The sequence below is a fragment of the Mus musculus genome, chromosome 5, assembly GCF_000001635.26.
Source record: "Mus musculus strain C57BL/6J chromosome 5, GRCm38.p6 C57BL/6J".
Classification (NCBI taxonomy): Eukaryota; Metazoa; Chordata; class Mammalia; order Rodentia; family Muridae; genus Mus; species Mus musculus.
Window position 1 is genome coordinate 15544812 of NC_000071.6, and position 60948 is coordinate 15605759.

Consider the following 60948-nt stretch of genomic DNA (forward strand, 5'->3'; position numbering starts at 1 on the left):
GTTTGCTTTATGCCTTCATGCAATCCGTATTCTTCCTCAAGCTGCAGGGCTAAGACTATGGAGGTGGGAGATTCCCAAGTTACTCTCGGCCCTTCTTAGGTAAATCTAATCTGGGCCTTTAATTTAGTCAGAAGATCTCTTCCTAGAAGCGGTGTGGGACACTCAGGAATGACCAAGAAGGAATGACTCACTTGGCCTTTCCCCAGATCTACAGTGCATGCAGTGGTCCAGGGGTATTGTTTCTGACCAGTGGCTCCAATCACTATGGTTCTTTTATTTTTTAATTTTCTCAGTGGATGTTTCAACACAGAATGTTCTGCCCCTGTGTCAATTAAAAAGTCCATGGGAGTCTCTTTCACCATCAGGGTTACCCTAGGCTCAGGGAGGGGGCCTGAGCCCCTTCTCCCCTATTTATCATCTTTCAGAGTCAGGACCTTAGGGGGCCCTTCCCTTTTTCTTTGGGCATTCTCGTGCCCAATGTCCTTTTTCCTTGCAATAGGCACATTGGTCCTTCTCTAAAATCTTCTGGACAGATCTTCTTCTTTCAGGTCTGGGTTCCTTGTTGCCCAAGTACCCTGTCTGTCTATTCTCTGGCCTGTTCCTTCCTTCACGTTCCCCCACTACTGTGGCCAAAATCCTGCTTAAATTCCTCTCCTGTATTCTCCCTCTGTTTCTCTCTTGTGATACACCTTCTCTGCTTCCTTAGCTAAATCTTGTAAAGCCATGGCATGTAATCTTTAAAAGCCATAGCAACCGCGGCTTGTTAACCCTCAGAGGTCGGGTTAAAAGGAGTATAGTATCTATAAGCTTCTATCAATCTTTCTAGAAAAACAGGTGGGGGCTCTGTAAGGCCCTGCATCACTTCTCTTACCTTAGCCAAATTGGTGGGGCGTCTCATTGCTCCCTTTAGACTAGAGCCCGGCCAGTAAACTGTCAACCTCTCCTTACTTTGTGCCGTGTTGTAGTTCTAATCTGGCCGGTCCAGAGGGAACGCAGCGTTCCAATTGTACAGATCAGCCGATGAGAAAGGCGAATATTGAAGGGTCCGCAGAGACTGCCTGTCTGTGGGCGGGTTACCCACAGCTCACAAAGGAAAAGGCAGAAGTGGTGTCAGGAGCTTCATCTGCTGGGGAACTCTGGGCTTGTCGGCTCCGGGTCCCAGCTGTAGGTCCTCAGTCCTCAGACTGTGCCTTTAGCAATCTCAGAGCCGGTTGCAGGGACTGCTTCTTAGGGCAGAAAGCAAGGGCACTGTGCTGACCCACTCGAGTGCATGGGAGCAGCCGGGGGAGGGCTCTGAGAGGCATGGGGGAACCCATGGTTTGATTTATGGCGGTGAATTCTGAATGAGGTAAGGCTGTTGATCCAGGTGGGACCTAGGTCCACTCTGAAAAACAATGGCTTTAACTTCAAAGATAAGAGTAAACCAAAAGTCCCTTCCAGTGACCATTTTACATTAAAAGTCGGCCACTCGGAGGCGCAGAAAGTCTGCCAAGGTCCCTTCTTAATTTCTACTGAAAGATTATGGGCCCTTGATCTAACTTCAGTCCAGTGGTCTAAAGTCAAACTTAGGGGGGTCGTTACAGTACCACGGAAAACACAAAACAAACACAGAAAACACACATACACACACTGACAAATGCCTGAAAACAGACACAAAAAACAAATACACACTGACAAATACCTGAAAACAGACACAAAAAACAAATACACACTGACAAATGCCTGGAAACAGACACAAAAAACAAACACACACTGACAGATGCCTGTTTTCCATCAAACAGACAAAACCAACTCAGAAATGCAGATGGTCGAGGGAGTATACTCCCTGCCTCAGATGGACTCCTAGAGTCCTTCCCCTCGCTCAGGGCGTCCCCCAGAGCGAGCAGCAGCCGGTGATTCCAGCATGTCTGCTGTTAACACTCAGTGCCTCATCCTGAGGCAAAGGTCTCCATTTCTCACGAAACGTCGCAGCTGCAAATTTCAGCACAGAACCTAGCCGGCTTACGGAAATATTTTTGGACAAAAATTTCACCTCCAAGTGGGTCTTCGGAGACATGGGTGGTTACGCCAATTCCGGGACGAGCCCCCAAATGAAAGACTCTGAGAGGAGCCCCTCGCTCAGGCCTCAGGACAATAGCGGACACCCAAGAACTCACAACAGACCGAGCTTGTTGCAAACCACATGAGGCTTTATTCGGGGAAAGCCAGAGCTCTGGGGACGACTCATATCCCACGCAGGGGTAGAGGAGTCGTCCTCGAGGGGAAAGAGTTCCCAGTTTTTATAGGCCCTCAGGTGGAAAGAAGGGGGAGATTAGGGGATTTCCAGATCTAAACAATGTCTATTCTCAAGAAATGGGTATGGGAGGGGTACAAGGAAAGATTCTAATGAAGGTGCAGCAATGGGCACACACCTGGCAAGAACTTTGGCAGACACACAGGTTCAAGGAGTAGCCAGAGCATTGTGCACCTCTATTTTTCTAAATCAGTGAAGCTAGTTCTGCTAACACTGATGTCTATCTTGCCAATTTCAGGGCTTCTGTGTCTTTTACATTCTGCCAGGATCTTTCACTATAATGAGCTCCACAGTTTCTGAACGGGGCTGAGACTGCCCCTTTAGTTCTTTTTGCCTTACCTGCTTCTTAGTGAGCAGAGTCCCATCCTTATGGGACTTTGATTTACATTCACTTCTCCAGTGCTTGTCACAACACTGGGAGGGACCCAAAGGAATGCTCTTCTTGTCTCCTGAGAGATTTTTACAATCTTTTCTCAGGTGCCCCGGTTTCTTGCAACCGAAACATGTAATTCCACACGTAGCGCCGAATTTCTTCCCTTTCCTTTCTGTGGCGTAAGCTAATTCCTGCATTACAGCCAGTGAGGCATCTACACATGCTTTAATATTCCCTTTTGATTTTGACTGCCCCATGATAAAAACTTACTCGTTTCTTAACTGATATACGATCAGCCCACCTGAAGCACGGTCGACGAGGTCCTATCTTTGCCTGAGAAAATAAAGAATAGAAAGAAAAAAAAAGAAAGAAAAGAAAAGACTAATCTACTCTGGTGTCCCTGTTTGAAGGCACCATGTGCCGCAGGCCCTCTGGTCCCCTGTGCCTGCGTAGGAAAGAGTCTCTAGAGTAGATGAGCAAAGATTAGGATGTATTGACAAGCAGTCGAACATGCGAGAATGGTGTTGGATCTGAATGTAATGTTCTGGTTGAGCTTTAGACTTATATTACAACGAATTATCAGAGGATACAAATCACAAAAAGACAAGATACACTGAAATTCACCAGTTACAGCAGAAAGGAATTTGCAGGGACTAATTAAATGTTTACATTAGGGATAACAAGCCCTGCCTAGGATCAGCCTAAAAGCATCAGGGGGTTGTTAACTCTTGATAGGCCTTAAGAGTAGTGTGTTATCAGGAGCTCTAAATTCTTAGGTCTAGTAAAACTTATCCTGTCTGGAGAGTTCCCCCTTATCAGGGTAGTATATCAACTTATACTTGACATGGAATGTAGCCTGTAGTAAAAGATTTCTATCTCAGTGAGACTTTTAGTCTCTATCTACAGACAGCTGAGTAAATGACAGATGTTTTATGGTAGAGCTTAATTAGTTACTGAATAGGTTAAGCTCCTTGCTGCTATCTGGAATCTAAGAACACTGGGAAAAGGCTTTAGCTATGTTAGAATACAATCTTAAAAGGCATTAACTATAAGGTAATACTACATAGAGTGTACGTGAATCTATACACTAGATTAATGTGGTGGAAATTTGAATATAATGGGTTAGGGAAAGAGATGCCATAACTCTGGGAGGAAATTTTCCCTGGACTCTAATCCTCGTGAAACAACTTCCAGGTTTTTCGCCTGACAAATCGATCAAAACTGGAGAGTTGGCTTTCGCCAGAATATCCAGGAGGAGAGTCCTAGAAATTCATTTCTCATGAGCAGCTTTTTGGCATTTCTGCCTCACAAGCTGACTCCACCAGAGTGCCCTGACACTCTCCCTCCCCGGTCCCTCTCTACCTCCCAGGATCTTCCTGTTCCCCCCTTAATGCAGGATAGGGTAATGCCAGGATCAGGAATGGGAGTTGGTAGGTTAGGGAGCAGGAGGAGGGAGGAGGGGATAGGGGATTTTCGGAGGGGAAACTAGGAAAGGGGATAACATTTGAAATGTAAATAAAGAAAATATATTTAAAAAAATAAAGAAAGATAGAACATTACACCAGAATCAACTGACAAGGACCCGTGGGGAATCACAGAGTGCAGAGGCCCAGTGCGAGTCTGATCTAGGTCTTCTGCATTTATGTTATGGTTCTGTAGCTTGGCAGTCTTGTGAGATTCCTAACAGTGGGAGCAAAGGCTCTCTCTGAATGTTTTGCTTTCCTTTTGGACCCTTTTCCTCCACTGACCTGCCTTGTTGTCCAAGCCTTGATATGATGACATGTGCTGAGTTTTATTGTCCCCTGTTGTGCTATATTTGGTTGATGCTCCTGGGAGGCCTGTGCTTTTCTGAGAGGAGGGGAACGAGGGTGGATCTGGGGAAAGGGGAGGGGGAGGGGAGAGGTTTGGGGGAAGGAAAGGGACAGACTGTAGTATATGTGAGAAAAATAAATGAGAATTTGCCCTTATTTTAAAAGTGATTTAGGGAACACCCAATGTCATTCTCTAGACACACACTCACATACACACATGAAAACCACAAAAAGTCAATGGTATAGTTTTTCTAAAGACTTTGCTGTGTGATGTCTCTTCTGAGCCCAGCTGTCAATGTGGGACTAGTAAGCTCTCCTTGACTGTTGTAGGCTGTTTCCTACGTCACTATTTTAACAATATTTACATTCTTTGGTGGTTTAGTTATACAGAATTTTCAGTGCCAGTGTGATTTCTACTTTATTGTTATCACTTTGTTAAATGGTATTTGCTAGAAACAAAATGGAAAACTGTAAATTTATTTTGCTTGTTATGCCAAGAATGGGCAGTAGATGGCACCAAAACCCGAATTTCTAAGTTATTGGGGAGGTGGGGGGGGCGTTCAGAAGGGTTGGGCACAAAGCCAGCAGAAATTACTAAAGTAAGATTGAACTTTGCTTTTATGTGATTTTTAGTTCTCTTGAATGCTAATTTTAGTGGTCTATTTAATGAAAATGTTACCCAAAAGTGAGTTTTAAAATTAATTTCTCTATCATTTATAACTCATAACCAATAATATACTCAATGTAAAAACCACTACGTTACTTTGCTCCTGCTTAGTTATCAGGGAGTCACAGTACTTAGCAGGATGAGGTGACATGGCCTTTTGGAGGAAGTGTGCCATGGGCAGTGGGCTTTGAGCCCCAGATCAAGCCCAGAGACTCTCTTTTCCTGCTGCCTGCCTGCTGATCCAGAAGGAGAGCTCTCAGCCACTTGTGCCTGAGTGCTACCATGCTCCCTGCTGAGACAACAATGGACCAAATCTCTGAAACTTTAAGCAAGCTCCAAGTAAAGCAGTTCTCTTATAAGAAGTGCCCCGATGATGGTGTCTCTTCAGAGCAATAGGGCAGTGACTAAGGCTCACAGTTGTGTCTGTTTAACATCATTCTAGGGAGGCCTTCTGTCCTTCAGCCATGCTCTCATGCTCACCGATGTTTGTGTATCATCTCTGCAAGAGCCCAGTGTTCTGGTCCTACAGCATAATTAGTAATTAACAGGAAACCAAGACAAGAGGTCAGAGATCACATGACCAGTTTGCTGTTCATTGGAAAGCAGCTTGGAGCTAGAAGATGTTCTCCTGTCTCATAAGAAATGAGTCAGGGCACAGAAGAGAAGAAACAAAGCTTGGGAAACAGAGGAAAAAGATCTACTGAACCTGTTAGCAGCTATGCATAATTTTATAAAAGCTGCCATTATTAAGTATTTTATTTATTAATGCAAACATATATTATATTCAGTTATTTTTTTCTTTGATTTTTCTGAAGCTCTGGATTGAAAGATAATGAAAGGCATGTATAGCTGCAGAGCTTTGTATTATTATTAACCTCAGTTTTACTGTCCAGAATATTTGCAATAGAAATTACAACCAAATGTCTTTTTAAATTAGCCAAATAGTTGCCAAACATATATATAGATTTACAAATAATGACATGAATATGTAAATAGCATCACTATCCTACCTATAGATGTCAACACTGTAGGTTTGGGATTTGGACCATATCTTCTGTTCCAGACTCTGAATTATATTAATCTTTCAATAACGACAGTAATAACAAGAAAAATGATAATAATAATAAGTAATTTTCAAACCCTATGTGGTGGTTTGAATATGCTTAGCCCATGGATGGGCACTACTAGGAGGTGTGGCCTTGTTGGAGTAGGGCATAGTCTTGTTGGGGGAAGTGAGATCACTGTGGGTGTGGGCTTTGAGACCCTCCTCCTAGCTGCCTGGAAATGAGCCTTCTCCTGTTTGCCTGTGGAGTAAGATGTAGAACTCTCAGCATCTCCTGTGCCATGCCTGCCTAGATGCTGCCATGTCCCCACCTTGATGATAATGGACTGAAAGTCTGAACCTGTGAGCTAGCCTTAGTTAAAATTTTCCTTTATAAAAGTTGCCTTGGTCATGGTGTCTGTTCACAGCAATGACAACCCTAAGACCCTTTATATATACCCTTTCATCAAGTTGGTTTTTTTCAGTGATCTTTTTGATTCACAATCAATAACACAGTTAAGAGTCCTGGTCAGAGCTCTTCCTGTCTGTCTGTCTGCCTGTCTGTCTGTCTGTCTGTCTGTCTGTCTTTTGTCTTTAACCCCTGTTACTTGTGGTTCAAGACTTAGGAGAGCCTTGTTCTTAGCATTTCAGTGATTTTCCAGGAATGGCCCTTTTCTCACTTAAAGCACTGTGTGATGACTCCTCTGTCAGACCCTGTCCTGTCTGCCCCAAGGCACTTTGGCTCTGATCCTCCAGTTACTGATCTTTCTTTCTTTCTGCTAAGAAAGGTATGCAAAAATTGTGTTAAGAAAATTTATAGGAAGCCATAATTCCAGCTTAAGCTCATGTACTGGAGCTCAAAATCGAGGATAAAAATCAAATTAGTTATGCAAACAGTTTCCATCACAAAATTAAGACTAAGTTGCCATTTGACCCTCCTTAGATCTTCAAAATGGATAAGTAATAAGTACACTTTTAAAAATCAGGAAAACTGAAGGAGGGTCAAATTTTCCAAACTGAACAACACCTGTGAGATGAGCATTCCCACTGTTTGATTTTGCATCCTTTACTTCTTACTAAAACAACTTGGATGAGCCAGGCTGGAGATGTGACATTAACCAATCAGCGTCGTTTTATTTGCAAACTCTTTACTTTTTTTTTTTTTTCTATTGTTGTCCACAAAGTATCTGATAAGAGAATTTCAGGAGGACAAGCTGAGTAACCTATGCTCATCAGTTTTCTCAGCACTGTGTCCTGACCAAGAGCAATTCAAGGTTAGAAGAGTTCATTTTGTTTCAAAGTTTGAAATGATTCAATCTGTCACTGTGGGCACAGCATGATGGCAGGAGATTGACTTGATGAATTATGCGTTGTGTTCGAAGTCAAGGCAGAGATGAATAGTAATGCAGAGCTACCTCCTCCTTGGCCTTAATTTTCCTTTAGGAAGCCAGCCTATGAAATGATGCTGTACGCACTGTGGTACAGGTCCCATAGAGACCATTCTGGGAACACCCTCCCAGGCATCCAGAGGTGGATCTCCCAAGTGATGGATTCCAAGCCCAGTCAGGCTGATGGTGAAAACTACCATCAGAATTTGTTCAACTTAGGGGTTTCTTGTCTGGTTTTAGTCAGGATCTTATCATATTGCCCAGGCCAACCTCAGTTTCCCAGCCTCCAAAGAGTTGGGACCTTGAGTACACACCACTATACTTGGCAATCCATTCTTTTTCTGTAGTTCTGTCTCCCTCTACTTTTCCTCTTTTTCTGTAGTTCTGTCTCCCTCTACTCACCCTGAAGGAATGATGGGGTTCCTGTAACTGACCTAATTAATTCCATTTTGGCCTTTCTCTGGCTCTGTTTTATCTCTTTAAAATATTTTCTTTCCTAAATAACTCCCTTATGAAGTTACCTTGGATTCTAGGAATGTCAGGACTGGTTGTTAAACATCTTTATAGCTGGGAATTAAGCCTGGAAGGACAAATAACCACATAATGAGATCACATGCCCAAGTGGGAGCAATTAGTTTCTATTGGAAACAGAGGCTGCCCCTATCATAAAGCCAGCACATTACTGAGGCGGCATTGCTCCTCTCAAGTCTTTATTATTATTATTATTATTATTATTATTATTATTATTATTAAATATTTTTATTTACATTTCAAATGCTATCCCTAAAGTTCTCTATACCCTCCCCTCCCCCTGCTCCCCCACCCACCCACCCCCATTTCTTGGCCCTGTACTGCATGCAGCATATAAAGTTTGCAAGACCTAGGGGCCTCTCTTCCCAATGATGGCTGACTAGGCCATCTTCTGCTACATATGCAGCTAGAGAAACAAGCTCTGGGGGTACTGGTTAGTTCATATTGTTGTTCCACCTATAGGGTTGCAGATCCCTTCAGCTCCTTGGGTGCTTTCTCTAGCTTCTCCATTGGAGGCCCTCCATCCTATAAATGACTGTGAGCATCCACTTCTGTTTGCCAGGTACTGGCATAGCCTCACAAGACAGCTATATCAAGGTCCTTTCAGCAAAATCTTGCTGGCATATGCAGTAGTGTCAGAATAGGGAACAAAATACCCATGGAAGGAGTTACAGAGACAAAGCTAAGACGAAAGGATGGACCATCCAGAGACTACCCCACCCGGGGATCCATCCCATAATCAGCCACCAAGCTCCTCTCAAGTCTTAACAACAATAGAGCTTTCTCCAGAATCTGGTTTAGCACCAGAACAGCGACCATGATTGACTAGACCACCAGCCTTGCTTTTAAACCAGCTGATCTGTCAGCTACCCACAGGCTCATGTGCAGGGATGCCCACCAGCTACTCAGACTTTCAATGCTGCTTCCGTTTCATTTGCACGATATGTTTCTTGTATTTTATCAACTTGACAAAGACCCAGTTGTACCTGAGAAGAGGAATTCTCTGTTAAAGAATTGGCATCACCCGACTGGCCCATGAACCTTTGTGGGGTATTTTCTTAATTGATGTGATAAGTCAAGGCATAGCTCACCTGGGCATTTACATTCTGGGTGGCTGGGCCTGGATAAAAAACAAAAAACAAAACAAAAACAAAAAAACGAAAAACAAAAAATTATGTGAGAACTATCCAATTAAGTGGAACCTCTCTCGGGTCTCTTTTTCAGTTCCTGCCACATAACTTCTTTCCTGAGCCAATATGCTTTGGGTCAGTGGCTTAGCAGAACAAGAGAGACAAAGGGCATCACTAAGAAATCTCAGCTCCATGAAAACACACCTAAGGTCACTAAGCCTCAGCATCTGCTCTTCCCAGTTAAGCTGCCTTGAATAAAACTTTCTTAAGCCTCTCCTTTAGTCGTCAGAATGTGCTGGAGTTTTAGTCATAGCATCATGATAACAACCTTACAGAGAAAGAGAATTTTGAAATTATTTCTATTTTGTTCTGCTGGTTTGGTTTGGTTTGGTTTGAGACAATGTCTCACACTATAACCTAAGCTGGAGCTCATTGTACAGCTAAAGTCGACCTCAAACTGACAGCAATCTTCACACCACAGCCTCCCGACTGCTTAGATTATAGGTGTGAATCCATACCTGGTGATCAATCTGTTTCATATTATTTGATTCTGTTTTATCCATTCTTTCACTGTCTATAAAATTCAACTCCTGCTCATGCCATAAGAAGACTGATCTTGCTTTATAGAAAAGCCTTACCCAACTCAAAAGTGTAAAATGAAACCAACTAAGATCTTTAAACTGAACTAGCTATAATCATCTGTTTTTATCCTTGGTAAATAAGCAAAAGGGATCGTTCTGCTTTGTTTGAATGTTTTTTTCTTAAATGTTGTCACGCTTAACTGTAAAGGGGCCATAAGAAGCAAGACTCCCTGCAGGAACTACCAAACAGTGAGTGAAAATGGCCCACCCAAAGGGCATCATCTCTGGCACTGGAGGAAAACGACCATGTCCCATCTCCTAGAAACTGGGCCCACAGCTGACACTAAAGTGTGTATTTTCCTATCTTTCATCCTTCTATTTGGTCTGAGAGTGCTATGGGCCTGGTGGAATGTAGCTGAGACTTTCTCTTTCTCCAGTTATGGCCAAAACTACAAGTAAATGTGTCTGTCCATTTCCAATTACACCATGTTGTCCCTTAATGCGAGTGAGCATTTAGATGAGATAGTGAACCAGGGCAAGAGGCTTTGGTAAGAGTGTGCTAGACCCTGGAAAAAGCTTCTTGTGTCACCACATAGATGTGACCCTCCCAGAGTTTCTGCTGCCAGTTATCAGCATTGGATACAAGTGAGAATGCAGTTCTTGCAACAAATAGACCTGTTTTCTTCCTGGAACATCCTTTCCTTCCTTTAGCCAGCACCCATGGCCTTTTGCCATCATTGACAAAATGGAAAAGTGACTATTTTGGAGTCAGAGCTCCTCTCCCTGGTGAACTCCTGCTGGCAGTAGACAGCCAGCCTTGTTTTTCTTTTGTTTTTCAATTTGTGGCTTTTGGCCCATTTGAGGCTTCTCTTTTGTTTTCTGAAGTTGTCTTTTGAACAAAAAGTGGTGCTCCTTTCCAATCCTTTGGCAAGGCAATTAAGATGATTTTGTGCTTTGTTTTTCAATTTGGAAGGATGTTTTAAGAGTCAGAGAAAAACAGATGGAGATCAGTGCTGTGGTTTGCTTGGGAACAGAAAGCCCTGACTCAGTGTGGAGTTCTCTAGAAGCATTTTGATTAGGACTTAGTAAGAGATGACTTTCCACAGCCATCCAGCATGGCACCCAGTGTGCATGAAGTGCATCCTGAATCCATGCAGCTGCTCTTCCAGAGGTAACTGGCTAGTGCACACATGAACACTTCTCCTCTGCCTTTTGGGCTCTTGTTCTTTCCTGGTGAATTCACATCTTATTTCCATAAAACATATATACTGTAGCATACATACATACATACACACAAACACACATACACACATGCACACATACACACATACACACATACACACATACACACAAACACACAAACACACAAACACACATGCACACATGCACTCACAGTCACCATCAAATAAAATAGTTTGGACAAACAAGGACGCTCTCCTTCATCAAGCATCAGAATGGGGGAGGCTTTCTTTCTTTCTTTCTTTCTTTCTTTCTTTCTTTCTTTCTTTCTTTTTTTAAATTTTTTTTATTAGGTATTTTCCTCGTTTACATTTTCAATGCTATCCCAAAAGTCCGCCATACCCACCCACCCCCACTCCCCTACCCACCCACTCCCCCTTTTTGGCCCTGGGGTTCCCCTGTACTGGGGCATATAAAGTTTGTAAGTCCAATGGGCCTCTCTTTGCAGTGATGGCCGACTAGGCCATCTTTTGATACATATGCAGCTAAAGACAAGAGTTCTGGGGTACTGGTTAGTTCATATTGTTTTTCCACCTATAGGGTTGCAGTTCCCTTTAGCTCCTTGGGTAATTTCTCTAGCTCCTCCATTGGGGGCCGTGTGACCCATGGTAAAGAATAGTGCCTAAGTCTCCAGGAATAAGCCTACTGTCTCTCAGCCTCTTGTACTCTCCACACTCATTTGGAACCAAAACAGGTTCTGCCCACATCCTGGGCTTGCATCTCCTGTTCCATCTTTGGCTTTGCTGTCTCCTTCTTGCCTGGAGTGTGAACGCCCTGGGAGAAGTGCAAACCTGCGGACCAATTCATGACACAAGGGAGGCTGGGAACCACAGCAAGGGTCCCAGTCCCTGCTGTTTCCCCCTGGAGAAAACATGGACTGAGACCCCTATTATGGACTGTGTTCTGCCTTCCCTGAACGGCTTGCTGGTGACCCTTGGGCAGTGCAGTGGAGACGCATACACATAACCTGGCACCACATTTTCAGGATTTAAATTGCATACTTGTGTGTTTCAGACTAAATATCTTCAAGTTTTCTTTAGGATTGTGCAAGCAAAGAATAGATCAAATTGTCAAGATTGCAGTTATCTGTTCTTCAATAATTGACCAATATCTCTGAAGATGATTTATTCTGTTTTGGTCAGATAGTAACATTAAAAAAAAGTTCTTAAAGGTTATACTACCCCACACTTACAATTTCCTTGCTTTTGCTATCCTTCTGACAGGTAAGATAAAACATCTCAAGTCCAACAATGAATTTTAGAGCTACTTTCTCTATCAAAGCGTAATACATCAAAACCACGATTCTCATAAACTTTTAACACATTCAACATACATTATTAACATATTCAAAGTGCAGAAGTCTGAAATACCTTTACATAAAGAGAGCCACATCACTTTATAATATATATGTCTGTCTGTATGTATGTATATATATACATATATATACATACATACATATATATATATATTCATCAAGATTGTAATTTGCATGACAGTAACTTAGTGTAACACATATAGGCTGTTCATGTAGAAGCCACTGTAAGAAGATATAAGAAAATAGGTTGCTATAAGAAGTCTTTCTACAGAGATGGGGAAATGAAAGGACAATTATAGTTGTCTAAAAATCAATTTGCTTATATATTTTACTTACAATTTTGTATTCTGACCAATATGAGCTATTTTTAACCAAAGCTACATAACTTATGTAAGAAAAATCCTATAATACAGCATCAAGATAGTGAGAGAGGCAGGCTTACTAATTCCAGTTAGGAGTATTGTGAAGCTATGCTTTTTACAGTTCATAATTGTGTTTAGGGAATCACAAACATAGGTGCCTGATTTGAATGAGATGCCTAGATTCATAGCAAAGCCTTGCAGTTATAAAATCGCTCTCCCCCAAATTGCCAAAGAAGGCACAAAATCAATGTTTATTCCACCTTCCTGTCACATTCTTACATGAAAAAAAAAAAAAAACAAAGCAAAAGGAAGGAGATGAAGATCCTTGACATTATCAAATAGGAAAAACAAAAACCAAAACATGTTCAAATCTAGCAGCCATCAGTGAGAATACAGCAAAGACAATACTGTAAAAAGAATCAGAAAACTGTTCCTGTCTGACTCTTGTAGTGATGTGTATAGTAAAGCTATGTCTGGCTTTAAGAGAAGTGTATGACCTAGGATACCCAAGATATAAGATACAATTTGCTAAACACATGAAACTCAAGAAGAATGAAGACTGAAGTGTGGACACTATGCCCCTCCTTAGAATTGGGAACAAAACACCCATGGAAGGAGTTACAGAGACAAAGTTTGGAGCTGAGATGAAAGGATGGACCATGTAGAGACTGCCATATCCAGGGATCCACCCCATAATCAGCATCCAAAGGCTGACACCATTGCATACACTAGCAAGATTTTATTGAAAGGACCCAGATGTAGCTGTCTCTTGTGAGACTATGCCGGGGCCTAGCAAACACAGAAGTTGATTCTCACAGTCAGCTAATGGATGGATCACAGGGCTCCCAATGGAGGAGCTAGAGAAAGTAGCCAAGGAGCTAAAGGGATCTGCAACCCTATAGATGGAACAACATTATGAACTAACCAGTACCCCGGAGCTCTTGACTCTAGCTGCATATGTATCAAAAGATGGCCTAGTCGGCCATCACTGGAAAGAGAGGCCCATTGGACATGCAAACTTTATATGCCCCAGTACAGGGGAATGCCAGGGCCAAAAAGGGGGAGTGGGTGGGCAGGGGAGTGGGGGTGGGTGGTTATGGGGGACTTTTGGTATAGCATTGGAAATGTAAATGAGCTAAATACCTAATAAAAAATGGAAAAAAAAAGAGAAGTGTATGCTAAACCCTTTGTGTCTGGCTTTCAGTGATATGCTTCAGCAAAGCCTTTGTTATGTTTGGGCCAATCAGTAAAGGCTGAGAAATTGTTGAGACTGAACCTTGAAGAAATGCTGTCTCGATAGAACTCTGCACTTGGTGCTACATGACAGCTTGCAGCTGTGCTAATCTTGATCCTCAGATGCTCTTAGCAAAACTGGAGTTCTTACTTTTCATTATGGCTAGCCATGGTCAAAGGGGCTGAGATTTTTGTGGGTTGTCTCACAGGCAGCAAGAGCAAGATAACTTTGGTAGCTGGAACCTTTCCCAGCCCCAGTTAACCTTGTATGACATTTGAATAAAGCGATTGGAGTGAGCTAGCTGTCAGTCTTTCCTGAGAAGGCTGTACCCCTCTGCTTCTTTGGAAAGTGAGGGCTTAGCATCTTCAGGAGCTTCTCTCTTTACTGAGCCACCCACAGCTGACATCAACCAATACACTCTCACATCAGCAAAACATGCGTCCACGTGCAGTGAAACATGGGATCTCTTTCTGTCAAAGGTAACGGGAATGCAAGTTCTCATTCAAATACTAGAGAAAGGGTACTTTTCTTGCAGTGGTCTTTCTAATCAGCTGTTACAGAACAGGCCAGGAACACACACATCTGCAGATTCTGATGATGGTATGCTGCAATTATTTGATACTTGTAATTAGTAGACACTTCAGAAAAAAATGGAAAAAAATGAATCCAGAAGTACAACAAAAGCAAGGGAGACCTCTCTTATGACTTAGCCTCATTTAGATGGAATCAAATTTAAATGCATTCCAGTCTACTTTAATAAGCATTTGGTTTTGCTCCCAAATCTTTATGGTTTGATGCAGTCTTCTGTAAAAGTATTCAAAAGGTGGCTTCTTAAATAGCAATTCTGTATTAGGGGTGGAGATGCTCTTCATAACTTTATTTGATTGGGACTCAACAAGTTGTTACCTTTGAGGAAGTACTAACACACACACACCACATACTTGCATGCACGCACACATGAATGCACATGCACAGTCACACTAGCATGCATGCTCACATGTACACACTATCACATGCATACAACTATACACACATGCACCTGAATATATATACAAATACAAATTATTGCTTTAAGCAAATTACAGTTTTAGATTGCTGACAAAATACATGTGGAAGTAAGATCATTCAGCATAAACTAGTTATATGTTTAAAACCTATATCTTGGAATGTGGGTGTCTTAGTCGGGGTTTCTTTTTTTTTTTTCTTTTGAAAAGAATTTATGAGGAATTATTTTCTCTTCAAAGCAATCAATCTTTTTTTTCCCTTAAATGTCTAGGCATCAAGCAAATAAATTGTTATTACATGTCACCAATATCCTTTTACAACCATAGACAGCAACAACACGGTGCTGATATCAGTGAGTCCATAAGAAAGTATTCTGAAGTGTTGGGTTTAACCTCTCTCCAGCAGTCGTTAGTCGGGGTTTCTATTCCTGCACAAACATCATGACCAAGAAGCAAGTTGGGGAGGAAAGGGTTTATTCGGCTTACACTTCCATGCTGCTGTTCATCACCAAAGAAGTCAGGACTGGAACTCAAGCAGGTCAGGAAGCAGGAGCTGATGCAGAGGCCATGGAGGGATGTTCTTTATTGGCTTGCCTCCCTCCCCTGGCTTGCTCAGCCTGCTCTCTTATAGAACCCAGAGATGGAACCACCCACAAGGGGCCTTTCCCCCTTGATCACTAATTGAGAAAATTCCTTACAGTTGGATCTCATGGAGGCATTTCCTCAACTGAAGCTCCTTTCTCTGTGATAACTCCAGCTGTGTCAAGTTGACACAAAACTAGCCAGTACAGTGGGGAACCACAATTTATGTCACAATAAGATGGTGGTTACTGGTGGTTAGAGCCTTCCAAAGGAAACTTTAAGAAGTTCATTCAAGTTGCTATAACAAAACAATAATGGATATATATTTTTTAAAAACTTTGTATTGATTCTTTGTAAGTTTACCATGCACTAGAGTCTTGGCTCATCACCTCATCCCCTCATATTCACACATTACCCTTGCAACTTCCTGCCCCAAAGTAAAACACACACACACATACACACACACACACACACACACCACACACACAACAGCATAGAAAACTTCTCATTGTGAAAACTGTAGTAGGTCACAGTGTGTCCCACAGTATTTCTCTCTGTCCACACATGTTCAATGCAAATGTTCATTGCAAATGAGTCATTGGTCATGCTCAAGGTCTCTGGGTTCTGTGATGTCATCAATATTGAATCATTACCAGGACTCCTCCCAGTTATCCTGATGTTGCCCACTGTTATGAAGATTCTGCAGCTTCGGATCAGCAGGACCTTTTCAAGCAATAGAACTGTTCATGGATGACTAGATTTGGGGGTGAACCAACTCAGAGCCCTGGATCTGGGCCTGGGTGGTAGCTGAGCTAGTCAGCTCATCCATCCTTCCTTCCTTCCTTCCTTCCTTCCTTCCTTCCTTCCTTCCTTCCTTCCTCCCTTCCTCCTTCCCTCCCTCCTTTCTTTCCTTTCTTTCTTTCTATGTTTGTTTGTTTGTTTGTTTTTTTCAAGACAGAGTTTCTCTGTGTAGCCCTGGCTGTCCTGGAACTCACTCTGTAGACCAGGCTGGCCTCAAACTCAGAAATCTGCCTGCCTCTGCATACCAACCCATTCTTTCTTACCTGCACCTCCAGGGCAAGGTTTCCAGCACTGCTCCGACTTGGCCACTCAGTGTGGCACAGATAGGAGGCATAGTCAGCTTTTTTGGTCTCATGCCCTCAGACTGGCTCACCTGTCCCCACCCCTCCAGGGCCAGCTCCATTGTGCTGCCTAGTCAAGATACAAGGCATGGGGGGGGGTGGAGGGCTGTGCTGCAGCCTGTGAGGGGCTGGGCCAGTTCTCCTTCTCTCACACCCTCTGGGATGGCTCATCCAAGCCTTTGACATCAAGGCCAGCTTCACTGTATTGTGCAGGACGCACTCTCCTGAGTGCTGCAGCAAGTAAGGAACATGGACATCTCACCCACTCTTATCACCCAAGGGCTAGCTCTCCTGTTTGCCTCAGGTGGTAAGGAATGAGGCAGGGGAGGGCACCAACCCCACACCTATGCCACCTCAGACAAGTGATGGGGCCAGCTCTCCCTTAATCTCACACTTGGAACTGGCTCATCTGTGCCTGCTCAACCAGGGGCAGCCCTCTTATGCTGGCCAGATGAGGTGCAGGACCTGCTTTCTTGAGTGCTGCCGTTGGTGACATGTTCATCCACTCTCATGACCTTGGGGTCAGCTCTCCTAACTGCCTCAGGTGACAAGGGGTTAGGGTGTATAGGGCATACATCCCTGCTCTCTAAACCCTCCACCCCTCTGCTAGGCCACCTCACAGCAGAGGAGTGGTGGAGCCAGCTCTCCCTTGCTCTTGCCCTCTGTGCCAGTTCACCATAATGCATGAGTTTTAATCAAACAGCATTTATCACAGATCTGAAGACAAGGCATCCAAGGACAGGTTGTCAGTAGATTTTGTATGTAGTGACAGCCTGCTTCCTGTTCATTAATGTCCTGTTCATCTGTTCATTATGGGCTGACTTGAGGGGAAGGACAGGGCAGCCCTCCGAGTCTCTCCTACGGAGCTAATCTCTTCTGTAAGGTTTTGCTCTCTGAATTATCTTCCAAATGCCCAACCCACGAACATCATCTCCTAGTAAGCAAAAATTAAAAGCTTTGAAACTTGGGTTGACATTAACCATCCAGGCCATGGACAGAAGAAATGATAATATTTTTTCCTCTAGTGTTTTTCCCAGGCAGTTACTGCCTACCAGCATGTTGGGAACAATGGAAGAGCTGAGAACGGACTAGGGGCTGGATCTAGCCCCAGGGCTGAAGGGGAAATGAGGGGTGAGCTCTGGCTGGGTCCTGCGGGGAGGAGAGTCCTTGGCTTTCTCCGTGGGAGGCTTGGCTTGGTGGAGGCCATGGCTTGGAGCGCTGAGAGGCCTCCTGCAGGAGATTAGATGCTGCTCTATAGAAGGCCTGTTCCATTTCTCCCCATAGTGGATCCTGATGACAAGAGACAGTCCATGGTTTTAAAGCCTTTATTGTCGTGGTGGAGAGAGTTGTGATGAGTGAAACCTTACCCCATTTTCTCAGTGTAGGCCTGAGGTTAAATACGTTTTGCAGGGAAGAGTATCTGGGAAGGAGAGTTTATTGGCTAAGCCCTTCAGACCTTTACCTCATTAAAATGAAGATCTGTCTTGAGGCTACATGACCTATGGTCATGTTTTCTACCTATGGACAGGCTTGGGTGTTGCCATTACATGACTGATGGATGGCCACAGACCTATGGAGAGCTGCAGCTTCATGTCAGGATCCTGGTGTCCAGGAGTATGGCAAAACGGTCACCCACACTTGAAGCTTGTTTTCTTTCTCCCAGTCCCTACCACAGTGTCCTACTATGTCTTTGAGGTGGTCAAGTTTGTAGTTTGTATATTACGGATACAAAGAACTTATTATACTTGACTTTTGGATTGGTGAAGGATTCTCCTATATGCTAAAGACTATGGCGAGTGCACATATCCACATAGAATCTCTGTAACCTTCTCATACTGGCATAAATAATCTTCACATTATCATAATCCTGAAGAGTGTGGATGATGTGTTAGAATAGTGGGTATCGCCAAAGCAGCCCACTAGGCCAAAGCCGTTCCATGTGAAGAAGTTCTAAAAGGAGTGGCAGAGAGAGAGAGAGAGAGAGAGAGAGAGAGAGAGAGAGAGAGAGAGAAGAGGGGGAGAGGAGAGAAGAGACCAAGGAGGGGGCATTTTCCTTATTTATATGGAAAATAATGTAACACAAGTAAGGGTGGAAGGTAAGCCAAGGGGGTTCTGGGAATATGGTGGTCATTGGCTTGGTAACTGGTCTGCAGGTCCCAGGTCATGCATTATTGCCTCATGGGTTTGGAATGCCCTGATGCCTACATTGGATATCTTGTGGGCTGCTGGTGCCACTGAAGTAACAAAGGACTAGTCAAGTGGTCTTGCTTACATACTTTACATACAGAGAAATTTCAGATACTTCTAAAAAGTTTTTATGGATGTGTCTTCTTAATAATGTTGTAATGACAATTTCTGATTTTACCATTGCTAAAGTTCTTATGTTGTTCTCCAGAAAAGACAATATATGATGGATTTCCGTATATTAAACCATCCTTGCATCCCTGGGATGAAGCCTACTTGGTTATGATGGATGATTGCTTTCATTTGTTCTTGGATTTGGTTAACAAGGATTTTATTGAGTATTTTTGAATAGATATTCATAAGGGAAATTGGTCTGAAGTTCTCTTTCTTTGTTGGATCTTTCTGTGGCTTAGGTATCAGAGTAATTGTGGCTTCATAGAATGAATTGGGGAGAGTACCTTCTGTTTCTATTTTGTGAAACAGTTTGAGGAGAGTTGGAATTAGGTCTTCTTTGAAGGTCTGACAGAACTCTGCACTAAACCCATTTGTTCCTTGGCTTTTTTTTTGGATGGGAGACTATTGATGACTGCTTCTATTTCTTTAGGGGAAATGGGACTGTTAAGATCATTAATCTGATCTTGATTTAACTTCAGTACCTGGTATTTGTCTAGGAAGTTGTCCATTTCATCCATGCTTTCCAGTTTTGTTGAGTATACCCTTTTGTAGTAGGCTCTGATGATGTTTTGGATTTCCTCATAATCAATTGTTATGTCTCCTTTTTCATTTCTGATTTTGTTAATTAGGATACTGTCCCTGTGCCCTCTAGTTAGTCTGGCTAGGGGTTTATCTGTCTTGTTTATTTTCTCAAAGAACCAGCTCCTGGTTTGGTTGATTCTTTGAATAGTTCTTTTTGTTTCCACTTGGTTGATTTCAGCCCTAAGTTTGATTATTTCTTTCCATCTACTCCTCTTGGGTGAATTTCCTTCCTTTCATTCTAGAGCTTCTAGGTGTGTTGCCAGACTGCTAGTGTATGCTCTCTCTAGTTTCTTTTTTGAGGCACTCAGGGCTATGAGTTTTCCTCTTAGGACTGCTTTCATTGTGTCCCACAAGTTTGGGTATGTTGTGGCTTCATTTTCATTAAACTCTAAAAGTCTTTTATTTCTTTATTTCTTCCTTGACCAAGATATCATTGAGTAGATTGCTCAGTTTCCATGTGAATCTTGGCTTTCTATTATTTATGCTGTTATTGAAGATCAGACTTAGTCCGTGGTGATATGATAGGGTTCAGGGAATAATTTCAATATTTTTGTATCTGTTGAGGCCTATTTATATGGTCAGTTTTGGAGAAGGTACCATGAGGTGCTGAGAAGAATGTATATCCTTTTGTTTTAGGATAAAATGTTCTGTAGATATCAGTTAAATCCATTTGTTTCATAACTCCTGTTAGTTTCCATGTATCTCTGTTTAGTTTCTGTTTCCACGATCTGTCCATTGGTGAGAGTGGGGTGTTGAAGTCTCCCATTATTATTGTGTAAGGTGCAATGTGTGCTTTGAGCTTTACTAAAGTTTCTTTAATGAATGAGGCTGCCCTTGCATTTGGAGCATAGATATTTAAAATTGAGGGTTCATCTTGGTAGATTTTACCTTTGGTGAGTATGAAGTGCCCTTCCTTGTCTTTTTTGATAACTTTGGGTTGAAAGTCAATTTTATTCGATATTAGAATGGCTACTCCAGCTTTTTTATTCAGACCATTGGCTTGGAAAATTGTTTTCCAGGCTTTTACTCTGAGGTAGTGCTACATCCACTCCAGTAGTGACAAGCACGACAGACCCTGAAAACCTGGGTGCTGTCCTGAGGCAAAAAGTTCACGGAAATTTAGTTTCCTGGAATTGTGGCATCCTGTTGGTTGTTACATTCAGATCCACACTCCCTTGTGTAGAGTCTGTCTGTCAATTCCCACCGATGCCTTGCCCACCTGCTCCAGAGACTTGTTCCACAGAGAGAAGGGACGCAGAGTGTCTGAGGCAAGGTAGTGTCTGTCTTTATCCCTGAGGTGGGTTTCCTGTAAGCAGCAAAATGTTGGGTCCTGTTTGTGTAGCCAGCCTGTTAGTCTATGTCTTTTTATTGGGGAATTGAGTCCATTGATGTTAAGAGATATCAAAGAAAAGTAATTGTTGCTTCCTGTCATTTTTTTTGTTAAAGTTTGGACTCTGTTCTTGTGGCTTTCTTCTTTTGTTTTGTTAAGGGATTACTTTCTTGCTTTTTCTAGAGTGTAGTTTCCATCTTTGTGGTGGTGTTTTCCCTTTATTATCCTTTGAAGGGCTGGATTCATGGAAAGAGATTGTGTGAATTTGGTTTTTGTCATGGAATACTTTGGTTTCCCCATCTATGGTAATTGAGAGTTTTGCTGTGTATAGCAGCCTGGGATGGCATTTGTGTTCTCTTAGTGTCTGTATAACATCTGCCCAGGATCTTCTGGCTTTCATAGTCTCTGGTGAGAAGTCTGGAGTAATTCTAATAGTCCTGCCTTTATATGTTACTTGATCTTTTTCCCTTACTGCTTTTAATATTCTATCTTTATTTAGTGCATTTGTTGTTCTGATTATTATGTGTTGGGAGGGATTTCTTTTCTGGTCCAGTCTATTTGGAGCTCTCCAGGCTTCTTGTGTGTTCATGGGCATCTGTTTTTTTAGGTATGGGAAGTTTTCTTCTATAATTTTGTTGAAGATAGAGTGACTATTTCAATCAAGACCTATTTATCCTCACTGCAAGAGTGAGTCTAGAACTTTCCAGCACTCTTTGATGACATAACAATTTTATGATCCCTTTTACCTATATGTTAGAACGTTAATGGGGGACTGCAGTCAAGGTCATGAGAAAATTACATGAACTGGAAGTAATTAAATATGGCAGAAGGCATGCCCAGATCTGAACTAGGAAAAGTACAGGGTGGGTACGGTTACAGTGGACATTAGAGTTCAAAGTAGTAGTAGTAGTCATGAGAGTTTCTTAACCTGGGAAGTCTTGGGTGTTTGCTAGCTACACAGAGTGTTCATAGAAGTAAGACAGACAGAATACCTTAGAAGTTTTGCTTGCTGTGCTAGCAGAATATTTCCAAGTCACATATACCATAATCTGACTATAATCATAAGAACACAGAACAAAGGTCTCCAAATTAATCCCCGAATTGACCCAGTTCACAGGCTCCTAACTGATTGAAGGGGCAATTGAGTTCCCTAGAGTATGAATTTGGAACACCTTAAAGATGTTTAATGTTACTCTTTCTTCCAGTTTTCATAAAAAAGAACATCTGTCCTATGAAAGGCTAACTGTGAATTGAGGGAAAGAAACCCATCAGTGCTTTCAAGGACTATCAAAGATGGCTCTGAAATGGTGCTCTATCCAGGACCCCCAAATATCATGTTTGCCTATTTGAAGAGGTGTGTCTATTCAAACAGGGAATGTCAGGTAGTAATTAGAGGTCTTACTCGGCTTTGTAGGCCCAGTGTTCTCTGAACACCTGGCTATTTTCCAAGATTTTGAAACACAGATAAAGTTAGAAGTACTCAGCAGAGTGTAAAACCCTACAATGCTTCCCTAATGGTGAGATGAGTGCTGTTATGGTAGGGGGGCCAAGTGAAGTCATAGAGTTGTGTCTACTGAGGAGGGCATTAAACCAAAATCACTGCTGCAGTTCAGAATGGCACGCCACCATCTGTGACTTGATAAATGCAGGTGTGGTGATTACCCTACCCCTGCCAGTCAACATAGATAGCTGGCCTGAGTGAAAGACAGATGGAGTAGGGAGAATGAAAGCGTCATCTTAGACTTTACCTGGTAGAAGCTCCAGTTGCAGCTGCTGTAAAATATATGATTTTATAACTTGAATAAATCAATACATTCCCTGATTTTTGGAGTGAAGCTAGTGATTTCACAAATTCTTTGTCTCCATAATCTTCAATAAGGACCACAAGAAACAGTTTGCTTTTAGCTCACCAGGCTACTCCCAAGTTTACACTCACTATCCCATGTGAGAGGTATATCAAGTCCCTATATCTATGTCATAATTTGTTTGGCCAGGATTTTTTTTAACCGTTCTCTTTCACAAACATCACATAGCTCCTTATATTGATGACACTATGCTGATTGGAATAAGTGAACAATAAGTAGTAGTTCCCCTATATTTATCGGCAAAATCTTTGTATGCTAGAGAATAGGAAATAAATCTAATAGAAAATTATAGACTTCTACATCAGTGAAATTTAGAAGAGTATAGTATAGGTCATACTAACATATCCTTTTTTTTTTTTTTAGGGAGGAAAGGGTTTATTAAGCTTACACTTCCTTACTGCTGTTCATCACCAAAGGAAATCAGGACTGGAACTCAAGCAGGTCAGAAAAATGGAGCTGATGTAGAAGCCTTGGAGGGATGTTCTTTATTGACTTGCTTCCATTGGCTTGTTCAGCCTGCTCTCTTATAGAACCAAGACTACCAGCCCAGAGATGGCACCACCCACAAGGGGACCTCCCCACTTGATCACTAATAGAGAAAATGCCTTACAGCTGGATCTCATGGAGGCATTTCCCCAGCTGAACCTCCTTTCTCTGTGATAACTTCAGCTTGTGTCAAGTTGACGCACAAAACCAGCCAGTACAATTGACCCCTTGTCGACTTGACACACTAACACATCATTATTAAGCCTCAACCCCTACTTTCTTATTCATCCCCAAGATCTCAATAACTTTAAAAGTCCCACAGTCTTTACAATAACATATCCTTTTTAATGTCAAAAATAAATTGTATATCAATAAATTATATATCAATCTATTATCTATCTGTCTATCTTTCTATCTATATGTCTATCTATCTATCTATCTATCTGTCTGTCTGTCTGTCTGTCTGTCTGTCTATCTATCTATCTATCTATCTATCTATCTACCTACCTACCTACCTATTTATCTATCATCTATTTACCCATCTATCATCTTTTTAAAAAATTGGATATTTTATTTATTTCCATTTCAAATGTTATCATCTTTCCTGGTTTCCCCTCTGCAAACCCTCATCCTACCCCTCCTTTATCCTGCTTCTACGCGGGTACTCTCCACCCACACACCCACTCCCACCACTCCATCTTAACATTCCTCTTCACTGGGGCATCAAGCCTTCACAGGACCAAGGGCCTCCCTTTCCACTGATGCCAGATAAACCCTCTTCATCTTCTTCAGTCCTTCCTCTAATTCCTCCATGGGATCCCTGTGCTCAGTACAATGGTTGGTTGTGAGCATCTGCATACACATCTATATTGGTCAGGGTCTGGCAGAGCCTCTCAGGAGACAATTGTATCAGGCTCCTGTCAGCAAGCACTTCTTGGCATCTGCAATAGTGTCTAGGTGTGGTGTCTGCACGTGGATTGGATCCCCGGGTGGAGCTGTCTCTGGATGGCCTTTCCTTCAGTCTCTGTATTTTCTTTCCTTTTTTGTCCCTCTATTTCCTTTAGACAGGAGCAATTCTGTGTTAAAATTTTGGAGATGGGTGTGTGGACCCATCCCTCAATCAGGGAGTGGAGGGGGCATGCCTAACCTCTGGATATAGTCTAGATATGTTCTCCCTCCCCATTGTGGGGTATTTCGGCTGTCACCCCCCTGGGGACCTGGAAGGCTCTTGCTTTCCTGGCATCTGGGACTTTCATGTTGCTACCCCCAGTTCCCCATGCCCCATTGCTACACACCTCTGTTCAATTTCCTAACCCTTTATATATCTCCTCGATCTCCTCCCATATGTGATTCTTCCCTTCTTTTCCCCCCTCCCAGTCTTCTCTTCCTCCCATGTCCCTCACACCCTCTACTTCCCTGGATTATTTTGTTCCCCCTTCAAGGAGGACTGAAGCATCCACTCTTTGGTCTTCTTTCCTCTTGAGCTGTATATAGTCCATGAGTTTTTTCTTGGGTATTTAATGATCTTTGCCTAATATCCATTTATCAGTGAGCATATACTATATGTATTCTTTTGTGGCTGAATTATCTCACTCAGGATGATATTTTCTAGATCCATCCATTTGTGTGCAAATTTCTTAAAGTCATTGTTTTTAATAGTTGAGTAGCATTCTATTGTGTAAGTGTAGCACATTTTCTGTACCCATTTTTCTATTGAGGGATATCTGGGTTGTTTCCAGCTTCTATCTATTATAAACATGGCTGCTATGAACATAGTGGAATATGTGTGCTTATTACATGTTGCAACATCTTCTGGGTATATGGCCAGGAGTGGTATACCTGGGTCCTCAGGTAGTACTATGTCAAATTTTCTGAGGAACCACCAGACTGATTTCTAGAGGCGTTATACCAGCTTGCAATCCAAACCAGCAATGGAGGAGTGTTCCTCTTTCTCTACATCCTTGCCAATATTTACTGTCACCTGAGTGTTTGCTTTTAGCCATTCTGACTGGTGTGAGGTGGAATCTTGGGGTTGTTTTGATTTGCATTTCCTTGATGACTAAGGATGTTGAATATTTTTTAGGTGCTTCTCTTATCCCCTTGTGCTCGAGGCTTTTCCCCACTTTCTCTTCTATTAGATTCACTGTTTCTGGTTTTATGTGGAGGTCCTTGATCCACATAAATATGAGTTTTGTACAGGGAGATAAGAATGGATTGATTGAGGTGCATTCTTCTCCATGCTGACCTCTAGTTGAGCCAGCACCATTTGTTGAAGATGCTGTCATTCATGTTTTACACCCTAAGAAATAGAGGCATGGGAAACAGGAAAGTTTCTGAAGAGAGATTATGGCATGAAATATTAGAATGCTTACTAAAAGATGGTTAGAAAAACTGTCAGGGTACTCTGGTGGAGTCAGCTTGTGAGGCAAAAATGCCAAAAAGCTGCTCATGAGAAATGAATTTCTAGGACTCTCCTCCTGAATATTCTGGCGAAAGCCAACTCTCCAGTTTGGATTGGTTTGTCAGGCGAAAAGCCTGGAAGCTGTTTCACGAGGATAAGAGTCCAGGGAAATTTTCCTCCCAGAGTTATGGCATCTCTTTCCCTAACCCATTATATTCAAATTTCCACCACATTAATCTAGTGTATAGATTCACGTGCACTCTATTAAGCATCACCTTATAGTAAATGCCTTTTAATATTGTATTCTAACATAGCTAAAGCCTTTTCCCAGTGTTCTTAGATTCCAGATAGCAGCAAGGAGCTTAACCCATTCAGTAAACTATTAAGCACTTGCCATTTTACTCAGCTGTTTACAGTTAGAGACTAAAATTCTCACTGAGATAGAAATTCTTATTACAGACTACATTTCATGCCAAGAGCAAATTAGTATACTATACTGAAAATAGACAGTCTCCAGATATAGATAAGAATTAACGAGGCCTAGAGAATTTTGGGGTCAGTGACACTACATTATTCTTGAGGTGTGTCAAGAGTTAACTACCCTGGGGCTATTAACTCTAAGTGTAAAACTCTTGCCTGGCAGAAAGTGCTAATCTCTAATGTAAACATTTATCTGGTCCCTACAAATTCCCTTTGTAGTCACTCCCCTTGCATCTGTGCTAATCTCTAGTGTTATACATTTATCTGGTTCCTTTTGAAGTCACTCCTTTTGCACCTGGAAAAATTCAATGTGCCTTGTTCTGCAATTTATTCTGTATTATAAAAGTCTGATGCTCGACTGGAAAATTACATTCAGATCCAACACCTTTCTTGTGTGTTTGACTGATTGTCATTTTTCATCCTAATCTCTGCCCATCTACTCTAGAGACTCTTTCCTACGCAGGCACAGGGGACCAGAGGGCCTGCGGCAAAAAACTACATTTTATTCAAATTATTGCAAATACATGTTCCTGTATACATATGATATTCTTTTTTCAGTCTGGATCTAATAGAAAAAAATTCTCAAACATAATCTTTTTCTATTGCCAGGTTATCAGAGACACAGAGAAACCACCATGAGTAGACACCTACAGCTTGGTAAGAGTTCGAAACATTGGGCTCTAGATATAAGTGTCTTGCATACTACTCAATGGTAATGACGTTGGTTTCTTATGTATGTGACTTTACAGCTCTGTATTACATGTAAAAATGTACCTGAATTAAAGAGAATCCATGTCCTACTGAGGCTGCTGAGAACCCAAGGATCTAGTGACCTGTGTCCTTAGGATTGCTCTACCCCCCTTGATTCAGAACAGGGTCAGTAAATATTCTCTGAATAAGCATCCCTGCTTTCTACATTCAAATCAGCTTAAAGTTCACAGCAGATAAAAGGTAGAAATTTTTCTGTAAGTTCCCCCCCTGCTCCTTTTATCTTCTAACCTAAGATCCCAAGTTTTGGCTGTAATATTTGAAAATGTGCTATGATATTGGATATGATTTCAGCTTTAATTTTTTTAAAACTAATTTGGGTCTTAGTCCTGATTATCTTGTGACCAGGCAATTGCTAACGCTATACTGAATTGAATTAGGTAATGTCTAACATACTGAAGGCACATGTACTTGTCAAGGTGACATCTGACAGTTGTTAATGACAGTGGTGACAAGATGAACACCATACAATCAGGAAAGAAGAACTGGACAGAATATACAAAATAGATCAATAGCAAGCAAAATAAGGCCAGCCACGTTTCAGTTAAGCCCTGGTGTGAAAAAAGCAACGTCTAGCTCAATTACATTTCTGAATGTATCTGGGTCTAGGCTTTATTCTTCCCTGGGAGTAGACACACTTTTATATCCCACTTCCTGAAAATCCTGAACTACTGCAGAGGCAGCAGCTCTGAGGGTTCCTTTGAAGTTTCTACAGTGGAGGCATTGCTAGCCCAGCTGAAAGAAATCCGCACCATCATTAAAGAAAGATATTAAAATCGGGAACCCAAAACATATTTACAGAAGGCTAAGCTATTTATTTTTACACATTAAAAGAATAACAAGCTAACCTCAATAATTTAGTTAAAAGGATCTCTGTTTATTTATTCTCAAGTTAACCAGGCTTTGGGCTAATAATTTGTTTAATTCATTCTACCAATTTTTTTAGTGCTTCCTTGGTATAAAAAGTTAAAGGATCAATTTTACACATACAATATTTCATTTAATAAAAGAAATAGATTCTTGGAGTAAACTAAAATTATACTTAGGAAAAACAACAATAAGAAAAGCAGTGCTCAGTATTTTCCAGAATGCGTGGTGTAACCCTGCTAATTAAGGTCAAAGTCTACCATTATCCACATAGCCTTCTAGGTTGGGTGCAAAATGGAAGACTCCCTTTCTCAACAGGGCATCTCTTTTTCTGACCTTAACCTCTACATATCTCTACTTGCAGAGTTTCAAGTAGCCTTAGCTAGATTACAGGTTCAACTTCCTTTTTCTCGATAACCTGTTCAGCTAGCACCTTTAGCATTTAGTCAGTGATCTTCGCTCATCCTGGATACACATATCCCCTCCCCATCTCTGTCCCCCAAACTATATTACCTCTGAATCACCCCAAGGAAAGTTGATCTGTCTCTGTAGCTGTTCCAGTGTATGGTTATTACTGTACATACTCAAAGGAGTTCTGAACCCACTGCCATCTCACTCCTGTCCATTGCCCTCCTGGACAGATATCAGCTTATGGTCCTGAGGGGCAGGGAGGGTCACAGAGTGGACTAGAGCAAACACTTCTCCCTAATTAAGGACCTGACCACCACATGTGTCCTACAGTCTTAAGTTTTAGTTCCAATGCATCCTTTAGTACACACATTATGTATTTCATACTAGTTTTTGCACACAGTTTGAACACCAGAACAGCACCAGCTGTTCATGTGAGCCATCTGTGTCTCTGCATGAAAGCCTCTCATGGAGCAGATACTGCTGTGGTTAAGGAAACCTCTAACGCCACAGCTGCTGCCAGCAAAGGGCTAAAAAGAACAATGAAGAACAGCTCCTAGAATGGACCAATGTCCCTGCACTTGCCTTCAGCTGAGTAATACTTCTGTGGTCTGAGGCTCCTTTTTCAGCTCTGCACTCATTTTCTCAATGGTCCATCTTTGGACTCTCCCTGTGCACTTCCTGTTACTTTAATTTCTAGAAGCAACATCCCTACAAATTGTTTGCACATCATGCTATCTACTTCTCTATTATGAGCTACCACTCATAATAGAGTGGAAGAAAGCTAAGGAATTAAGTTGGTAGCAAATGTGTCTAAGGGCCAGATCATTCATAGTCTAGTTTTCAAGTCACTCTGGAAAGTGTGAGGCATGAAGAGCACCTGCCTGGAAAATCAGTGCAATTGTTAACTATTCTGGAATGGAAACTTTAAAAAAGTCTCCATAAACAAGAACACCCTTGTGGAGGTTATGAGTGAAAAATGCCTAAAATGCCTAAAAGGCAGGAGAGCTGACATCACCTCTGCCTTGTAGTGCTTACTTATAGAGATATGCCCAATAAATTGTGGAAAAGTAAAAATAACCAAAGTTAAATATGAAAGCTCTGTGTAAGTTTACAGAGGAGCCCTGTCTTTCTGTATTAGAAAAGCAGATGTTCTTGGGAGCAGGCCTAGTGTGGCATATTCAGAGTAACAGGACTTCATTTAAAGAAGTTTTGGATCCTCTGATGATGGCAGCTGTCCTTGGGAGGAACAGCTATTGTCCTATTAGATGTATCACTAATGTCTGAGTCAGTGCCATCACAACATCTTAATCACAGTCCTCAGCTTCACTAGACTGTAGAAAACACTTTACCTCTCTGTTATCTTATTCTCTTGTTAGGGCATTTGCTTTAGAAAACTGTCATCATCCATTATTTCTCTAAAATTTGTTCTATAATTAATCCCATATCTTCTAATTTTTAGAGCATTTTTAAGGGGCGATGATTCTCCTGGACTCAAATAATATGTAAACACAAATATTGTTTTATTCTGCAGAACTCCAGCATTCATGGCGCAGGAGGAGCTGAGAGTTCTACCTCTTCACCCAAAGACTGCTAGTGGAAGACCTACTTCCAGGCACCTAGGGTGAGAGAATTAAGCTCACACCCACAGTGACACACCTATTTCAACCTGGTCACACCTATTCCAACAAGGCCACACCTCCAAATGGTGCCACTCCCTGGTGCAAGAGTATACAAACCATCACAACTGGGAAGCATATTACAGAAACAGCATGATATAGACAGCTGCCTTGTAACAAATTTGCTACAGATATGGTAAGGGGCAAGCCTTACCAGAGAGAACTTTGTATCATTAGGAAAGATGTCTGCATGATGTTCCCATGTGTAGACAAGGTCCATGGCCTCAACAGGAGTTCTTTGGAAGGAGGGCAGAGAATGTGTTTGTTACCTGGAATATGGGCCTCAGCAGTGTTTCTCAGCCTGGTCAGTGCCCATTTCATATCACTCTGTCCATTCAGAGGAACCCAAGGTGTCCTCACATCTTCCCTTTGAGCCACATCTAGGCACAAAAAAGCCAGGATACAGTGCTAGTGTCCCACTCCTCAGTTATGCTCAATTTTCAACTAGTGTTTAAACAAATACAGTGTGGTCACTTGTTATTGATAGACTTCACATCTTACTGAGGGAACCAACTGTTGACTACACCCAACTCTCGAAAAAAGTCTGCGCCCTGGGACATATATATAAATAAATCTGACATGGAGGTGCATGAACACTTTCCTGTACTGAACATAGAAAGGTGGAGGTAGAAGTATGATGTATGGTTAATTAGCCACCAAGTTCACATTGTGTTCCTGGATTTCATCTCAGGACAAGGAAGTGTAGAGTCTCTGATGGCTTCTCTCTAGCCCCTTGAAAGGTTCTCTGAGCTCTGGCCTCAGCACTTAATACTTCCTGCTGGGGCAGCAACACTAAAGGAAGCTAAGATTATCATCAGCACAGTACCACGCTAGCAGCAGTGGATATTACTCAGTTGTTCAGGTGATGATACTCACTTTCATTTGTTCGTAATGTGGGCTGAGGGAAAAAGAGAACATGGTCCATAGAATGGAAAGATCATTTTCACTTCTCCATCTTCCCAGAAGAAAGACTGGAAGGGAGAGAATGGTAAGTTCTTTATAATAGACAAGGATTGGTAAGTGAGGCCTTGGACGTAGCATGTGTTTCAGAGTTGTTTTCTGAAACAGGATCTCAAATACCCAATGTGGGCCAGGTTAACCTTGATCTCAGACAATTCTCCTTCCAGTTTCCAATATTTGGGCTTACAAGTGGGGCCTCCAAGTACTGTGAAGACAGAACTAGTCATTATGAGAGACCCGGATAATCTAATGCTGAGGCATGTACTGCTTAGTATAGCAAAAGCCATCGTGTTCTATGTCTGCCCCCTATCTCAGATAGTTGCTGTCATATGACACCCAATCATCAACACAGAAAATCAACTTGACTCAGAGGAAAGTCATGATGTCCACATCCTGTTCTGTTCTGTTCAATGTTTGTTAATCTTACAATGGTCCATAAACCCTTCCATGGGACCCCTCAAATTAAGGGTCAATATGCACTGTTATATCTAAAATGGCTTGATCAGAACTGACCACTGGATAGTTCCTTAACTTTAAAAGAACTAATTGTGCTTTTTCATTTTTTTTTTTTTTTTTGGTGTTTGGTTCTTAGGTTTTTTTTTTTTTTTTTGTCTTTATACCTTAACAAAGATCGATTTTGGGGGCCCTATTTCAACCCCCAAAACTTGAGCTATGTTTCTGATCAATCAATTTAGGGTCTGCATTTAATGAATCGTTCATATTTGACTGAGATTGTTTTTTGTGTGGTTTGTGGGGCCAATCAAGAACCCAAATACAAGATGCTAGGCCCTTGCTCTGTAAACTAACCTATATCTATTGTATTTCCCTATATCTTCTGTCTGCACATCTGCACCTCTGTTGAATATATTATTTACTTCATACAGAATCTCATGGTATCTCTCAGAGAGGGCTGTAAGCAATACTGCGTGGTGAGTTTGCTGCAGTGAGGAAAGTCCCCCCCCACCCCCCCGCACAATCTGAGGGCCTCTCATTGGTGGCTCCAATATTTCAGTTTCCTCTGCCAACAGATCTCTAGATTGTTGTCAGAAGCATGATGACTTCATGATGACTGCATGTCTCCCTCCTAAGGGATCTTGAGGCAAATTTAAATACTAAGCACAAGGCTTCATGAGTGTGGCCCCTAACACACACCCACACTGCAACTGGCCCTGCAGGCTCAGCCTGGATGAGATTTCATGCACCTGTACATGATGAGACAGGAGTAGATTTTGGCTGCATATTCGTACTGGTATGATTTCTCAGTAGGTTTTTCATGGTTCATATTGCTGATTGAGGAAAATTTAAGGTAGGATGAGACATTTCTGAGAGGGGTTTGGAAAGGAAACACAGAGTTAGATACATAGGAATTACTTAGGTGTTGCCAATCAAGCCTAGAGCAAACCCTGGCTTTGGAAGGAGGATGTGCTCAATGGCTATGCACTAGAAAAGGGCAGCTCAGCTTCCTGTCAGTACAGGGAGAACATTATCAGGGAACCAAAGGCTGTATGTAGTCCATGACATCAGCAGTCCCTTCCTGGACATTCTATTGTCTCCTGGAGAGTTCTTAGCAACCTCTGTGATGTCACCAGTGTTGTAGTGACAACAAACTCACTGAGATTTCTCAGTCAGAGGCTGGACATTGCAGTGATGGCCTTGTTTGCCCGACTCTGCAGACTTTTTCAGAGAGCCAATGTGGATGGGAGAGAGACCAGAGAGGGGAGGAAGGATGCTGACCTTCCACCTGAGAGTAATGAAGGACGAAGGAGGGTGACTTGGCGAATGTGGAGTAAGTCCTGGGAAGTTGATGTTGAGCTTCCTGGTAGGGGTGGCCTGAGGTGGCCTTTCCAGTAATGTGGAACTGGAGACTCTGGGTAGCGAAAATATTTCCATGGTTATCACAATTCTTGAACATCAAGGATTTCAGAACAGTACTTTTCTATCCCCTAAGGCAGGCGTTGGCAAGGTCAAAGCTGTTATGCTATGAACTTCAAGTCTTTACTTGCACTGGGTATTGTGGGTGTTACATGGGGACAGAATGAGACCATCAGGAGTGACAGCAGGTCTAAGCAATGCCAGTTTGGGGGAGGGAAATCCTGCACTTCAGTCCATGGCTCCTTTTAGCTCCTGTAGTTATCTGACATTAGTGACAGGGAGAGAATGGTGCTCCAGACCATGACCTCATGTTCTCAGAACTACTCTGACCTCCTGTTTGTGACAGTTCCTACCTTACCTTTCTTTATCACCAATTGTGTTTGGCAGGCATTTCTATGCTGTAAACAAAGAACTATCAGTTGATACACCCAGACAGAGGGGGATTCTATTGCTACTTCTGGGGTGTTTGGTGTTTCGGGACTGGGGGGGAATTGATCATTGTGTTGACCATGTTCTCCCCCTGCATGACTTTTTAAGCCAATTCCTTGGCTTAGAGTAACAGGTAGGATATCTGAGCATCTCCAAAATCTCAAATACTTTTGAATGGTGAATCTATCATCTGACTTGTAAAGTCTCAACTCAAGGTTCTGAAGCCAAGTTGTACTTTGTGCTGTTGATAATCATCCTGGAGAAGACATCTCTCTGGTTATCATATCTATGTTTAGGGAGACAGAGGAAACATATGTCTGCTTACATCTCCTGATATCTCTAGAGTGATGTTAGAATTGATATCCACTGAGAAGAAATTTCATGCTGGGACCAATCTCTTGGTGGTGTCACTAGGTTACAGGCATTTTTCCTTCTCTGTGGTCAGTCTACACTCTTTGCATTCTCACATCAAATAATCTTGTATTCATCTACCTACAGTGGCTCTCAGACAGACATCATCCCCTGTACCTGTCATAAGCAAGAAGCAGTTTGAGAAGGAAGAGAAAAAGCTGATCAAAGAGATCCAGCTCACTACCGAGGAGACAAATGAGCTGAGAGATCGCCTGATCTATGTGACCGAGGGATCCATGAACAAGAGGTATACATTGCTCCAAAACCTGTGGTGTCACTCTGGGGTCTGCAATGCCTCCCTCATCTTATGCTTTTAAAGGGGTGGGTTCTAGGAAGCTATACCACGAGAACATACCTGGGCCCCACTTCATGCCCCTAAATACTTCTTAGAGGAGAGGCAGCACCTGTACTTTTGTCAGGAGGGAGAAGGGAAATAGACTCTTCTGCTCCCTCCACTTGAAAAGAGGAACTTGGAGTCTGAGTGAAGAACTCAGGGATAGAGGCAGTGATGAGTTCCTAGAGTTCATTTGGAAAGCCTTTGACAGGAGGTTTCTAGGTGATGGGAGTTTGTAGTTGTGATTTTACTTGTCTGGCAGGTGACTGAGTGCTGGAACCTCCAGGTAGCAGCTGGAGGGGCCTGGTCCCACATGGTTCTTCTCAACTGCTTGATTAGAATGGCTGAGTTTCATGCCTGTTCCTCTTTGTCTGTGTGCCTTATACTCTGAGACAGGAATGTTGTATACATTTCTTCTACCTCTCATTGTGTTCTTTATGTTTCTGTGTCTCTATCTCATTCTCTCACTCTTTGTTTCTCCATCTTGTGTATAGGTCTAAGTCTATGAGCCTGTGTGCATGCACATGTCCAGATCTGTGAATATGTTTTGTATGTTTTTATTTCTCTCCACAATTTGGAATCTAGCAGTCTGTGTTTTTCTCCTAAGGATTTACCTGCCTAACAGTTTTCAGGTGATGTGTGTCCTAGGTCTGGTTGTCCCCACTTTAAATAGCATTGCATTTTGACTATGTGGTCACAACTGTTCATACATTTGTATCCCTTGAGAAGATTATAAATCTGTGGGGATGTCTGGCCTCATCTCCAGAATCATGTGTAATATCTGTCTCTACACTATTAGTTATCCAGGATTCAGAGTCCCTTTTATGAAAACAGGAGAATTAACATCACGGGTGTCTGGTGGGCAATGACCTGTAGCCTAGCTTCCTGAGAACATAACTGTTTAGACTGCCCTTCAGCCCTACTGAGTAACACAGGGAGCCAGGGCACCCTCCATCTGGATGCCTAGCTTCTGGTGTTCTGGGGCCTGGATAGCCAGTTTTCCAAGGTTAAGAAAATCTCAGCATTAAGAATGCAGAGTGTGGTTTCCATGGTTGCAGTAGTCCAGGACCCAGCCTGAGTTCATGTGTTACTAAAAGCCTAAGTTCATGGAGTCCTATCTTCCTGGGGCAAGGCCCTACCACAGGCAAAATCCCCTTTATGAAAAATTGAAGTTAAAGGAGAAGGAGATCATGACATTTCTACACAACTTAGAGATGGAGAACATGGAGGCCCAAGAGAACAAGCAGGAGCTCAAGAAGGAGACACATTTCTATCGGTAAGTTCTTGTCAGGGAGGCCAACACTTGTGAAATGGCCATTTCTACCTTCCTTTGTTTCTGGTCTGGAGAGTCTGCAGGTCTGGTTCTATCCTTTCTGCTTTTTAGCCATCAGTGTGCCTTGGATCTTTTGGACTCAGTTTTCCTAAGTCTCTAAGACACCCCTCCCAGTGTTGTCCAGGCATCCTCAGGAGCCTCCAGATAGGAAAGTGATTCAGACCATAAGAGGGTTATTATGCAGTATTGGGCCTCTGGGGCTCAGGCAGGTTTTACAGACCTGAGTGTATTGTAACACAAGGATAGAACGCCCTCCCTTTTGTTCCACCAACCTACCCTGATTGTACTTGCACCCTAGTAATTGGTGTTGCCCCAATGCATGGGCTGTCATGGGTAGATGGAGATCCCTCTTTCTTTTGGAGAAACATGGACCCTTTTTGGTGTTTGGACTGCAGCCAAAATTTCTTCTTCCCTGAAATGGCTGGTTGCTGTTTGTACAGCTGTCATGGATGTATTGAGGTGGATTGTATTAGGTCTTCATGGGAACCAGGGTACTGGTCAGGTTAATGGGACCTATAAGTAGAAATGGGAGGAGGAGGCTGCAGGATCTTACCATGCAGAGTGTCCTTACAGTAACCTGCACAGCCGGCTCCTGATGGAGGAGAATCTTATAAAGAAGAAGTTGATGACATTGCAGCAGGAGAGCAAGGAAGTACAGGCTGATTGGGCCATCATTCACCAATGTTTGGTGGAATTGAACCTGAGTGGTAAAGACGAACAGGAGGAGAACAGCAATCTTGAGACTCCAGAATATCAGGTAGAGACAAACAATTCGGTCAGGCTATGACTGTCTGATACCATTGGCACATTAGATCTATCTTTGCTTCCCCCCACCACCTTTCTAATCTACACTCCCAAGCAGCCACCTTCCTCATGGAAAATAGCTGTTCACTGCTCTGTCTTCACACAAGTATTCTTGGAAGTTAGCCTCTTGTGAGACACTGAATTAGCTTCTTTTGAGACACTGTTACCACTGGCAAATGTACCTTTCAACTCTGCTTTAATCTGCAGCCCACTACAGGGTGACAGGTGAATAACATGTCACATTCTTGCATGTCCTCATGATAGGTGGAATGCTATGCAGATGTTTGAGTGAGATCTGGGTCCTTAGACAGGAGACAGGCAGAGGTCTTATGACATCCCATGTGTCTGCACCTTGGAGGGATTAGAGCCAAGTACAAATGTCAAATGAGTGCTTCTCATTATCATTGATCTGGTGTCCTGTGCCCTTCTCCTTTCTTCCTGTAATCCACTGAGCTCTCTTCCTTTGCCATGTTTTTGGTTGGAACTGATAGAAGCCTGAGTTGATCTTTGTCAGTCCATGTTTTTCTGACTGTTGTTGAATATTTTGCCCTGTCTTTAGATTTAACATCAATAACTTCAGTTAAAATATTAATGTTGACTGTCAAGTACAGTTGAGGTGGTAGGAGGCAGTAGCCTCACAGCTGCCATGCCTGTCTCCTCCACTCCTGTGTCTTAGTAACTGCCTTACTCTCCCAGGTCTCAGAAACTGCAAGAGAGCTGGGATTGGCCACAGCTGAAGAAGACAGCATCCTGCAGAATGAGTTGCCAGGCCAGGAGGCCCCTGCTGAGCACCATCTCCAGGACCCACAATCTTCCTCGGATGAATCTTCTTCCATATAATTCATTTTCTTAGGGTGAATAGGCCTTTACTAGGAAGCCATGGCTGATTCAGGGCGTTGTTCCCTTTTCTCTTCAGACAACGTCTCTTGGCAGAGAACTGAGGCAGCTGCACTGATACCTAGTGTCCAAGAGGAGCAGCAGGCTGGAGGGCTGTGCTGCTAAAAGTGCAGAAAGCGAAAGCAGCTGAACAATAATTTTCCTTTAGAGTTTTGGTTTAAGTTTTTATTTTTGTTCTTTGAGTTATTGTTATGTTATTTAGAAGTTATTTGTTCTTGTATTTCATTGTTTGTTTTTGCCTTTATCTCTATATTAATTGAATTTTTAAAACCTATTTTTTAAAAATTCTATTTCTTATGAATAAAAATTAGTGACTCTTGGGACCATCTTCCTTATTCAGGTGTTCTGTCCCCTGCTGCAGACCTAGAATTCACAGCCAGGGATGGATCTCTGTAAATTCCAGGCAGCCAGGGCTACATAGTAAAGCCATAGCCACCTAGGGGGTATACAAGGCAATGATGATCTTTTGTGTGTGGATAATGTCACTTACTCCATGGACACACACTTGATGATGTAATCACTGCCATACTGCATCCATGGTGTCATGAATTCTCTTACTTCTAACATATAGTACTCTGTAACACACATCCATTCATGATCCTGTGGACCAGATACTGAGTAATATACCGTCATTACTCTAAAGCTGCCGAGGAAATAAAAATATTCACAAAGGAATATAAAATAAATGAGGAAGGCCAGAGCCATATGCCTCAGTTTTGCTTGCAATACAGCATCAGTGACAACCACACAGCAGATATAATGACCTTCCAAGTCCTACTGGGAAATAGCTTTTGATAGATGCTGTTGTCCTTGGCCATAAACTTGCTGTGTTTTTGCTGTTGCTGATTAGACTTATGTTTAACATTTATGTGAATGGGTGTTTTTCCTACTGAATGTAATACTGTATGTGGCTCCTCCCGAGAGACATTTCCCTCAGAGGACAGAAGGAATCACAACCATTCCTGGAGATGATTGTTAGGCACCATGTGGGTCTTCTAGAGAGTAGCAGATATCTAACCTGTGAGGCATCCCCACACCTCATGCAGTTGGCTTTTGTCCTTTCAGTGCATGCCCTGCATTAGATGGACAGGATCAAGTCCAGTTGAGTGGAGAAATCTCAGGAGATGTCTAGGTACAGTGCCTGACCTGCACATACTCATTGTCCTAGGCTGCCAGGCATGTATGCAGGGCTCTGATATTACCACTGCTAGTTCTGTGTTCAGGATATTGCCTCAGTATCTTTTATTTTCAATTTTAGAGCAGATCTCCACCTCTCATATAGGATGACAATGTAGATTGGGCACTTTTGTAAAATTTAGAATTGAGAATGGCTTCCTAGAAGCTTGATTTGGAAAAAGAACCCTCTTGATAGCATGAAATGTTTCTATTGTTTCTTTTTAAGTCAGATATGTTTTTATTTACATTTCAAGTGTTATCCCCTTTCCTGGTTTCCTCTCTGAAAACGCCCTATCTCCTCCCCTGTCCGCCTGCTCACCAACCATTCCACTCTGGCTTCCTAGCCTGGGCATTCCCCTACACAGGGTCAAGGCCTCTCCTCCCATTGATGAACAACAAAGCCATCATCTACTACATATGCAGCTGGAGCCATGAGTTCCACTGTACTCTAGTTGGTGGTGTAGTTTCTGGGAGCTCTGGGGGTACTGGCTAGTTCATATTGCTGTTCCTTCTATGGGGCTGCAAACAATGTCAGCTCCTTGGGTCGTTTTTCTAGCTCCTCCACTGGGGCATTGTGTTTAATCTAATGGCTGACTGAGAGCATCCACCTCTGTATTTGCATTTGCACTGGCAGAGCAGAGCCTCTTAGGACACACACACACACACACACACACACACACACACACACACACACACGCGAGAGAGAGAGACAGAGACAAAGGCAGAGAGACAGAAAGAGAGAGACAGACAGAGAATCAGAGAGACAGAAAGAAAGGGAACATAAATACAAATATAGAGCTTATGAAATTCCATGGTTTAGATGATCAGTTGATGAGTTAGTGACATGGTTGAGCAGGTATTCATCATTGCTGTCAAGCCTAGAAACCAGAATTTTTTCCTTGGAATGCACATAGTAGAGAGAACAATCCTCCCATAAAGTCCTCTGGTCTTCATGTTTGTGTGTGTGTGTGTATCTGTGAACCCATAGTATTTCTTTACAAAATGACATTGAAGACCATAGTGAAATCTAATGTGGAGGAATCCTGCAGATTTCTATTAGTATTGTCTCATGGCACTTTGCAGGTTGCACTAACATGGTGGACTACTTTAACATACCCTGAAACCTGCCAGTGTAGATGTTCACCATGAGGCTGTGGTGTGCATCACCACCATGGAGATCAGCAAGGTTTTGATGTATTGCATTCTGCAGTTCTTAATGTGAGACAAAGCCTCATCTCATGGAGAGATAGGTAGGATTTGCCGTCAGGGAATATATGCTGAATTCAGTCAATTTGATACAGAGAGAACAGTACAAAGAATCTGTGAAACCAAGATCCTGTTCTTTGAGACAATCAACAAGGTAGACTTATGCTTAGCCAAATTAACTGAAAGGTAGAGAGACAATGCCCAGAATAGCAAAATCAGAAATGAAACAGGAGACATAACAATGGTAACAATTACTGAGGTAATTGAAAGAATCACTAGGTCTTACTGCAGAAGCCTGTACTGCAAAATATAGCAAAATCCAAATGAAATGGGTGACTTATAGACAGCTATCAATTATCAAAGTTAAATGAAGATCTGGTAAAGTAACTAACAGGCCTATAACCCCTAAGGAAATAGAAACAGTCATCAAAAGTCCTCCACTCCAAAAAAGCCCAAGGGCAGAAAGTTGTAGTGCAGAATTCTACTAGATATTCAAAAAAGAGTTAGTGAAATACTCCTCAAATTATTCATAAAGTAGAAACAGAAGAAACATAGCTAAACTCATTCTATGAGTTCATAGTCACCCTGATACAGAAACCATACAAAGACTCAACAAAGAAAGAGGAATTCAGTCCAATTTCTCTTTTTTAACCTCTTCATACTAATTTACTTATCTTCACAATAAGGAAGAATATGTCTTCCTTGTGTATTTAAAATTATGAGATTAGATACTGATATTGGACAGAAGGTAATTGGGTTCATAAGAAGTGATACATAATAGAAAAGAACATGTTCATGGATTTGGAGTCAGGACTATGCTGTGTATTGGTTATTGAAAATTAATATCAGAGTGACACAGTTGTGTGTCTTTAGGAAGATGACTGGTGGGAGACACTGATCCTAAAATGCCTTCTCTATTTTAGTCTATTTTCCTAGAAAAAAATTAAAAAAAAGAATATATTGGGGTACATCCAGGAAACAGGTCTGGAAGCTATTAAATATTCCCAGAGGAAAAGTTTCAACCAGTTGCTAAAAGTGTTTTTACCAGGTGGGATGAAAGATATCCTTTCAAATACAATTGGTGTGAAATGGGTGAGCGAAAGCTTTACCTATTCACCCTCTTTCCACTTTCTCTCTACTTTGGGGTTACTCAAAGAATCCCAAAACCTTTCCACCAAAATCTGGGTTTCTACAGGGCAGAGATTGGAAAATGAGTTATGAAAACACACACAGAGTCCAGTTAAGGGCCTCACTTGAGTGGAGGAAAGCAGGAAAGGTTTAGGGGAGCAGAGAAGTTATTTTTCAGGGCCTGAGGATATAAAACCCCAGGTGTCTTGGGAGAGAACAGAATACTTTGGTGGTAGCCCAGCTGGAAAGAGATGGTGAGTGCAAATCAGGATAATAGCAAGAAGGTTAGTGACATAGAAAGATATTCTACAGAAAGTGTTAATTGAGGGAAACTACTACTGTCCTGGAGTTCGCAGCAGCAGAGCTGTTCCTTTTTATAAATTATTAGATATTTTCTTTATTTACATTTCAAATGTTATCTCCTTTCCTAGTCTCCCCACTGAAAAGCCCCTATTCCATTCTTCCATCCCCTGCTCACCAACTCACCCACTCCCACTTCCCTGTCCTGTTATTCCCCTACACTGGGGCATTGAGCCTTAACAGGACCAAGGCCTCTCCTCCCATTGATGTCCAACAAAGTCATCCTCTATTTCATGTGTGGCTGGAGCCATTGTTCCCTCCAAGTGTACACTTTGGTTCATGGTTTAGTTCCTGGGAAAAACTGGGAGTACTGTTCATATTGTTATTCCTCCTATGGGGCTGCAAACCACTTCAGCTTCTTTGGTCCTCTCTCTAACTCCTCCATTGGGGAACTTGTGCTCAGTCTAATGGTTGGGGGCAACCACTCACCTCTGTATTTGTCAAGCAGTGGTAGAACCTCTCAGGAGACTGCTATAAAGACAAGGAGGGATACTCATCAAAGGTAAAATCTACCAAGATGAACTATCAATTCTGAATGTCTACGATACATGTTCCACATTCATAAAAGAAGCTTTACTAAAGCTCAAAGGATAAACATGCCGAGAAAGAAAGCAGGGAAAGAACACCTTTCACAATATCACAAATTATTTAAAATACTTGGTGTGACTCTAACCAAGCAAGTGAAAGATCTGTATGATAAGAACTTCAAGTCTCTGAAGAAAAAAATTGAAGAAGATCTCAGAAGATGGAAAGATCTCCCATGCTCATGGATTGGTGGGATTAATATAGTAAAAATGGCTACACTGAGGGTGTCATGTTCTTGTGGTGTCCTTTATCACTGTCTTCTCCAATCCTTCCTCCAACTTCTCCACAGGACTCTGGAGCTCCACCTAATGTTTGGCTGTGGGACTGCATTTTTTCCTATCAGTTCCTGGATGAAGACTCTCTGATCTCTTTGACATGATTGTGCTGGGCCCTGGTTCCTGTGTGTCCTGTAAACTGTAGGTCTGAGGTTTTGTGGTAGGGTCCAATCCCTCCATTTGAGATCTTGCCTGGTTACAGAAGATGGCCAGTTCAGCCTCTGTGTCCCTCATTACAAGTCCTTGCTAGTATGACCCTTATAGATTATATGGAATTTCCATTGCATTACATTTCTATCTCATTCCTGAAATGTCCGCCAATTTCAGTTGTCCCTCCCAACACTCTCCTTCCACCCTCCCTACCAGATCACTCCTGTTCCGATCCCCAGCCACGCCCAGTTTGCCCTCAAAATCTATTCTAGCTCTTCTTCCCAGGAAGATCCTTGTGCACCCCCCCCCATACCCCAATACCCCTTACCCTATCCCCTTAAGCCTTCCTTGTTACTTAGCCTCTCTAGGTCTGTGGATTATAGCATGATTATCCTTTACAGCTAATATCCACTTACAACTGAGAACATGCCATGTTTGTCTTTCTGGGTCTGAGTTACCTCACTCATGATAATGCTTTCTTAGTTCTGTCCAATTGCCAGCAACAAATTATTGCCATTTTTGTTCTTATTTATTGTTGTTATCATTATTACTGTCATTATTATTTGAGACAGGATCTCATTAAGCCGCTTTGCCTGGCCTGGAACTATCTATGCAAATCAGCCTGACCTCCCACTCATAAAGATCTGCCTGCCTCTCCCTCCTAAGTACTGAGATTCAAGGCCTTGGTGACTATGTTTGAGGTAGAATTTCTCTCTGGAACTTGGAGCTTGACTTTTGTCACTTCCAGGGACCCTCCTGTCTCTGTTTCCCCAGAACTAGGATAATAGAAGACCACACCACTCTCAGCACTTTTATGTGGGTTTTGGGGAGATCGTACACTGCTCCGAGGGATTGTGTATAAACAGTTCACGGTTCAGCCATCTCCTTTGCTCAACTTCTACCTCTCCTTAAAGGCTAGGAATTGAGAAAACTTCTCAAAATACAGAGACGTGATTTTCACGCGTGAAACTCTTCCCAGTCACGTCAGGACACTAAAGAGAGAGCCTCACAATATCCTGGCGAACCGCTTAAAGTGTTCACTTGATTTATAGCGTTAGCCACTTTAAACCTTTCCTCTTTAAAGTTTTATCTTGCTTTACTGCACTAATTCCTCCTTGTCTGTTGACAGTTTTTCTTATGCTTGTTTTTTTGAAATGCCACTTTATACATATCTTCTCAGTTGAGCCTTTATTTTCAGAAAATGCTTTTGCTTTCCTGATGGCTTTCCCTTTTCTCCCCACCTTGAGTTGTTGGAGATAAAGCTCAGGGTCTCTATCACTGACCTAGATCCTCAGCCCTGGAAGTCTTTACTGTCCACAGAGCATCAGCCTGCTTGGGTGGCAGTTGCTTGGGTAGACTAAGGGTATACTGCTGGTGATGAGTGCTCTGACAGCCATGAGCCCTATATGATCCAGCTTTGCTACTGCCTCTGTGAACTCAGCTCACAGATGATCCACACCTATATAAATGACCTCATTTTACCAGAAACTACCTTATTTTCCTAAATCGCTGCTGCGAGGTGCTGATGGGACTGTCAGCATCCAGCACACACAGGTGAAACACTTTGACACAGTGGAAGGCATGGACCAGTCACATCTGATCACAGCAGTCTCTATTGCTACATCCCTTTCTCTGAGTGATTTCAGGGCTCATGATTTAGGTTTCAGAAAAATCCCCACAGTTATTAGATCTGAATAGGAGTCACAGTGTGGAACAAAAGCATGCTGTATATACATTTTGTATTACAAGGAAAAAAAAAATCAGTTTTGAGGCAAAACAGCCAGTAGTTGACTTTAAAAAAAAAAAACTTTCAAAGTGTTTTATCGCCACCTGGTGGCAGAATAGCTGTAAGGCAACTGTAACAGAAGTGCTTTTGGTGTCCTAATAAAAAGAAGCAAATAGGTTCGTCCTCATTCAAGAAGAGGTGAAAAAAATGCTTTATCAAAACAAGAGAGAATTTGGACCTCTACTAAAATTATAGTTAGCCTTCCGATTAGACTTTGCGAGAGCATTTTAGGTGATATCAGTTCCCCGACGCCAGGAGGGGTTATGATTTTCATGAATAGTTTCATCTATCCGTTCAGCAACAAAAGGGAAAAATCCACTTTTAAGCTCTATGAGGGGGAAAAACACCCTGTCTCTTAAATAAACTTGTGTGTGATAAATACTTTCTCAGTGTTTTACCCTCGGTGCTCCAACAACTACTGACTCGTGGAGCCTGTGAACTGTAATGGCCCAGATCTGCTTCTAGAGTTCAGAGGTTCCTTTACTGGGAAAAGACTTCATTAGAAAACATTCTGCAAATTGGAAAGATTGCCTTGTTTTAATCTTACCATTCAAAAGTAGTGTCTGTTTTACACCCGGGGTTTTAAAGTGTGTTTTGTAGAGCTCACTAACTTTCCCTATTAATTTTTTCCACCAAAATAGTGCTTTTTGGTGTAATCCTGGCTGTCCTGGAACTCATTCTGTAGATCATGCTAGGCTTGAACTCAGAGATCTATCCATCTCTGCTCCTAAGTGCTGGGATTAGAGGTTGTGCCACTGTGCCTGGCTCTCCTTAATAATTTTTCACTGTCTCCTTAGATTCAAAATTTAATAGAGGAGTAATTTTTTGTATGTTTCGATATTTCATAATTGGATCTCACCCAACTAAGCATTTTAAATAGGAAACTTTAAAGATTATTTACTGTGTAATAATGGGAGCAAAGTAAAAATGCTTTCTGCATATCAGAAAACATTTGTCAAGATCAAAGGAAGCATCCACCTGACCTTCAATACATACATCCATTTACATATTTATGATATATACATATATAAAGTGTGCATTTCATAATAATATGGAGATATTGAGAGCATAGCATCATTTTTTCTCTTTCCTCCATTCTCCCGCTTTCCAATGAATGTTTCTAGGCTAAAAATATTTTTTTTTAAACAAAAGTTAAAGAGCTACTTTAAAGCTGGTACTTGGCTACTAGTAAGTCAGGATATCCTTGGGAGTCCTGCTAAAATATTTTAGATAATATTGGTAGCACTTACAAAATTAACTGGGGAGTTCCATAAACTGTTCATGTAAATGTCAGGTCTATCACAGTCGCTCAACTCTTATTGTGAAAGAAGCGGTCACAGACAATACAGAAAAACTCTTATTGTGAAAGACGCTGTCACAGACAATACAGAAATAAGTGACCAGGTGCACAGGAAAAGCTTTATTCACAAAACCAAATGATGTGCTAGATATGAATCAGGAGCTACAAGCTCTGGGACAACAGAAATCATGATGGAGCCATGTCTGTGTCTGAACCAAGTTCCCCAAAGAGTTTCTCTACTGTGCCAAGCCCCCAGACTATAACCTAAGAACTGCTTTCTGAGTAGATCTTTCCTACGGATCCTTCCATTTTATGGACATCTCTGCCAGGTGATCATGGTCTTCTAGTTTACCAGTTAAAAATAAGGATTTCTTTTATCACTGTTTGGGGTGAATGGGTTCAAACTGTCCTTTCTGGAGACCATGAAGACATAGACTTGCTTCTTTTTGATTAAGCACAATCCTAGAGTCTTAGTCATTACAGTATATAACATTATAATCACGTAAGAGAACTACCAGGACTCTAAAAGTAACTTATTCACCAGATGTAACTGTCATCTTGGAGGCTTGTCCTTCTAGTGCTTCCTGAACTTGGTCTGGTTCAATTCTTTGATCATGGCCCAAATCCCTCTCCAAACTGACTGATTCAAACTGGTTTCTCTTGACTTCTGACTAAATTAGTCTTAGTCTGTTTACCCTCAAACTAACTCTATCAATCTGTTCTAACCTTCTGTCTGGTCTGTTCTTATTCTCTGGCTTGTTCTGTCCTCACCTGTAACCTGTCTCTGTAATCTGCCCTCCCTCCCCAGCTCTCTTAAGTCCTTTCTTTCCTAGATGTCCTCATAAGAATTGGGCATATCCTATCTCTGACTCATTCTGTTATCTCTCTGAATTATCACTTTGCCCCTCAATTAGATGTCACTTACAAACATGACTCTTCCTTCTATAAATGAACCTTACTTTCATTGTTTGGGATTAAACGTGTGCAATTAGGGTATGTCTGCATTCTAGCCAAATCACATAGGTCTAAGTGGTCTATGGATGTGATTCCTTGCCAGAGACAATGTGTACTTTTTTTTTTTTTTTTTTTTTTGGTTTTTCGAGACAGGGTTTCTCTGTATAGCTCTGGCTATCCTGGAACTCACTTTGTAGACCAGGCTGGCCTCCAACTCAGAAATCTGCTTGCTTCTGCCTCCCCAGAGCTGGGATTAAAGGCACGTGCCACCACACCCGGCCAATGTACTTTTTAATGTGGAAAATGAGCTTTTTTCCCTGACCACAGCGAGATTGTTTTTATATGGTAGTAAAGCAAATTATCCACCTTGAATTTCAAAGAGAATGTATAAGTGTACATGTTCTATATATCTGTGTTCATTTCTTACAAGAGAAGCAGTTCTGTGTTCAATTTATACCTACTGCTTTCTTCCTGCTGTGAAATGGCAACTGTTGATAGATCATTGTGTTTTAAGATGTAATGGGTAGGGGACTATATTTTGATTTTACTTGGCATTAATCTGTAAAATGTCACTTAGATGTATATGATAGCAACACTTGAAGTACTATGTAGCTTCTGTATCTTCCTATACAATTGCATGGCCTAATATTCTGCTGTACCTGGACTCCTCATAACGGTATTTAAATTAACAACACTCACAGATCCTAAAGTTACTGAAAATGTAAATTCTTCCCTTTGCTTTCTGATTTGAAAATTCAGCTAACACCTAAGACTTGTACTATATGGATTTTCCTTGTTATGTGTCCTGTTGGAAATTCCTGAAATTGTTAGCACCATCATAGAATTTCCAGAGTACTTGGAGTTGTATTTGCATAGTTGGACATAAAAGAATTTGTAGACAATGATTCTCTCCTTTTTAATAAAATGAAAAATTTGAAAAATCTAAAAAAAAATGTTAGTTACATAAATGAGGAAATGAGCACAATTATGTAAACATTGTCCAATAAACACAAATAAATAAAATGATTAATAAGTGGGCACGTTCCTAAGCATTAAAGTAAATTTTAGTAACTTGAGAATTCCAAGTCCTCCAAATTCAGAAAGAGAGTTACCAGGTTGACGGCTTGCCAGGGCACATCTTGTGTGGTTGTTGCAAAAAGTTATGTAAATACAACAGCAACAACATATGCTCAAATGATGGTAAAATAGTTTTAGAATCCATGTGAATTCAATGAACATTTATCATGATTTCAATTTTATTGTTCAGAATTAATGTTCAAAAATTAAGTGATTATCTGATGTTATTTTTATGAAACATGTTGGCATTTGTTGACAATGATGAATTGAACCATCTCTCTTATTAAATTTCAACAATTCAAATGCAATTTTTATCACTTATCTACTTATTTGTCTAGTAGCACTAACCAGCTAAAATTAATTTTAGAAATCTTTTTCACATGAAATAATAAATAAATTGATAACAAGCTTCATAGCACATTTTTGTTTGCCTTTAATGAAACTCTTCTGAACACACTCTGACATTTCCTATCTAATTCTCATCCCACAGGTATTCATTTATCACTCTATTAACATGCACATCAGTAATGGTGTCTTAATCTATCTCACCGTGCTATCAATTAGGAGAATATCCTTGAACATAGGGTGGGGAGATTTGATAATACACAATTTTTTGAAACTTGAGATCTCTAATAGTCCTTTGAATAATGTAATTTCTAATAATTTTTCTATTTAAAATGCACCTTCTGAAAATAAAACTCTGAATGATTAAGTATAATATTAACATTAAACTCATAGGTCACGACGGTGGTTCATACTATGACATAAGGCTTACAAATGCTTCTGTATGTATGTACTTATTCATTTACTTACTTGTTTATTTTCTCTAACATCCTGCTGCACTGGAATTCCTGATGATTGGATTTCAGTTATGAGCAGGCAGAGATCCTAAAGTTAATGACATATTAAACATTTAGCTTTACTTTCTATTCTGAAAATTCAGTTAATGCTATTATTTGAACTTTATTGATCTTTGAGACAAATCTCACTATGTTTCTCAGGCTGGTCTCAAATTTGTAATATTCCTGGCTCAGGGTGCTGGCTCCTGGGATTATAGACAAGTAGTAGTGTGGTGGCTTGAATATGCTTGGCCCAGGATGGCACTGTTAGGAGGTATGGAGTAGGTCTGGCCTTGTTGGAGGAAGGAAGTCTGTTATGCTTTGAGACCTCCCTCCTAGCTTCCTGGAAGCCAGTCTTCTCCAACTGGCCTTCAGATGAAGATGTAGAACTCTCAGCTCCTCCTGAACCATGCCTGCCCTGGCACTGCCATGCTCCTGCCTTGATGATAATGGACTGAACCTCTGAACCTCTAGGACAGGCCCAATTAAATGGTCTCCTTTTAAGAGTTGCCATGGTCATAGTGTCTGTTTACAGCAGTAAAACCCTAACTAAGACATATTATATCTGGACAAAAATAAAATTTTTCTTATTCTCAAAGATTATTGCAAATTTTTACACATAATGCAACAGGACACTTGAGCATATTGCTCAATTATTACATTGAAAATATATAGTGCTGGGTAGTCTTAAAGGATATTGATAAAAAGAAACAGATATGGATTACATATAGTATAGAACCATAGTTACATGATTAGAGGTGAGAAAAGTGACTTATGAGAGTGTTAAGCACCGCTTGGCCAATAATGAACCATTCTTTGAATATCCTCTAGGTCCTTGCTCCTTCAGGCATCTCTGTGACCTGTTAAGTACCATTTACATATCAACTAGAAACTGTTTCTCAAGTCTACTTTCTTTGAATGTCTAATTAAAATTAATAAGAAAAAATTTGAAAAGCAATATGGCAAGAGGCCAGAAACATTTCTTTCTTCTTTTACAATTAATTTCATGCTTATTTTGTAAGAATATTTATTAAGGTTTTGTAAAAAGGTTGGATTAAGAATGACCACTTGAAGACAATTTTTTTCTCTTAATGAATGATTTTCATTTTACTGCTCATATTTCAATATATTTTTAATCTACAATATCCACATTTCATTGTGGGGCAAAGTGGACTGTGCCACCAGACAGGAGAACTGGTAAGGTTGGGTCTCTATCTATGCCCCTGAGCTAAGGCTGTCCCATAACCCTTAAAGAATTAGAAGCAGTCATTAATAGTCTCCCAACCAAACAAATCCCAGGAACAGATGGGTTTAGTGCAGAATTCTTTTTTTTCTAATTAGGTATTTTCCTCGTTTACATTTACAATGCTATCCCAAAGTTCCCCCATACCCACCCACCCAATCCCCTACCCACCCACTCCCTCTTTTTGGCCCTGGCGTTCCCCTGTACTGGGGCATACAAAGTTTGCAAGTCCAATGGGCCTCTCTTTGCAGTGATGGCCAACTAGGCCATCTTTTGATACATATGCAGCTAAAGACATGAGCTCCCGGGCACTGGTTAATTCATATTGTTGTTCCACCTATAGGGTTGCAGTTCCCTTTAGCTCCTTGGGTAATTTCTCTAGCTCCTCCATTGGGGGCCATGTGACCCATCCAATAGCTGACTGTGATCATCCACTTCTGTATTTACTAGGCCCCTGCATAGTCTCAAAAGAGAGAGCTATATCTGGGTCCTTTCAGCAAAATCTTGCTAGTGTATGCAATGGTGTCAGCATTTGGAAGCTGATTATGGGATGGATCCCTGCATATGGCAATCATTAGATGGTCCATCGTTTTGTCACAGCTCCAAACTTTGTCTCTGTAACTCCTTCTATGGGTGTTTTGTTCCCATTTCTAAGAAAGGGTAACGTGTCCACACTTTGGTCTTCGTTCTTCTTGAATTTCATGTCTTTGGCAAGTTATATATTATATCTTGGGTATCCTAAGTTTCTGGGCTAATATCCACTTATCAGTGAGTACATATTGTGCGAGTTCCTTTGTGATTGGGTTACTTCACTAAGGATGATACCCTCCAGGTCCATCCATTTGCCTAGGAATTTCATAAATTCATTTATTAATAGCTGAGTTGTATTCCATTGTGTAAATGTACCACATTTTATGTATCCATTTTTCTGTTGAGGGGCATGTGGGTTCTTTCCAGCTTCTGGCTATTATAAACAAGGCTGCTATGAACATAGTGGAGCATGTGTTCTTCTTACTGGTCGGACATCTTCTGGATATATGCCCAGGAGAGGTATTGCAGGATCCTCTGGTAGTACTATGTCCAATTTTCTGAGGAACCGCCAGACTGATTTCCAGAGTGGTTGTACAAGCCTGCAATCCCACCAACAATGGAGGAGTGTTCCCCTTTCTCCACATCCTCGCCAGCATCTGCTGTCACCTGAGTTTTTGATCTTAGCCATTCTGACAGGAGTGAAGTGGAATCTCAGTGTTGTTTTGATTTGCATTTCCCTGATGATTAAGGATGTTGAACATTTTTTCAGGTGCTTCTCTGCCATTCAGTATTCCTCAGGTGAGAATTCTTTGTTCAGCACTGAGCCCCATTTTTAATGGGGTTATTTGATTTTCTGGAGTCCACCTTCTTGAGTTCTTTATATATATTGGATATTAGTCTCCTATCCGATTTGTGATAGGTAAAGATCCTTTCCCAATCTGTTGGTGGCCTTTTTGTCTTATTGACGGTGTCTTTTGCTTTGCAAAAGCTTTGCAATTTTATGAAGTCCCATTTGTCAATTCTCGATCTTACTGCACAAGCCATTGCTGTTCTATTCAGGAACTTTTCCCCTGTACCCATATCTTCAAGGCTTCTCCCTACTTTCTCCTCTATAAGTTTCAGTGTCTCTGGTGTTATGTGGAGTTCCTTACTCCACTTAGATTTGGCCTTAGTACAAGGAGATAGAAATGGATCAATTCCCATTCTTCTACATGATAACCACCAGTTGTTCCAGCACCATTTGTTGAAAATGCTGTCTTTTTTTTCCACTGGATGGTTTTAGCTCCCTTGTCAAAGATCAAATGACCATAGGTGTGTGGGTTCATCTCTGGGTCTTCAATTCTGCTCCATTGGTCTGGACTACTTGTCTGTCACTATACCAGTACCATGCAGGTTTTTATCACAATTGCTCTTTAGTACAGCTTTAGGTCTGGCATGGTGATTCCACCAGAGGTTCTTTTATCCTTGAGAAGAGTTTTTGCTATCCTAGGTTTTTTGTTATTCCAGATGAATTTGCAGATTGCTCTTTCTAATTCGTTGAAGAATTGAGTTGGAATTTTGATGGGGATTGCATTGAATCTGTAGATTGCTTTTGGCAAGATAGCCATTTTTACAATGTTGATCCTGCCAATCCATGAGCATGGGAGATCTTTCCATCTTCTGAGATCCTCTTTAATTTCTTTCTTCAGAGACTTGAAGTTCTTATCATACAGATCTTTCACTTCCTTAGTTAGAGTCACGCCAAGGTATTTTATATTATTTGTTACTATTGAGAAGGGTGTTGTTTCCCTAATTTCCTTCTCAGCCTGTTTATCCTTTGTGTACAGAAAGGCCATTGACTTGTTTGAGTTAATTTTATGGCCCAAGCTTCTGACCTTCAGGCTAAACTCCTACCCAGTTACCTAGCAATAGTAAAGACTATAAAAAGGGGTGCTCAGCCTGCACCTTGCTCTCTTATTCCTTTGTCCTCTCACCTCTCTCTCACTTCTCTCTCCTCTTCCCTTTCTCTTTGTCTTCTTCTTCCCTCTCTTCTCCCTCCCTCCCCCCTCTCTCTTTTCCTCCTTTCTACCTTCTCTCTTTCCTCTGCATTTCTATAATAAGGCTCTAAAACCATAGAGTCTCTGCTCTGCTCCTTCAAGTTCTGCTGCACACTCTGGTCAGTGTTGGGAATTTCTTCCCTCTTCCCTCTCTCCCACAACCCTGGGGGCTTTAGCAAAGTAGCTGGGGTGGGGGGGTTTCCCAGGCAGGGCTGCCCCTTGACCACCCCCTGAAGAGTGGGATAGAGGAATGCCCACCCAGGGATGAGTGGATAGGGTAGATAACAGCCCTCCCATGCCTGACTGACCAGAGAATAGGGAAACTCTGGCGGGGTGTGGGCATTTATTTCTTACCCTATTTCTCCCCAGGCCCCAGTCCAAGACCCCCCACCCCTTCTTTTATTTTGTTCCAAACATACACCCAAGAGGAGTAGATGTCAGGAAATAATCAAATACAGAGCTGAAATCAACCAAGTAGAAACAAAAGAACTATACAAAGAATCAATAAAACCTGGAGCTGCTTTTTTGAGAAAGCAACAAAATAGATAAACCCTTAGCCAGACTAACCAGAGGGCAAAGAGACAGTATCCAAATTAACAAAATCAGAATTGAAAAGGGAGAAATAACAACAGAATAAACAGAATATTCAAAAATTATAATTTCCTATTACAAAAGACTATACTCAACAATACTGAAAAAATTGGATGAAATGGACAATTTTCTAGACAGACACTAGGTACCAAAATGAAACCAGGATCAGATAAACAGTCTAACACTCCCATAACTGCCAAAGAAATAGAAGCAGTCATTAAAAGTCTCCCAAGCAAACAAAGCCCAGGACTAGATGGGTTTAGTGCAGAATTCTATCAGACCTTCAAAGAAGACCTAATCCCAATACTCTTCAAACTATCCCACAAAATAGAAACAGAAGGAATGCTACCCAATTTGTTCTATGAAGCCACAGTTGCACTTATTCCTAAACACACAAAGACTCAACAAAGAAAGAGAACTTCAGAACATTTTTGCTTATGAATATCAATGCAAAAAAAAACTCAATAAAATTCTTGCAAACCAAATCCAAGAACACATCAAAATGATCATTTACCACAATCAAGCAGGCTTCATCCAAGAAATGCAGAGATAATTCAACATACAGAAATCCACTGAAAAACTAAAAACACATGATCATCTCATTAGATTCTGAGAAATAATTTGATAAAATTTAACACCCCTTCATGTTAAAAGTCTTGGAAAATCAGGAATTCCACCAGAGGACTCCTAAAACTGATGAACAACTTCAGCAAAGTGGCTGGATATAAAATTAACTTAAACAAATCAGTAGCCTTCCTCTACTTAAGGACAAATAGGCTGAGAAAGAAATTACGGAAATGACACCCTTCACAATAGTCACAAATAATATTAGATACCTTGGTGTGACTCTAACCAAGCAAGTGAAAGATCTGTATGACAAGAATTTCAAGTCTCTGAAGAAAGAAATTAAACAGAAGGTGGAAAGATCTCCCATGCTCATGGATTGACAGGATGAATATAATAAAATTGGCCATCTTGCCAAAAGCAATCTACAGATTCAATGCAATCCCCATTAAAATTCCAACTCAATTCTTCATAGAATTAGAAACAGCAATTTGCAAATTCATTTGGAATAACAAAAAATCTAGGAAAGCAAAAACTATTCTCAACAAAAGAACTTCTGGGGAAATCACCATCCCTAACCTCAAGCTGTATTACAGAGCAATAGTGATAAAAACTTTATGGTATTGGTGCAGAGAGAGGCAGGATAGATCAGTGGAATAGAATTGAAGACCCAGAAATGAACCTACACACCTCTGGTCACTTGATCTTTGACAAAGGAGGTAAACCCATTCAGTTGGAAAAAAGACAGCATTTTCAACAAATGGTGCTGGTTCAACTGGCAGTTATCATGTAGAAGAAGGCAAATGGATCCATTCTTATCTCCTTGTACAAAGCTTATGTCCATGTGGATCAAGGACCGCCATATAAAACCAGATTCACTGAAACTAATAAAAGAGAAAGTGGGGAATAGCCTTGAACACATGGGCATGGGGGGAAATTTCTGAACACAACAAAAATGGCTTATGCTGAAAGATTAAGAGTCAAAAATGGGACCTCATAAAACTGCAAAGCTTCTCTAAGGCAAAGAAAACTGTCAATAAGACAAAAAGGCAACCAACAGATTGGGAAAAGATCTTTATCAATCCTTCATCCTATAGAGGGCTAATATCCAATATATAAAAAGAACTCATGAAGTTAGACTCCTGAGAACTAAATAATCCTATTAAAAATGGGGATCAGACCTAAACAGAGAAGTTTTAACTGAGGAAACTTGAATGGCTGATAAGCACCTAAAGAAATGTTCAACATCATTAGTCATCAGGGAAACACAAATCAAAATGACCCTGAGATTCCACCTCACACCAGTCAGAATGGCTAAGATCAGAAGCTCAGGTGACCACAGATGCTGGCAAGGATGTACAAAAAGAAGAGCACCATTGCTGGTGGGATTGCAAACTGGTACAACCACTCTGGAAGTCAGTTTGGCAGTACCTCAGAAAAGTGGACATAGTACCCAGGTATACCACTCCTGGATATATATCCAGAAGATGTTGTAATAAGGACACATGTTCCACTATGTTCATAGCAGCCTTATTTTTAATAGCCAGGAGCTGGAAAGAACCCAGATGTCCTTCAGCAGAGGAATGGATACAGAAATTATGGTACATTTACACATTTACTCAGCTATTAAAAACAATGAATTCATTAAATTCTTAGGCAAATGGATGAAACTAGAAAATATCATCCTAAGTAAGGTAACCAAGTCACAAAAGAACACATATGGTATGCACTAACTGATAAGTGCATATTAGCCCCAAAGCTGGGAATACCCAAGATACAATTCACAGACCACATGAAGCTCAAGAAGAAGGAAGACCAAAGGGTGGATGCTTCAGTCCTTCTTAGAAGCAGGAACAAATTACTCGCAGGAGGAAATATGGAGAAAGGGTATGAAGCAGAGACTGAAGGAAAGGCCATCCAGCGACTGCCCCACCTGGGGATTCATCCCATAAACAGACACCAAACCCAGACAGTATTGTGAATGCCAAAAAGTGCTTATTGACAGGAGCCTGAGATTATTGTCCCCTGAGAGGCTCTGCCAGAGCCTGACAGATACAGAGGTAGACCCTCGCAGTCAACCATTGGACTGAGCACAGGGCCCCCAGTGGAGGAGTTAGAGAAAAGACTGAAAGAGCTGAAGGGGTTTCCAACCTCATAAGAACAACAATATCAACCAACCAGAGCCCCAGAGCTTCCAGGGACTAAATCACCAACCAAAGAGTACACAGACAGGAACCCATGGCTCCAGCTGCATATGTAGCAGAGGATGGCCTTGGTGGGAGGAGAGGCTCTTGGTCCTGTGAAGACTCGATGCCCCAGTGAGGCAGGAGTGGATGGGTGGGCGTGCACTCTCATAGAAGCAGAGGGAGCTGATAGGAAATTTCTGGAGGGGAAACCGGGAAAGGGGATAACATTTGAAATGTCAATAAATAAAATATCCAATAAAAATATTAAAAAGTATTAGTATAAGTGAACAAGTTCATTCATTGTAAATGAGGCTTGAGCGAAGCGTAGTCATAGTTCTTAGGAAATGTTTATGATGCTATATGAAGTAGTGAAACAACTGTCTCACTCCCCACCCCCACCCCCACCCCACCCCCCAAAAAAAAGAAAGAAAGAAGGAGAGAAAAGATGGCAAATAACAAATGTAGATTTAGCTGTGTGCACAACTTTTGGAACTAGGACATGATAGTTTTCCTGAGCACCGGGTTCCTTGCCTTTTGGGGTGGGCTATTATATTATCACTCATAACCTGCCAATTCCTGATTCCTGTTAAAATTCTCCTGCTCTATGTTTGTCAATCTCCAAGGGCATGGGACTTTGTGTCCTCTGGTGAGTTCTCTGTAATTGAGTTAGTGAGTGGACTCATGCGTAGATTCTACCCAGAGCACATGCAGCATATAAAAATGAGAACCATATTTTTATGTCTGAAATCAATTTCATGAGCAGAAGGCCGTCGGAGGCATCTAAGATCGCCACCTAGTGGAACAGTTGGTATTGATTGTGTGTAAGACCTCTATGCTCCTTTCTTGCTCTAGTTACTATTTTTTCTGTAGGGTATTTTAATCTTAATGACTCTGCCTTTTATCTGTAAACCAATGTGTTCTCCTAGTCTTTTGTTGATTATCAGGCTGTTTTTTTGTCCCTCATTGAAGAAGTAGGTATGGCAGAGCATAAAGGGGTCGGTATGTCGCATGTCTAGTCAGTTTGAGCACATGTGTAGGGGGGAAACAGTGTAAAATAAATTGAAGTGAGAAAGAGTATGGAAGAAGTTATCCTTAGGGTAAGTTTACCTGGAGTCCACCTGTACGGAAGTGGACAGTTAACATCTTACAGCAAACACTGCACACACACTGGCTTTTGATCTGCTGTAGTAATAAGATTAAAACAACTTTGTCTGCAAAACAAGCTTTGTCTCTCAGAAGATTGCATTTAACAATACTCTGGGTAGATGTGAGGGTTCAGTGGGTAAAGGGCCCCACCACCAAGACCAATGGCCTGAGTTGGATGCTGAGAATCAAATGGTAGAAAGGAAAACCAACTCTCACAGTTGTCCTCTGACCCCACATGTTCTGTGCTGCCTATCTACACACACACACACACACACACACACACACACACACACACACACAGCAACACTCACTCACCCATACTCTCAGGCACAATGCACATGCACACATACATTCAAAGTAAGTTATAACATCTATAGCCAAGTTCTGAGTTATTTTTCTCCACAAGTTAACTGAGCTGATATTTTAATTATCCATAGTTTCAAGAAGAGCATCTAATAAATAGACAGCATTTGTGCCTGTTCTGGATCGAGAGAAAGAACCTCTAGAATTCTTTCTGCTCATCACAAGCCGTCACTAACAGAGTGTGGGTGGTGAGAACTAGTGCTTATTTGTTGATGAAGAAGTAAGAACATACATACATCAGGGACCACATTTTGAATGTGTTTTGTGGTACAGCCTAGATTTTGGGTGTTTATGAACAGTATACTCGAGGAAACCTTGGAATTGACAGCTTTATATGCTCTACATTAAAATATAACTTTTACATTTGCTACATTTACATGACGATGAATAAACCCCAGTGATTGCTTACTGCGTTATAACACTGTTGTTAGTGTTAACCCACGTGACTGTCAGGATGTACACAGAGATGGTCGTAACTTAGCAACTTATCTTCAGCTATTTTTATAGACTGTTAAGACAACAGCCATGATAGTATTATATTAGGACTGTCATGCTTTTAAATGTTAAAAATGCTTGTATGTATAAAATATAAAATTGCAAAAGAGCAGTAGCTCATTGAGATTGTTATAGATTAAACTTTATTCATTTAAAAAGTAAACTTTAATTTTGTTAAGGAATTTAAACTACAAGAACCCAATAAAAAGAAATAATATACTATCTTTTTATACGAAACTTGTAATTTAAAGCATGTTATTTTGTAAATTTTTTCTAAGCTCAGATCAATATTTTAAGAAATATTAGTTAATCTAGATGGTAAAGCCCTATCGCTGAAGACAACACCTACATGCTGGTGTCTAACTAGAGCTTTCACCCCTGCTGACTGGTGATCATGATCTGTAAGGTACTCTGCTTGCTACCAGAGCAGAAAGGCAAACATCAACCCAGCTACAAACCATTCATTCTACAGTGATGACCAGCCTGCGTGATATGCTAGTGGATCCATAGTACAAAAGGAATGGGCATAACCAGCCACTGTCTGATTCAATTTAAGGCTCACTCTATGAGATAGGTTCCATGCCTGACAATGCTTGGGTAGCCAAAATCCTGAGACTAGTTAAAGCTAGTGTAAAACCAAATGCTAATGTTCTGCTAAAGGAACTTAGTAAAATGAAACGACTCAACAAAATCCTGCTGCATCCTTGGTTCAATGACTTGCTCAGCCATCATCAGAGAATCTTCCCCTTGCAGAAGGTTCTAGTGCAGAACCCACAGCTGGATGACGTGCAAAGAGTGAAAGAACTTGGAACACTGGGTCCTAAATGAGATGTCTTCATCAGATCCCTTGCCTCGGGGCTTAGGAAGCTCTGGAGAAGAGGCAGTAGAAAGTGTGTAGGAGCCTGTAGGAAGGCTGACACCAAGGAAACAGTGTCTTCCAGACACAACAGGACTGAAGCATAGAAGAACTCACAGAGACATGGCAGCACACTAGGGGCCTGCACAGGTTCTAAGCCAGGTGGAGTCCCAGCTCTGAGCCAGGAAAAGGGGCTCAAGGTCTTTTCCCTTCCTTTTTTAGATTAGGAAACAAAAACAACAACAACAACAACAACAACAACAACAACAACACCCCAAAACCAACCAAACAAAAAACCCCAACTAACCAACCAAACAAACAAAAAACCAAAACTAACAAAAAAATGAAAATAAAGTTATATTTCTTGACTTTAAAGATTCTCATAACATCTCCTTAAAATTCAATTCGTCTCTAGCTAGTTCAGAGTCTCATTTATGGATTTCCAAGTTTTTGTGGATTAACTTTGATTTTATATTCAGACACAGGAGGGACACCACTCATATCTATGGATTGTACAGTCATTAAAAATGTACTGTATTTGGTATGCAAACTGCTTGAGATTTTTAGCTCAAAATCTTGTCAAGTTTAACTGCAAAAACATCCAAAATACTACATTTCTAAGAACCTAAAGGAAGCCCATCCAGGAGAGCCTTCAGCCAACCCATTTCAGACAAGGAATGAATGGTCTGTGAACCTTCCTTGAAAACTGCTGGCGTTAGGACAGAAGAGTAAGCTTTTCTTGTTAATAAGTAAGTTGAAGTTATTGACTCTATCCAAAACAGTCTTTAGTAACAGGTCTTTCTAGATAGAAAAATGAATCACTAAGGCAATAGATGGTGACTTGTTCATAACAGAAATATGAAATGAGTTGCCCTTATATAAATTATAGAATTAAATTGATAGACAATCATGTCCTTTAAACAGCTCAGGGCTTTATTGCTTAAAGCTTAGTTCCTCTAAAGAACTGGCTTGTATTAGATAAAAGTGTACTTTAAGTAAAGCCCTTATTTCTGGTACTTACTTTTCCTCTATATTGGTTTTTCTCAAACTTACAATATTACGTATCTCTTGATTGTCAATCAAAGCAAATTTTTGTTGATAACAATTATGAAACACACTTAATTGAGCCAGGTGTAGTGCGGAGTCTCTTCCCTTACACTATCTGGGAGCCTCTGTTGAGGAGGTGTTTTCGGTGTTAGCTAGCTTGTGAGTGGCTCTGAGGCTCTAGTGGCTCACGCTCATCCAGGAACTGATCACATTCTGTTTCCTTCCCTTTCCTTTTTCACGTCACTTGGATTCTCTGTGACGTGTAAGACACCAGATGAGCAAGGCAATTCCTAAGTCACTTCGGCGTTAACAGAAATCCCCAGAATGGCTGTACTTGGGGCCTAGAAGCTACAGTGACAAAAGCAAGACGTTTGCTAACAATTCTGAACATCTTGTGCTCATCGGATTTAAATGTATTTATTTTTTTTAAGGTCTATTAATGTTAACAGTTAAGTTATAAGGAAAAATAACACGATGATAAAAGTACAGGTCTATAGACACATGATTAAACATAAATTAAATTTAAGACAAACTGAAATAAGCTGAGGCTACTCACTTATACTGTTAAACCTTAAGATTCATGAGCTATATGAATGGCTAGCCAGTTTTGAAAAGGGAAATTTTTAAAGACTTTCTTAAACTTTTTATCTTTTTTGTTTTCAGTTCCAAACAATCTGATTTTTTTATATCTGCATTCCAGCCATGACTGACAATAAAATAATTTTCTGAGTAAATTTGAATAATAGGCTATCCTTTTTTCTATCTTAACAGAAAAGATAAAGTAGGCAAATGTCCAAAAGCTTTAATCCAAGAGTTCAAACTGCTGGGCGAGGAGACTTGACTACTAGTTCTCAGAAGACAGAAGAAGGTGAATCTCTGAATTTGAGGCCAGCCTGGTTTACAAAGCAAATTCCATGACAGCAAGGGCTACATAGACAGACTCTGTTTCAAAAACAAACCAACAACAACCACACCTCAAACCCAACCAAAACTAAACAGACAAACCAATTGTATGTGTGTATGTGTGTATGTGTGTATGTATGTATGTGTGTATGTGTGTATGTGTGTATGTGTGTGTGTGTGTGTGTGTATGTGTGTATGTGTGTATGTGTGTATGTGTGTGTGTGTGTGTGTGTATGTGTGTATGTGTGTATGTGTGTATGTGTGTATGTATGTATGTATGTATGTATGTATGTATGTATGTATGCTACAGCATATATGTTTTATGGAAATAAGATGTGAATTCACCAGGAAAGAACAAGAGCCCAAAAGGCAGAGGAGAAGTGTTCATGGGTGCACTAGCCAGTTACCTCTGGAAGAGCAGCTGCATGGATTCAGGATGCACTTCATGCACACTGGGTGCCATGCTGGATGGCTGTGGAAAGTCATCTCTTACTAAGTCCTAATCAAAATGCTTCTAGAGAACTCCACACTGAGTCAGGGCTTTCTGTTCCCAAGCAAACCACAGCACTGATATCCATCTGTTTTTCTCTGACTCTTAAGACATCCTTCCAAATTGAAAAACAAAGCACAAAATCATCTTAATTGCCTTGCCAAAGGGTTGGAAAGGAGCACCACTTTTTGTTCAAAAGACAACTTCAGAAAACAAAAGAGAAGCCTCAAATGGGCCAAAAGCCACAAATTGAAAAACAAAAGAAAAACAAGGCTGGCTGTCTACTGCCAGCAGGAGTTGACTAGGGAGTGGAGCTCTGACTCCAAAATAGTCACTTTTCCATTTTGTCAATGATGGCAAAAGGCCATGGGTGCTGGCTAAAGGAAGGAAAGGATGTTCCAGGAAGAAAACAGGGTCTCTTTGTTGCAAGAACTGCATTCTCACTTGTATCCAATGCTGATAACTGGCAGCAGAAACTCTGGGAGGGTCACATCTATGTGGTGACACAGGAAGCTTTCTCCAGGGTCTAGCACATTCTTACCAGAGCCTCTTGGCCTGGTTCGCTATCTCATCTAAATGTTCACTCGAATTAAGGGACAACATGGTGTAATTGGAAATGGACAGACACATTTACTTATAGTTTTGGCAATAACTGGAGAAAGAGAAAGTCTCAGCTACATTCCACCAGGCCCATAGCACTCTC

The 60948-nt window shown here is 41.3% G+C and overlaps 1 protein-coding gene and 1 long non-coding RNA gene across 2 annotated transcripts; one reads left to right on the top strand and one right to left on the bottom strand.

Annotated features, from left to right (window-relative positions):
- Window positions 1–30520: 30520 nt before the first annotated feature.
- Gm30613 lies at window positions 30521–60308 on the bottom strand. Its single transcript, XR_003955869.1, has 5 exons — window positions 60163–60308; window positions 47769–47843; window positions 41258–41299; window positions 35811–35957; window positions 30521–30889 (listed from the first exon to the last, which is right to left on the bottom strand). It is a non-coding gene; the product is annotated as a predicted gene, 30613 (long non-coding RNA).
- Gm21083 (predicted gene, 21083) lies at window positions 32482–37281 on the top strand. The gene is made up of 5 exons (NM_001310450.2): window positions 32482–32664; window positions 33678–33837; window positions 35057–35200; window positions 35831–36014; window positions 36758–37281. The coding sequence occupies exons 1-5, from the start codon at window positions 32526–32528 to the stop codon at window positions 36899–36901; spliced, it is 771 nt and encodes a 256-aa protein (NP_001297379.1). The 5' UTR covers window positions 32482–32525; the 3' UTR covers window positions 36902–37281.
- Window positions 60309–60948: the final 640 nt, after the last annotated feature.

Excerpts from the sequence above, each read along its gene's own strand:
- Gm21083 (NM_001310450.2), top strand. The coding sequence starts at position 32,526 with ATGGCCTTGTTTGCCCGACTCTGCAGACTTTTTCAGAGAGCCAATGTG. Across the intron at positions 32,665-33,677 it reads GGTGACTTGGCGAATGTGGA|TGGCTCTCAGACAGACATCA; the intron begins GTAAGTCCTGGG and ends ATCTACCTACAG. Across the intron at positions 33,838-35,056 it reads GAGGGATCCATGAACAAGAG|GCCCTACCACAGGCAAAATC; the intron begins GTATACATTGCT and ends TCCTGGGGCAAG.